Here is a 60,851-nt window from a genome sequence, read left to right as displayed (position 1 = left end):
GGAGAGGAAAGAAGCATTCTAAAGCATGTAGAAATGTGGCAGTATTCCTGTCGGCTGCAAGCGCTGCTGGGGAAGCAGATGCTGGTTGCCTTTTCTCTTCTAGACGAATGACTTTCACTGGCAAGACAACTGCTGTGCTGTGAAGCTGCCAGATGGACCTGTAGGTAGACTTGGGGCAGCGGGGATGTCATGGGGGGAATTTGGGAAGGCAGAGGGAGCCCATGGTGGCAGCAGGGACCGAGCAGGGCTTTGGAGGGATGTGGCGGGAGGTGCTTGTGTTGCTTCTCTCTTCAGGAGCAGCTGTTTCAGGCTTACCTGGATGATGACGGTAACGAGAGAGGGGTTTTGTTGGGCCTACGTCCCCAGGAGGGGTGCACTATGCCTGCCCTTTGTTTTCACTTTGTGCCTGGTGTTTCTAGGCCTTGAAATTGTGCTGTGGGCTCAAATGGACAGTGAAGTCAAGGAGGACGAGCGCAGGATCAGTTCTCAGGGAGACAGGAGGTGTGTAAGTTGTGGTGTCTCGTAGCTTTTGTGGGAGACAAAGAAGCCTGGTGGGCCAGGAAGAGCAGGACTAAGGATTGGCATTTCTAGAGGATTCTGTGCCTTCAGAGCTCTCTGTAGATGTCAGCCAGTTTGTCTGCTGCCGTGCAAGTGCTGCTCGCTGGGGAGGAGAAATCCTTCTCTGCCAAGTGGATGCTCCTCCCCAGCTGCATTTCAGCTCCCTTTGCCAGGGAGGCTGGAGAAAGGGCTGCCCTGATGCGGCTGATTTTCCTTGCCCTGTTCTGGTTTTCTTCATCAATAGAGGGCGCTGAAGACACCAGCTGGATGCTCGGTGCCCTTCCACGTCCTTCTTGAAGGTGTTTAGGTGGGTGACCGAGGCAGGAGGCAGCAGCTGTAACCTGACTGCAGATGTGATGGGCATCGAAGCCCACAGCAGATCTGGACTGTGAAACCTTGTGTCCCCCGTGGGACAAGACCTTGCTTGTAGGCAGTTGCTGGAGAAAAGCTGATGTGTCATAAAGGTAGACGTTAGTTTTCCTGCGCATTATCGTCTGTTCTACCCGCCAAGCTGAGGTGCTTTTCTGTCTGCCTTCAGGACTGCTGCAGGCACCTGTTTTAAAGACATGTTGGTCCAGGCAGCGTGCTGAAAGGTAAGTTAAGGTTTGTCAGCCATGCTTGTTGCTCCCAGTGAGTTAGTCTGGTAAAAGATACCGTTTTCTGCTACGAAAGCTCATTGCGTATGTTGTTTGAGGTGTTAGAGAGGCTGATTACAGAGAGAGGGGGTAGATCAGGCTCTCCGTAGTACCCACAGCACTGTGTTAGGTGCGAGTTGTTTGCCAGCCCTTGTGACTCTGCTGCTCCCAAGCAGGTAGGGCTGGCCTTGCCTCACAGGTAGGAAAGTTGGTTCCCTGTGAGATCAACCCCCTTGCCTGGTGCCTGGCAGAGCTGTAATTAGACAAGCGCAAATTTGTCACCTGCTGTGTCACCCTTGGTCCATCCACCTCCCCTGCTCTTGGAGTCCCTGTGCTGCTTTGTAAGGGAGAGTTTTGCAGGGCTGCCCTGGGGACAGGAATGAAGCAAAGGCCCACCCCCACAGGAAGGGTGGTGGCTCTGTGAAGCTTCTCTTATGTTCTTGGGATTAGGACATCACCTGGGTGTGCTGAGGCTTCCTGGAATGCTGGAATACCCGAGCTACAGGCTGGGAGCTGGGAGCGTGAGATTCCTGCAGGCCCTGCTGGGGATCTCAGCTCCCATACAGGGACTTTGCTCCAGGGTTTGCTGGTGCTGGGAGGCAGAGGCATGCTGGAAAGAAAGGCTTTGGGCATCGTGGCTCTTTGGGCCAGCACAAGCACCCCTTGCTGTTTGCAGGGACGGGAGGCTTCCAGACAGTCCTCATGTGTCGTCTTTCCTGATGGCAGACAGGAAAGGACTGTCCTTTCCTGACAAAAGGAGCTCTTCTTGACCAAGATTTCGTCTGCTCCTGCTGTCTGTTGCCCACCTGAAATCCTCCTTGTCTCCCGATGGCCTTGTTGTCCTTCCAAGAGCAGCCAGTTGTGCTCCTGCTGCAGTGGGGAGAGGGATGGAGTCAGGATGGGCCAGTGGCTGGCAGCCTCCGGCTTCCTTTTCCGTTTCCATCCATCCCCTCTCTTCCCTTTTAATGAGAAGACTTCCCAGTGTGAGAGGAAGTCACCAATGGGGTACTGGGGTCCTTGCTTTCATCCTTGGCAGGGAGAGGCTGCTCAAATGAAACCTGCACCCCCTTGAGCTGCTCCTGTAACAGACCTTGTAATGGGAAACAAAACCCCTGCAGTGAGGCTGACGGCTCCAGATCGAGTGGGTCTGTCCTGCAGCTCTGAGCCTTGAAAGTCAGAGATGCTTGTGTCGATGGTCACAGTTGCCAAGGTGGCTGCTCCTGACCCACTGGGTGCCTGTCTTTTCATCTTTTTATCCTCTTTCTTTGGTTTGTTTGTTTGTGTGGTTTTGGGTGTGGCTGCTGTCTTGTCTTCTAAAATCAAAGCCCTGGCTCGGGTTGCAGCCCAGGAGAGCCTCTGCAGGGCTGTTCTTTGACAAAACTCCCAGTCTTTTTGGCAAAAGACTTTCAGGTACAAATGCAGTCAAAGAGCTGGCTAAGCAAAAGGCAATGCAGTGGTCCCTTCTTCAGCGAGCAGCGATTGCTTTGGGGTTTGGCTTGAGTTGAGAGGGTTGTGGCTGTTGCATGGTTGTAATGGGCCTGTGAAGGCACCTGCCTGGAGCAGGTAAAGCCACATTCAGCTTTGCTTTTATTTCTTGGTGCCTGCTTCAGTTTGGAAGCTCCTTGCACAGCAGGGCTGGTGCCTGCAGCCTGCCCAGCAGCTCTCAGCACAGCGTGTGTGCTGCAGGGAGCTGCCCTAGCTGCCTGGGAGCAGCAAGAGATAGGCCTGTCCCTGCAGTGCTTCACAAGTGAGAAATAAGGCAAGCTGCTCCTTTCACAGCTTCTGAAGAGCCTGTGGGGCTTGGTAGCTGCTGGGCTTGTGCCCAGTGCTCCTGTGGGCTCAGGTTGAAAGGCCCGTCATGGGCTGGGCTTGTCCCCTCCCTGTGTCTCCTGGTCTGATCTTTCTCTCCCTTGCTTCCAATCACAGAAGCACATGCTGGTGTTTGAAGGTGCCTCGCAGCAGAAGTGGTAGCCCTGCTGTGGATGAGCAGCTTGCTGTGAAGGCAGGAGCCAAGGAGAGCAGTCCTGCTGCAAATGGAGCTGCCAGGGGATGTCTGAAGCTGCAAATGCCAAGCAAGCTGTGATGGAGCAGGTAAAGGCCGTGCTTGCTGTTTTTTCTCTTGGTCAGGAGAAGGTGGAGGGAAGGAGCGCCTGTGGCACTTAGTGTGGCCCTTGGAGCTGACCATGGGAGGATCTTGCTGGGCTGTAGGTGCTGCTGCTCAGGCTCTGAAGGAAGCTCTGTATCTCGGGAGGAGGAGAGGAGGACCCTGTACTCCCTAGCCTGTAGTGTCCTGTGGTGCTGGGTGGCATGGAGAAGGCCCTGGCAGGAGGGGGAGAAGAGCTGGGTGTGAGGGAAGAGAGGCTGAGCCCTGCTCTGCCTGTGTGACTTTGACTAAGCCCTGGTCCTGCAGTGTGGGGGTACTGAAGGATGTTTCTGTCCTCAGTATCGTGGTGACTTAGATGGTTTTTAGCTGCCAGTGGAGACACGAGGCCAAGGCAGTTAGGGTGAAGGCAGTGTCAGCCCCAGGAGCGACTGTCGAACCATTCTGTAAGTGCAGAGTTCTCAGTGCCCCTGACATCTGTCCCCTTTCTTGTTTAAAGTGAGACGTGGTACCTTGCGGAATTGGGCCTGAACCTCCGTCCCGAATGCACCCATCTTTGTGTGCACTGTCTGCTGGCAGTCACAGCCTCGGCTGCTGCCCTGCTCGTGTCAGAGATTCCCCCCGAACTGGGAGTAACTTCTTGAATGTTCTGAAATTTACACAAAGGGTTGCAGCTGCTGGGTTAAATGGTTTCCTAGTGTGAAGGGAAAAGAAAACCTTGGGTTGGCTATTAGGGGAAATTCCTTCCCAGAAAGGGCTGTCAAGCCCTGAACAGGCTGCCCAAGGCTGTGGTGGAGTCACCATCCCTGGGGGCATTCAAATGACCCGTAGATGCGGTGCTCCAGGGTTTAGTGGTGGACTTGGCAGTGCTGGGTGCGAAGGAGCTGGTGTTCGGGGGAGCCTGAGCTGGGATGGGGGGCAGTGAGTGAGCGGCTGCATGGGTCTGACTTAGCGTCTGGCCTTAAAGCACAACACTGGGTTAGACTTGCTCGTAAGGGTCTTTTCCAAGCTAAATGACTCTTTGAGTCTCTGAAATGACATCCAGGTGCCAGGACAAAAGAGGTTAAAAGGGAGCTGCAAAGTCAGGATCCGGAGAGCAGACGCCGGGAGAGGCAGGTGGGAAGGGACAGTAGTAGTGTAAGGACTGAAGGCAGGAGGCGCAGTTGTGAATGGTGGCATGTGGAGCGGGGGAGCCTCCAGCAGAGCCTTGAAGGGAGCTTGGGCTGTCTCAGTGTCGGCTGGCAGTTGAAGGTTATCAAAGAAATAGCAGGAAGCTCTACTACTGGTCTCCTGTTCATTATCTCAGCTGTGGTAGAGCTTTTGTCACAGGTTTCCTTTCCTTAGAGAGCTTCTGTCTTGGTGCCTTCAGCACACAAGGGTGCCACACCTGAGGTGTCTTTGCCTGAGCTCTCCAGTTTCCACCTGGATTCGTGGCTGGACACGTTCATGCGGGACATGTTTTGGAGTGTTTCCAGAGGCTGGCTGCCTGGAGAGCCAGTTAGCACTCGGGGCTCCTATCCTCCCTGAGTGGGTTGTAAAGCCCCAGCTGGTGCGTGTTGGTTTCAAACTGAGGGCTCCACGTTCCCCGCCAAGCCGATGTGAGGATTTGCTTTGCGTGTGGCCGAGAGTCTCACGGATAGCTTTTGTTTCCGGCAAACGCTGTGCGGCAAACGTGTGAAGCTCCTGGCAGCTGAGATGCCCCGGGAAGTTGGGTGGCCTTGGCTGGTGCGTGTGCCCGTGTGCGCAGGCTTAATGGGTCCAAAGTCATCGATGGGTGCTCAGCAGGGCCAGCGAAGTCGGAATGAAATCGTTGCTTTGTAGTTAGTGTGGAGGCTTTTTTCTTTCCTCCTGAAGCAGAGAAATGATTGTCTCCTCTGCAGTGTATAAACCAAGTGATCTGACGCTGACGGAGCGTGAAGAAATGCTGCTGTGAGGTGCACTTGAATCCTGCTGCAGGCCTTCACTGCGGGGAGACCTTGAAGGCGTAGGGGGGCGCTGCAGGGATCTGCGAGGCTGTAACTTTAGCAAGGCCCTGCAGTGGCCGTGGAAGCAAGCCAGCAGAGGAGAGACAAGGTGGCCGAGAGTGATAGCGAGAGAGCTGGAGGCAGGAAGCACGGTCCCCACTCCAGGCTGGAGCTGGAGAAATGCCAGAGCCACAAGTGGTGGCGGCCTTGGTGTGGAAGCGGTGCGGGGGGGTGAGCACCTTCTTGACAGGGCGTGTGGAGCTCGCCTATTGTGACGTAGAGGGGAGCTGCTGCTGTTAAATGCGAGCAGCAGCCGTGGCGCAGTCAGAGCAGGAGTTGCTCAGCCGCTGAGACAGGAGCAGGCTTGAGCTACTGTGAGGCTCTGAGCTCTGCTTCCTCGAGGCGCTGGTGAAAGCCTGCCCTAGGTGGCAAAGGCAGAGCATTGAGGAGAGGGGCTGGGCAGCCCAGGTCCACGCCCTGTCCTTTGCTGCCCAGGTTCCCCTGGCTGTTGGCAGCCCAGCAGCAGTTATCTTCTGTGCTGGTGGGCAACAGCCACCCCGAGGCGTCCCTGGGCAGCTCCTGTCCCTCCAGCTGCCCACAGCTGCCGAGCAGCGCGAGGGCATTCAGGAGCCAAGGCTGGGCCCTGCCCGGAGGAATCCTCCAGGAGAAGCGTGAATCACCCGTCCTCAGGTAGCGTCTGGCCCTGGGCAGCAGGGAGGAGGCGGCTCCGTTGGCAGCAGGGATGGGGCAGTTGTGTGATAGCCGGCAGGATTTAAATGTCCCTGGGCTAAGAGCAGGGCTGGGCAAGTAGAAGGGCTTGGAGGGGCTCTGCAATTGCCGTGCAGCTTGCAGTGATGGTAGAGACTTGGAGCTAGGCTGTAGGTCCTGCAGCAAAGGGAGCCTTGGCTGTCTGAGGTGGGGAGCAGGGAGCCACGGCAGGGGGCGGGGGGGGCTGGAGGGGTGCTGTGTCCTGGTTGCTGCTTTGTCCTGCCCCTGCACGGAGATGTGCCCCGTTGCTCCGTTGTGCTCCTTTCCTGCTCCTCTGGGAGGTTGGTCCCTGCGGGCTCTGCGGCTGTGGAAGAGCCTTGCTCCAGGGCTCGGGGGGAAGCTGCTGGGCTGGCTGGGATGTGGAGGTTGGAAGCCCTCTGGAAATAAGCGTTGTGGGGGTGACGACAGGTTTCCTTTCAAGTGAAGTGAAATCACAGTTTGGAGAATTGGAACGAATGAGCCCGTTACTCTCAAGACCCGGTAAGAAACCACTCAAATCCAGATCAATGTTGGATCATCCCCGTTAGGTTTCTCCCCTGAAAAGGAGTTATTTCCACCTCTAAATCCCAGCTCTTGCTGCAGCAGGGCCTCCTGTCCATAGGGCGGTGCAGAGCTCTGGTGTTTCTTGCAAGAACAAAAGGGAACGGTAGCCTTGTTTCCTGAAGCTGGGAAGGGCCCAGCACCACAAACACGTGCAGTGCTGTAGCTGCCTTGGGAGTAAAGGAATGAGGTGATTGCATTGCCTTGCAGAGCGTGGGGAACAGTCGAGGGGCAGGGAATGGCCATCTTTGCCTAGATGCTGTCTTGCTGTGTGTGCGCAGTAAGTGCACGCAAGAGAGGTGATGTGGAACACAGGGAAGCGGGAGGGAATATCATCCTGGATTTTACTTAGATTTGAGCTAATTGCTCATGTGCCTTTGATGGTTTCCTGCTTTTTTCCTGCTGTGACAGCCTGGAATGCCTGTAGGAAGCCTCGAGTTTGGGTGTTAAGAAGCGGAAATGAGGGCGTCCTTTGACACAGAGAAATGCTCTTGGGCAGTGGGGTGATTTGATGCCTGGAAGGAGGCGTTTTTTGCCAGATAACCTTTGTACCTTCAAGCAGGCAAAGTAGCCTTGAGAAACTCTAGTTCTTAATCAGGGTCTTGAGCTGTGTGCTGCGTTAGTTAGAAACAGGAGCAGGCTCCTTGCAGAAAGGGTGAGAAGTGCCAGCAGCCCCTGGAGTGTCTCTGTGGCTGGTGGGAGTGCCCCCAGAGCAAAAGGCTGTTTTGGCTCAGGGGCTGTTTGTTGTGGGGTTTTCCGTCTATGACTGGAGCCTAAATATGGTCTAATGATGAGTGAGGGTGGGGAGGCCCCGTGTTCTCTGCTTAGGAAGGATGCCAGAGGCTGGAGACACAGCTGAGTCCTTTGGGTGTGCGAGGAATGGCGAGGCCCTGGCACAGGTTGCCCAGAGAAGCTGTGGCTGCCCCATCCCTGGCAACGTTCAAGAGCAGGTTGGACACAGGGGCTTGGAGCAAGCTGGTCTAGTGGAAGGTGTCCCTGCCCGTGGCAGGGGGTTGGAACTGGGTGAGTTTTAAGGGCCCTTCCCTAAGGTTGTGGGGTTCCACGGGTCCAGGGTTTTAAGGTTCTGGGGTTGTGGATTGTCCAACTGTTGCTTCTTCCAGGTGACCTCTGCGACATGGCCAGTGGCAAGACCCCGCGGCCCCTGAGGTCCTCCAGAAGGGCGGATGGATTCCAGAGCAGAGTGGTAGCATCTCGTAATCCAAAGGTGGTCAGAGAGGCAGAAGAGTCTCTCAGCAGCAAGCAGAGGCTGGCCAGCCCTCGGGAGATGAGGCGGCGCCGGCCTCTCCAGCTTCGGGACGTGGGTGACGTCTCCCATCAAAAGGTAGCCTTTCCCTGCCCTTTTCCTTGCTGTTTGATGTGACATTTGAAGAGGGCACGTGCTTGGGGCAGGCTTGCCTCCAGCTCACCCGAGCAGCTTGGTGATTAGGTCCTGTTGTCATTTCCAACTGGTGGTGGTGGAGTTCTTTCTGCTGGGGGAAAAGCAAACCGTGTTTCTCCAGTGAGCCATTGAAGTCCTTATCTGCACGAAGCCAGTGGAAGCTCTCCTGCAGTTGGTGGGTTTTGCTGGAGTTGAGCTACCGTCGCTAAAGCATGCTAGTGGGGGAGGGCTGGGGCAGGAGACAAGGGCAGGAGCTGCTGTTCCTCATCCTGCTCTTCAAACAGCCACCTCTTGCTTTGGTGTAGTCAAGTGCCCCGTGCATGGGGTGACAGGACTCCCTCAATGGTGGCAGTAGTGGCCTTTGAAGGCTGAGGGCCTGTGGCAATTACTTAAGCCGTAACAAACCCAATTGCATTAATGCTTTGGTTTGTAAGAAGGCGTGGAACCCTTCCAGGGTGTTTGAGTTTTCAGTCTGCTGGCTACCCAGGGGAATCGCCCTGGGCAGAGGAGAGTGGATGCGCTTTACCTGGCTCAGTGCTCTCCTAGATGGATGTTTAAAGCTGCTTTTCTTGCAGGACTGCTCATTCTAACACACAGTCCAGGTGGGTGCATGACTGAGGTAGGCTGTTGAGCAGAAAGTTGCCAGCAAGAGACCTGTATCACATCAGTTAAGGGTTGCCCCAGACAGCGCACGAGGTGGGAACACGTAAGACGGGCGCCCAAATGACTGGCAGTGCTACAGCTACTGGCCTCAGCCTGACCGTGGAGAAGCAGGAGACCTGCCTGTGTCTCTCGAGTGGCAGCAGTGCAGCTGGGAGAGGGGAGAGCAAGCAGGGAGGAATTATCTGCAAGTAATGCCTCTGCTGGGTCAGCGTTTGGTCTTTGTGTGTATTTTTTCAGAGCTGCTTCTGCAGCAGTATTAAATAAATCAGCAGTAATAGAATACAGAGAAGCATCAACTTCAAGCTCACGGGGAAAGGGGATACGAATTACAGTCTAGCTCCAGTTGCCCAGTAATGCTGGGGAAAGAGCTGAACTTCATCCCCATCCAGCATTCACCTCATTTGTCTGTTTCCCGACTGCCCTGTTACTTTCTTGTTGGCCTTTCCTCCCTGGTACTGGTGTCTTGCAACTGGTTTCTGGGCTCTACATCAAAAAAAAGATACTTGGGATGCGTGGGACTCAGTCTTGCTGCGTCAGGGGGAAGTTCACCCGCAAATTGTTTCCTGTGGAGGCCCATGGAAACTCGTGGGTTTTGCTTGCTCCCCGAGTGCTCGTGGCTGTTCCAGGAAGTGTCTGGAGCTGAGTGAGCACCTTAGCAGAGGGCTCTGCTGGAGGTGAGCGCTGCTTTTCCTTTTGGAGAAGGCAACGTGGAGAAACAGCCTCCAAAAGAGCTTCTTAGCTTGAGGCTGCTCAAGCTGGTCCAGAAAGCTTTGCTCAGCTGAGAGCAGAGGTGGGTGAGCTGCCATCTCCTAGTGTGAGCTGGGCAGATGTACTCGCCAAGAGATTGTATTTACCGGAGATCAGTGTGGGATCTTCATTCGTCGATGTTTCTGCCAGCAGCTGAAGCTCTCTCTGCTCTGTCTTGCGTCTGCAGTTGTCAGCAGTTGACGTGGACCAGAGGTTGTTCCAGCCTTTCCCATCCGAGGTGGTGTTTGAGAACTACGTTCCCCAGCAGTTCTACATAGCGGCGCTAGCTCTGAGGAACACGGACAGGGTAAGTGCTGGGCTGTGGAGGTTGAGCACTGGGCTGGAGGAGGAGAGCAGTGGAATTCACACGGTGTGCAGCAGAGCAAGTTACCTGCTGCAGCACATCGCATGCAGAATCCAGTGTCTCACCAGCGTTATTCTGCAAATGGGGGAAATGTTCCCGTGCTGGGGGTTCTGCCGCTGGTTTTGGCCGTGCACTGGTGGTATCTAAGCCAAAGGAGTTTTTTGAGCCAGCGTGCTTGCCCTTGAAAGCCCTGCTCTGATGGGAATGTCGAGGGCTGTGCAGTTCTTGCCTGCTGTCATGCTTTACCTCGAGTGCGCAGCGTATCCCGCTGGCTCCTTGGTTAATGTTGGTTTCTGGCAGGGCATGTTTCCCTCTCTCAGCCTGTTCAGCCACGTGTGTGCAGCTCCCTGTCACAGCACAGGGGTTGAGTCTTCTCCACTTTGTGCTGGAGTAAGTTGTAACTGCTGGCATTAGCACTCCAGGCCGGGTGTTTCAGAAGAGCAGTGGAAAGAGGCTGGCTTAGCAGGAGCAGTTAAAGGGGAGGACTTGAGGTGCCACTTGAGGCTCCTGCTAAGCTTAGCTCAGTTCTGCTCAGGTGTTTCTAAGGCAGCGTGGCTGTGCGTTCTCTTTGGAGAATCCCAGCACGGGCAGGGTAATGTGCTCCAGAAGGTCTCCAACTTGAGCTGGAAAGATTGTGATCCTTTGGAGATGTCCTGAGAAACTTGAGCAGGGAAAAGTTGAGAAATGTCAGCAATTTTGTTCTGCTCTGCTGTAAAGGGGGAAATGGAGAGCTTTTGAATTTCAGTTGGGGAAACATTTGCTCCAGAGAGGCATGTGCCAAGAGCAAGCTGATGGGAAAAGACAGGAGGGAGGAAAGGGGCTGAGTTGAGTGTCCTGTCCCGGAGCACTTTCTTCCACACAGGGATTCTCTCGGTACGTAACAGGAAGTGTGCTGGAAGCAGAGAAAGGTCAGAAACAGGCGTAATTCAAGCTCCTGTTGCGTAAGAAAGAGCAAGATGTGTGCGTGAGAGGAGGGCACGGGGGAGGTGGAAGTGTGCAGGTGAATTAACCCCCTCCTCAAATCCCCCTGTTGGGAGAAACAAAGAGGGGGACAAAAGGAGTGACACTGTCAGGGCTTAATGTAGGGGGAGGAAGAGCAAGAGAAGTCAAAGTTATCTCCTGAGAGAACAGGTTTTACAGGGACGTGGTGGAGCATGGAAGACCCTTTGGCAAGAAAGGATGAAGGTATGGTCGCTCAGTTACCCCCAGAGAGTTGTGTATCGTTCCTGGTATAGCTTGGGAATACTGGGAAGTTGCAGCGTGGCTACCTATGCCCAAGGGACACCAGTGGTGTGTTTCACAGTGACTTTGGGCAATCTTTGCTGTAGGTGTAGCCTTTGCTTATTAAAATGGGCCTCAGTTTCTCTTTTCCTACTGCTCTGCTTCATTCCCACTGTGTCTTTTGGCTTCAGCTGCTCCCTCATCCATGCAGCACCGCAGAATGTTTGCCTTTGCCAAGTAGCAGCGAAGAGGCAAGCAGTGAATTTGCTCTATTCGTGCTTCCCAAGTGGAAAACAACATCTGCACTGATGTTGGTGCCATTCCCAATAAAACGTAATAGGCGGGTACAGCTGCAGCTTGGGATTTCTATGCCCTGTGAAGGGGAGGCAGTGTGTGAACTGTTGATTTTAGCCCAAATGTATTAGTTGTGAAGCTAGTACGACCTCAGGCATTGGACGGCCCTGGTGTAAAAGGAAGATCAGCTCTAAGGAAAAGCCTTGTCATCTTTAAATGCGCAAAGCTAGAGATGATAATGCCAAGAGAGCGTATCATGTTCTAATTTTGCTGGGTTTTGGTCATGTCCTGGAGAAAAGGACCATTGCGCTCTGTCTCAGGAGTTCCCCAGACTCCTCTGAGTCCTACTGATGTATCCTGCCTGGTGCTGAGGTTGTCTGCTCCCTAGAACTGCAGCTAGCAGCAAAGTGTAGGAGAGGCAAAGTGTAATGGAGCCCAGTAGGTGCTCTGTAATCACTCCAGTACGGAAGTGCTTCGCTCTCTGCTCAGTGCTCTTGCCTACTTGCTGTGGAATTGCTTTCCTGTCTTCAGGCTGCTCCTCCCCACCCTCAAGAGGTGCCCTGGGTGGCTCCTGCTGAAGATCTTTGCCACCTGGGCTCACGTGCCAAGGGATTTGGCGACCGGAACGTGTGGCTGCAGTGGGAAATGGGCTCCTGGAGCTGTCTGCCCCAGGGCATTGCTGGGAGCAAAGGGTGTTTAGAGCGTCCAGGGCTGCCTTGGCCATGGGTTATGAGGCTTGGGTCGGGGGTGCAGAATGAGCCTCCCTTTTTTCCAAGCCTCGTGTGTTCATCAGTGGAGCTGCCTGTCATTCAAAGTCTCCTTGTTATACTTTATGAGCTGGGATTGGGTGCTGGGGGGTTGCTGCCTGTGTGCTAGAGAATGCCTGTTTGCTGTCCCCGTGCCTGTGGTATCGCAGAGGACAGACACTTGCAGCAGGATGCCTGCAGGAAAGGCTGGCTCTGAGGAGGGATACCCAGAAATGTGGCTCTCCTGCACTGGCAGAGGCCTGGCTGCAGTCCCCAGGCAGCAAGAGCCTCCAGAGAGCTCAGGGTGGCTTTCGGTGATGAAGCCACCACAGTGTGAGGCAGTGCTGGCCACCTATCTCAAAGCAGAAAGTGCCTTTGAGGACCATCATTGGTAGGCACGGCCTGTGGGGGTTCATACAGGCACGTTAGTTCTCATCTCTGCACCAGCCTTTCCTTTTGTTATGGATCTCCCTTGCTGCTTTGCAGCCCCCTTTAAATTCTCTTTGCCATCTGCTTCCTCCTGGGGATGGTTGCTCTTGAGGTAAGCTTTTATTCTCAGGAAGGCCAGAGTGTTTGTGGTCTCCTTCTCTTGCTGGTCCACCCCCATGAGTAGCACCGCAGCTTGACCGCCGCACTCCACGCTGGTGTGTCAGAAGTGACTTCCTTCCCGCCCCCTCCCCCCCCCCCCCCGTATAACCCACGCTGGGTTGCCTTCAGATAATACATTCCGCCTCCAGAGGCATGATTGCACGGGTGTGTGCAGGCAGAAGCAGGCATGTTCTCTGGGCTTGTTGAATGACTTGAGGTACTGCATCTCCTTCCTGCTTCCTTCACAGCAGGGCATGTTGTTCCTACGGCCTCTGTCCTGCAGCTATGTAGCTAAGCAGAAGGGATTCAAGTCCACCCTTGTGCGTTACGCAGAGCTAAAAGTGTTTTGGAAAGGTGGTAAGGAAGGATGGCACGTGGCCCGTCCTGGTCCCTTCTCATGTTTCCACAAGCGACAAAATCATAGTTCTGTGTCTTTCCTGCAGGTTCCTCGTCTGCTGAACGTCATCCTGGGGAACTCTCCTTACTTCGAGTTGATCAGCCCGAGTGATGAGGACTATAAGGTAGCACCGGGCATGTCTTCAACCTACCGCATCCTTTTCAGACCTGATGAGAACAAGGTGAGACTGAAGGTCTCGAGAGATGGCGCCTTGAGGGGAAGGGGAACCTGCAGGGCTGGATTCCAAAGCAGGCATCTGGTGTGTGTTTTGAAGAACTGGTGCTGGGTTCAGTAGGGTTGCACTGGATCTAGACGTGGGGGAGACTCTTTCCTGGTGGTGAAGGTTGTGCTCCCGTAGGCTGGAGGCTCTTGCCAGTTTCAGGCTGTTTTCTCCTTCCGTGGTGGAATATCTAAGGTAATGTCTGTTGGCTTCAGGGCCGAGAGTCTGCTGTCTGTGCATGGCCTTTTACTCATCTTCTGTTTGCTGCTTAAATGTAGTTGAATACTCTGTGCAATCCTCAAGCAGCATGCCTATAGAAAACTAAAGAGGACCTGCCCCATGGTCCCTGGCTGCCCCTGCTTGTGCAATAATGTGTCATGAAAGGCCATGAAGGTAAAAAGTGCGAGTGCATTATGGAATGCTACTGCGAGAGTCCCAGAAAGCAGCAGCTCTTCTTCTGCCATGGGCATGGTGCTAAAGGCACTGTGCTGAGATTGTTTCTTTCCCTGCAGGATTATTTCGACGAGCTTATCATCATCACAGAGAGGGAGAAGTTCTTTGTGCCTATCCGAGCCATAGGTGCCCGAGCCAGCCTGGACTTCCCTGAGCAGCTGAACTTCTCCAACTGTCCAGTCAGGTTCAGCACCCAGAAAACTCTGCTGGTGCGCAACGTGGGGAATCGGGAGGCTTGCTACAGCATCACCACTCTGAGGTAAAGGAGCTCATGTCTTGTGCAGACGCTGTTGCGTGGTCATGGAGTTGTAAACAGTGAGAAAAAGGAGGCAGAGTATCTGAGGTGCTGGACATGGGCAGGATCCGTGGGGTTTGCCATTGCTTAGAGTGTTTTGAGAAAGCTCTGCAAGCAAGTTTTACAGTGCAGTGGTGTCTCCAAGGCAGCATCTTGCAGGTCTGATGCTGTTAGATTGGAAGAGCCAAGGTAGGAAGGCAGCTTGACTGCTGAAGAAGGTGCTGCGTGGCAGAGGAGAGCTCGAGGGGCTCAGGTCACGGAGGCCAAACGCAGCATCAAGAAATGGGCGAGCAATGAGCTGGTGAGAGGCACTGAAGAGTTCATCAGCAGCTGTGTCTACATTAGCAAGCAGAGATCATAGATGAAAGCAATTGCTGTGGAGGCCCTGGCAATACGAGTGTGTGGTGCGGGGACTTTGTTTTCCCGTGGGCTTGGTCTGATGCCTGGGACCAAATATGCCTAAGCAGAAGGAGCTCTGAAGTGGAGAGGAGCAGGCAGTGCCTTCAGAACTGGACTACAGCCCAAACCAGAAAGCTAGGGAGGGTGCAGGTGAAAGATACTCCAAGACCTGCTATTTGCAATGCACTTGCCAACTACTCGCTTGGGTGCTAGAGCGTGTGTCGAGAGCTCCTTGACAAGGGTTTTAGGAGTTCCCCAACTTCAGCAATGAACTATTTCAGTCCCGATTTGCAATAAAGAAATGGGAAGCATTACAGAAGTTTGAAGTGAACTCCACAAAAAAGTGGAATTCTGAGTAACTGGATTGCACGTGTGCAGAGGTGGAGAGCTGAGAACTGAGAACTGGGTGCAGAGTATGGGGGCCTGAGGTCATGTTATGCCCCGGGATCTTCTGAGGTCTGGTTCTCTTCAGCAGGGAGAGTCACCCGCTCTGTTTCTGATCCTGGATGTTCTGGTTTTGTTGTACCGACGGTGGTTTGCTTGCTCCTTGCTTGCACAAGTGAGCTGAAGTGAGGTGGACTGCAAAATTAACGGAGGGCCCAGATCTCCCGTACAGTCCTGATCTCTCTCTTTGCCTTGCAGCCCGTTCTCTGTGGATCCCTCCATTGGGACTCTTGGCGTTGGAGAAGCGATGCAAGTCACGGTGGAATTTCACCCGCCAAAGACCGGTGTTTATTCCAGTCCCATGATAGTTCATTATGACACAGGTAAGTGCGTGGTGCACCCTCTGTGTGTCCTTCCAAACAGAGCGGTGTCTGCACTGTCTGTCATCATCTGATGGCTTCATTGTCCGTTGAATCCCTTCTGCAAGGCTCCTTCACACTGGGTAGAGCAAAGCTTCCATGCTGGCTGCCAGATATTCCTGGGCTGGACTATTTCAGCCTGTAACAAGGCCGGCAGATCTTCCTAAGCACGGTGCACAGGGGGCGACGGTGAATATTCTGAGTGCTCCATTGCAGAAGGGTGCATAGCAAGGAGCCTGATTGAAAAGGAGATGGCTTTTAACGTGCAGGAGAGCTGTCTGAAGAGCCTGCAACCTGTCCCGTAGAGCTCTCCTGACTGGTCATTGCTTTTCATCCCGATCTGTTGTGTTACAGTTCCTGGCAAGGCCTTTGAGGTAGAGACCCTCTTCTTGTGATGTGCCGCGTGGGTGCAGTGGGTGCTGTGCTGAGAGCTGGGCCATGCTGAGGACTTGTGACCGTGAGGAGCAGTAACTGTGGCAGCGGTAGCCATTAGGGTGCTCTGAGCTTTGCTGTAGCCTGGGAATGATTCTGTAGAAACCCCCATGTTAGCAGCAGTTATTTAATGGTGGGGTTTATGAACAAGCTGCTGCTAGGGCTGGAGTCAGTAATGTGAGGGGGGTAATGATGTCTGAAGGTAGGTTGTGAAGACCACCTTGGAGAAACACTTTGAAATGGCTGTGCTGCTGTGCGTGTTGCTCTGGTGCTGGAAGTCTCCAGCTTTCCAGAGGACACTTACCCTAGTGAAGGGACTCACTTCTCCAGTGGTGAAGTGGTAACAGCAGCACGTTTGACAAGGAAGGACGTGCTGGCAGTGGTGAGGCACTCGGCTGTGAGAGTAGCAGGAGCAAAAGAAGGAGTTGGCAGGTGGATCTGAGGGCCCAGTAGCACCCTTTTAAGTGCAGAGCTCAGCACAGAAGCTGCTCTGTGCTTTCCATTGTTCCTTCTTCCCTTCTCCATTTCATTTCAAATGCTCCCGCTCGGATTCTGAGATGAGAGCTCTGCCCAATCTTTCAGGACCAGGAGATGAGGATGAGACGACACGGGGGCATCTCCTGCCTGCAGGAGAGCGTGGGCAAGGGTTGACTGAGGTGAGGGTCCTCAGCGTCACTGAGTGACTTGGATGTAGAATTCCCTGTGAGCTGAGTGGGATGGCGGCCCAAAGGCAGCTGGGCAGAAGTGAAAAGTCTCACTGTAAATGCTGTCACCTTGGGGATAAACCTCCACGAACACCCCCCCAGAATAAGGTGCCTAAGGTGGTGCTAGGACATCCTCATGCTGTACCGTGTGCAGCTGTCAGGATATGATGTATGTCCAGGTGCGGGGAACTGCTGATGCAGCTCAAAGCTGCAGCTCTTTCTTCCGTTGCCTGCAGATTGCTCTGTTCCTTGTACTTCCATCAGCGAGTGAGATGAGCTGAGTCTTGCCTTTGCTTTGTTCCAGGTGAAGATGTTCACAAAAGCCTTTGTGGAAGAGCTGTAAATGTCAACATCAGGCTTGACAAGAGCTCCTTGACGGTTGAGAAGACTTCCGTCACGCTGTCAAACCAAAGATGCGTGGTCATCCACAATCAGAGTGCCATCACGGCTCACTTCCAGTGGAAGCGTTCTGTTGATCAGGAAGAGGAGGAGCGGCAGAAGCTGAGGTTTGTTTGAGAGATTCACCTCAGAAAGATAGATGCCCCAGGGGAAAACTAACGCACAGCCTCAGAGGGCTGTTGGGGCTTTTGAACGGATTAGGGCCCATGAAGCCATGCACAGCGTGGAGCTTAACCCTTGCCATTCCAGTGCCACCCGTGCTACAGCTGAGGATGATGTTCTGGGGAGAGAAGGTTGATTGCAATCCCTGGATTGCCTCAGAGGGCAAATTCACATTTGGGAGCCGCAGACTATTGAGTTCAGAGCTCCGTGCACTACGGAGGGTCCGTGAGGCTGAGGAAGGTGTCGGCACTCGGTACCTGGGACTGCACTGAGCAGTAGCACTGAAGAGCTGCAGGTGGCACAACTATTGTGATAGTCAAGCGGTTTCTTCTTTGATAAGCTGGCAGGCTCCTTTTGCAGTCACACGCAGGGTAGAGTGCTTAGTTGGCCCAGAAGGTGGAGGCCGACCTGCTGTAGGCTGGGGAATTGCCTTTCAGTGTCCTGGTTTGTGGCCTCTCCTCCCAGTGCAGGAGGCTTTTTCTTGAGGGCTGCCAGCTTTAAGAAACCTCTTGTTAGCTTGTCAGTGAGGAGTAAAAGGCCCTGCTGTGCTGGGAACGAGGGGAATAATGGGATCCATGTGGGAGCCCCTGTCTCAGGGCAGCCCCATGCAGAGCTGCTGCTCTTCCTCCCCAGGTGCTTTGCTGCTCATGCACAGGCTCTGCAAATGTGCTGCTTCTTCAGTTATCTGTTTGGCTCGTCTCTCCCATGGCACAGGCTGCAGAGGCAGGAAGAGGACAAGCTGGTTGATGTTCCTAAGGAGCACGGGGTGGTGCGCCCTCTCGGAGAACAGCCTTCCCTTCCCATCTGCACCTCCCAGAACCAGGGGACAGAGGTGCAGGGAGACTCCGTGCCTTTCTGCAATGATATTTTCACCATTGTGCCCATGGTGAGTGATGGCTGAGAACCTCCCTTCCTGCTCCTCCTCCTTGTCATCTCTGAATGAGGTCCGTTGGCAGATCCCACGTCAGCTGCTTGATGTGCCAAGAGAGGAGACCTCAGGTTTCTGGTGAGGCTGGGGGCGCTTGTTGCAAAAAGCCTTTCTGAACAGCAGCAAGAGCCGCCCCCAGGCTGGGCTCTGCTGCAAGGGCTGTGAATTAAGGGCACTTTGTGAGTGTCTTCACAGTGGCCAGAGGTTATCAGTTATTCTCTGTAAGGACACGTTTCCACGTAGCGCATGGGGCTGAAGAAAGGACACTGGTGCACTGTTGGTTCACATACTGACCTGCAGAATGAAATGGTCCCCTGTGGAAAGGAGCCCCCATTGAGCCCAGGTTTAATCACGGGAACAGCAATCCCTTCCTAAAACCTGGATGTATACCACATCTGAGTCTCCCTTCCAGTGTCGTCTGTGAGCCTGGACACGAGGCTCTCAGATTTAAACAGGCTTTTTGAGTTCTACTGCAGATAGGTAGAGAAAAGTGCTCCCTTTCCTGGTGATGCAAGCAAAACGCCCATGTCCTTCAATCAGCCAGAGCCGTCGTTCTGAATAGTTGCATGGTCTGGGATGAAGAATGCCTGCTGTCTGAGCAGTGCAACATCCCTTCTCATCTTGGAGTAAAGCCTGGAATAATCCCAACCTCTTCTTTCTTTTACAGTGGGTGAAACTAGTTTATTTGTTTTATTTTGTTTTCCGAGGAAGGGGCTGCTGTTCTCTTCTCGGTTGCTCCTGCAACCCATGTAAGGCTGAGAGCCACCAGTGTGTCAGAGCAGCAAGGATATCGGGGAGAGTGGGAGCTGCTGAGCTGAGCATTCAGAGCATCCTGTGGTGTGTCAGAGCTGGTTCTGGAGTGTGCCCCAGGGCTCCTGCTTCATTACGGTCACTATGTCTCCACAATGAGCTTCACCTGCTCTTGAGCTCCTGAGGTGCATTAAGGGGAGCTCTGGAATTCTGGCCGAGTCCTGTCCACATCAAGATGTGATGATGTAGCGACATGAAGCCCCAAGCTGGGAGTGGAAACCTTTCCTAAATGGCCGTGTTTCTGTGACACAGTTTGCTCTAGGGCTGAATCAAAGCAGGCTCCTACACGAGTCTCTCCCCTGCTGTCTTGTGCAGTGTTATGACATCCTTTTATGCAGCAGTTCTTTTTCCTGGGGAGTAGCAGGCACGTGAAGAACCTCTTCAACAGCCTATTGGAATTTCCCGAGAGAAATAACGTTCTGCTTTTATAGCCTGCCATAGAGCAGGAATGAAGGGAGAAGTGACGAAGGGTTTCCCATCATAGTTCTGTCTTTAAAGAATGGGGTTTGGCCATGGACTAGTAGGATAAATAGGATAATAATAATAGTAGGATAAAGTGATGATTTCTCCTGGCCTTCCGTCATTGGAGTCAAACGCTCTGGCTTACAGCTTCACTGCCAATGCAGGGAACATCTCTGTGGATGGACTGCCAGAAGTTTCCACCCCGATACGCTGAATCCCGCTGGATGGTGATTTCCTGTCAGGAGCTCAAGAGACCTGAGCCTGTTAACTGCTGGGCCGGTTCTCTTGGGAGCGAGGATACGAATGCAAGGCTCCAGTAGGGGTGCTGTATTAGCATTGTTCCTGAGAGCTGTGCTGATCCCTGGAAAAGGAGAGGCCTTAATGCTAGTCCATAAGCTTGTTCCTCAGGTGCCTTAGAGGAGTTTCATCTGCTGTGCCTTGGGACCCAGCAGCACCTTGGATGTATGGAGATGTGTCCCTTGTGAGGATCGTGATGCGTGAGTGGATGGCTTCCTGGTGCTTGGCGGATGGCAAGACATCATCCCTGGCAAGGGGGTTTGTGTGCTTCACCCTCCTCTGATTAGCTTGTAAAGGAAGAAATGGCACGTGCCCAAAGCTCAAAGCTGCCTCCTGCACTAGTTAACGAGTGCGTACAGAATGATCCCAGCAATCGGTGTGGTCTTGGTATGGAGCAAATCATGCCCCTAGGGACTTGACCACTCTGAGAAACTCCTTTAGAGTCCTCACTGTTTGAGATGCACCTTTGCGGTGTTCTCCAGGTTCTTGCTGAAACTGTACTTTTTGGTGCAGTGGCAGCTCACCGTCGTGATGTTGAGTTTGAGTTATGTGGGGCTAGGATCAAATGCAGAGTCAGACAGATGCCTTGAGGCACTGAGCCAGCTCCAGTTGCCCTGGCAAGAGGAACGGGGAGGCAGGAATGGGAGGAGGCCGGGAGAGCAAGGGCTTTGTGTCACGGGCAGTGTCTCCTGCCCCACACGGAGAGTTTCTCTAGGTTTTGAGAAGATTGCAAGTGACTTTCTTCTTTCAGACTTTTCCAGTTACTGGTCGGTTGGTGTTTGAAAGGGTTCTTCTCTACCTGTCCTTCGCCGTGTTCTCCTGACTCAGAGCAGGTTGTGCATTGGGGATTTTTTTACAGCTGGAGGCCAATAACTTCCCATGCTCTAGCTCTTTAATTTTTGTGGGGGCTGTCCTCTAAGCTGTAAGTGCTGTGTCAGTGGGAAGAACCGTAGCTAGTGAATATTTATGCTGCAGGAGTGCTGGAGGCTCCACTCAGTTCAAGGCCGTTCTGGGCAAATTCCTGAGAATACCCAACGGCAGAGCAGAATCAAAGCCTGGCTGTGCTGCTAGAAAAGCGACTCTGTTCTTTTTATCTGCTTCTGTAAACTAAATATTTAATTCTTGTAGGGCAGTATTACAGTTGCCAGAGGTGTAGCTACTTAGGTCAGCTGTCTTTGTAATGCTAAGGGCTGAAGGGCTGTAAGAGGTGCCTTTGCTTAAACCAGTTGCAGGAAGCGAGAGCCTATAGAAACCAGGGATGCCTCCTGAAATGTGTGACAAGGCTTCCTGGGACTGAGCACCAGTGCCAGGATCCTCTGGGAGAGCAGCGGAGAGAGAAGACCCTGAGGAAGCAGCAGACAGTTGCAGAAAGTGGTAGCGTGGCCCAGACTTAAATCCCTGAGCAAGAGCTCAATCTCTTCTGAGGGTAACAAAATGCCCCTTGCGGGTGCCAGTAAAGGCGAGGGACTTTGGAAGGTGTTTCTACAGCTGCTTGCAAGCTCTCCTATAAATTCTGTTGACAAGTGTCGCTTGCTCCTTGCTCTTTGCTGGTGCTCTAAAGAAAGGCTTACAGGGCTGTAGTGGAAACAAGAATGTGATGTTTGAAGATAAATGGTTTGCTGTCACTTCTGTTTCAGGAGGGAGATATCTTGCCAAATTCTTCACTTGAAATCAGCGTGATCTTTAAGCCCAAAGAAGCCGGAGTCTACCAAGAGACAGTCTACTGTGACATCTCAGGTACAGCTCCTTCCTCCTGCTCCTGTTGCCACAGAGGAGATACAAACACTCTTCCAGCCCACTCGGATCTCATGTAGTTCTGGAGGGCTCAAGAGAGCAGTGCTGGCACATGCCGCTGTCCCTGTGGTTCCTGGTGGTCTCCTGTCCGAGAGCAGGGCTCTGGCTTCCTGATGCCAGAAGAGACAAAGCAGTGAAGGAATAAGCTTTCCTGCCATGGGTTTGGCAGCATTTGCAACACAGCTTTAGTGAAGGAGCACCAGGCCCCTGTAGACCATTTACGTCCAAGATGAGTCTTTGTTGCGTGGCTCTCTCCTCCTCCTCGTGCTGCTCGCTTTGTGTGCAGAGTAGAATGGGATGGCAGTGAGACCTCATCCAAAGTTTGAGCCAGGATTCAGGCACCTTAGGCTGCTTCAGTGGCTGAGAGCAGCTTTCAGCCTGAAGATCTTGTGCTCTGTCATCTGTAGCAAATTTAAGGGAAAGGACCCACCTTGGAGTTTGGCTGTAAGCGTCGAGGTCTCGCTTGCCTTTGCACCGAGGGATGTGTACGTTAGCAGTACGGGTATGGCTTATGTGATCTGCTCAATGAGGAGGCTGGTTTTCCACGACTGGAGAGAGACCCTTCATCGGGGACTGGAGAGATAAGACAAGGGGGGTGGTGGGTTCGAGCTAAAACAGGGGAGATTTAGTTTTGATATACAGAAGGAATTCTTTCCTGTGAGAGTGGTGAGGCGCTGGAACAGGCTGGCCAAGGAAGTTGCTCCATCCGTGGCAATGTTCAAGTTCAGGCTGGTCGGGACTTGGAGCAACCTGGTCTAGTGGAAGGTGTCCCTGTCCATGGCAAGGAATTGGAAGTGGATGATCTTGAGGTCCTTTCTAACGCAAAGCAGTCTGTGTTTCTCTGAGACACCAGCCCAGGCCGTTGGTTAGAAAGGAGAACCCAGCCCCAAGCCGTATCTCCTGAGGGATGAGATGGGTCCCCTATCTTCTCCTGGAGGACGTAGAGCTGGTTCCATGCAGCCCAGGGACCGGCAGCAGCACTGAGACAAGCTGGGAACTGCCGGGTAGCAGAGGGAATTGCACTCACAGAGATTTCCCTCCACAGGCTGTGAGAGCAGGCTGCCCCTGTGCATCAGCGGGGAAGGCGTCGGGCCCCAGGTGGAACTCAGCTGTGAGCAGCTGAGCATCGGGGAGGTGTCTGTGGGCTCAAGCCACAGCTACAGGGTGAGCAGGACGGGTCGCAGGGCATGGGGTGGATGCGGATGGCTCCTGGGCAGCAGTGAGCCTCATGGAGCTGTGGGATGGGTCTGAATGAACTTGGTGGTGCTGAGCAGGTCCTTGGCACTGCAGGGCAAGTGGACTGCTCTGTGTCAGGGGAATAAGCCCAGAGTGGCTCTATTTGTGTGAAGTTATCCCTGCTTTGCATGAACCCCCCCCCCGAGGCAGAACTTGGCCTCTTGTATTTGGCAGCAGTGCTCAGCATCTTCTGCCTTTTACAGACGTTAATTGCAAAATTAGGAAAGAAGTGAGCCTTCTGTAAGCAAGGAGGATTCCTCATGTATTTCCGTGTTGCTTTCTTGCTGCTGCTGCAGGTGATCCTGCTCAACAGAGGAGTTCTTGAGGCTCCCTTCGGCGTGGTCTATGCGGAGAGAGCTCTGGGCTCCTGCTTCACCTTTGCCCCCCGGGAGGGCGTGCTTTTGCCTTTCGAGCATCAGGTCATCTGGATCTCCTTCAATGCTACTGTCCTGGGGCAGTTCACAGAAGAATTCCAGTTCAGGGTGAAGGGATCCCCTGAGCCTCTGACGCTGACTGTGAGGTGAGGCGGGTTCTAAGAGCTTGGTGGTCACCTTTGTAGCTCTCTCTGGGTAATCATGTCCCACCTCCCTCATTTGCTGACGGAGCAGAGAAAGAAAAGGCCTGTCTGAGGTCTTGATCTTGGCTGTCATCCTGGCATCCCCACACTAAGAGCCCACGCTAACCTCGACTCCAGTTTGACCCTGACTCCTTGCAACAGCGGCAGCAGCAAATGCAGTGTAATTGTCAGCAAGAGGGAGCCATGGAATAGTTTGGGTTGAAGGCACCATTTGCTGTGGTCCTTGATTTTGAACTGAGAGGCAGAGCTGGCATTGGTTGGCATGAGCCATGAAATATATGAATGGGTGTTGTGCAGCTTCACGTGGTGATTCAGGTGGATGTTGGTGAGTTCTGGAATTTGGAGCCTCAAAGTCTGATGAATTTAAGGGCAGGTGAGGTGGTGTGGTGGGTTCAGGTTTCATTATCCCTGCAACTACTTGAAAGGATGATGGAGCCAGGAGGTGGCTGGTCTCTTCTCCCAGGTAAGAAGGGAAAGGACAAGAGGAAACGGCCTCAATCTGCGCAGGGCAGTTTTAGACTGGATGTTAGGAAGAGTTTCTCCCCGAAAGGGTGGTCAGGCATTGGAAGAGGCTGCCCCGGGCAGTGGTGGAGTCACCATCCCTGGAAGTGTTCCCAAACCGTGTAGATGAGGCCCTTAGTGACACGGTGACACCACCCTTTAGTGGTGGCCTTGGCAGTGCTGGGGTGACAGTTGGACTTGATGATCCTAAAAATCTTTTGCACCGTAGATGATTTGACGCTTCTGTGTTGGGTGGTTTAAGACGTGTTGCTCTTGGATGTGTCAGCTGGTGCCCTGGTGATAAGCTGATGCTTTCGTCCCAGCTTCAACTGTCCACTGTGTTGAATTGTTGCTGCTGTTGTCAAGGGATGTTTGGGGCTCCCCTGGCTTCATGTCTCAAAGTCCTGCCCCCGTAACGATTGCGTGGATCAAGATCTTCTTAGAAAGGTGCTCGTGTACTCCATGGGAAGAGCAGTTCCAGCTAAGAAATGCCAAAGCAGGAAACCTGTGGCTGGCAAGGGTAGTTACCTTGACCCTCTTTGAGTGGGGACACCCCTGCGTCCAACACGTTCCAGATGGGGAAAGTGAGGCACGCAGCCGTCACTCGTTTGGTGTCCTTCCTCAGGCCATCACCAACTTGGGGGCATACCCTGCACGACACTGTGCCCCAAGCCCCACCAGCAGCTATGGGCTGCTGACCACTTTGCTTTGGCTGCCTCCTGTCCACCTGGATGCTGTGCTGAGCATGAGGGTGAGGGGTTGATTTGAAAGGCGCTGAGGTTCTCAGGCCGGCTTTTACCCACCGCAACGGCAAGGAAAGCTGAAGGCTTTGCAGTTCTCTTTAACCAAGGCAATGTCTCGTCTGCCTTTGTCCTCACAGCGGCTGTGTCATCGGGCCGGCATTTCATTTCAATGTGTCGTCCCTCAGCTTCGGTGAAGTCTCCTTTGGTGAGTGTGCCCTGGGCTTGGGCTGCAGGGTGGGAGGTCTGAGCCTTACCCAAATGGAGCACTTGGCCAGGACAGCATTGTCACTTGTGTTCCTCCGTAGCCACCTTCAGCGTGTCAAAAGCAGGACTGCCAGCTGCTAGGCAGTATTTTGCCGTGGTGAGCTCAAACATTACCAGATAGAACGGCACGGAGCCAATTGAATGGTTCAAATAGAACCTAAGGAGTAGAAAGTCAGTGTTCTCTGGTGTCCCTCACAGTCAGTCCAGCCCCAGTCTCCCAGTCCCTGGCAACAGAATGACTGTGAAAGTCTTTCTCCCGGGAGCTGAAGGCCCGTTGTAGGTGCCCTGGGTGAATTTTGCTGTTGTGAGGCAAGGGCACCATTTCCCCACCTGACCGTTAGCGTGAGAAATCAATTAGTGCTGCGAGGCCAACTCGTTGTCAGCTCCCGGGTAACATGGCCAAGCAGTAGCTCTGCATGGGGCAGCCATGTCTTCAGACGTGGGCTCCTCCTTCCCCACCAAAAGGCCAGCTCTGCTGGCAGAGCTGGTGGCTGTGCACGCAGAGCATGTCCGCTGAGATGCAGATTCTGGTTCTCCATCTCAGTCTCACAAAGGACTTGTCTCTGAGATGGTCTAAAGTTTAAATGTGAACTCAACCCCCCAGATGAGCTGTGGTTGTGTCAGTGGCTTCCATTATGGAAAGCAAGTAGCAAAGCTGAAGCCATGTCAGCCTTTGTGGGGTAATGAAAGCCAGCGTGCAGCGTGGCTGTGTGACCCCACTCCTTTGGGAGGGTGAGACACAGGTCCTGCTTGTTCTTGAGCAAGCATCAGGTTTGCCTCCAGTGAAGTGGGCTGTGAGCTGTCACGGGCTCAGTCTTGGTTGTCCCAAACCAGGAGATGCATCGGGGTTCCTGTCTGGAGAAGGTGCTTTAGAGTGCTCTGCATCATGCTGTGGCTCCCAAGTTCATCCTTCCTTTCCTTTCCTTTCCTGGGTCATCCCTTTGATGCCAACATACTGCTTTTATCTCTTGAAAACTGTGGGAGTGTTTGTGGAGTTCACAGGGACTTTTCCGGATTGACTTTTCAGAGTAAATGTTCTGGATGCACCGTCATGGTTGAGAAGGAGTTGGTGCTGGTTTGGGGGAGGTGAGAGCTCCTCACAGTTAGAGAGAGACACTTGCGGTGTTCAGCGTCACACAGAGTGGGCATTTCTGTGTGACAAGCGTAGAAGGGAACTTAATTGAGGACGACTTCCCCACAGAGCTTCTCAATCGGCTGTAATTGCCGTTGAAAGGAGGCAAACTCCAAGCGCAGTTTCATCACAGCAGGATGTCCACCCCAGGAATCAGGGGGTAATAAACTGCTGTTGTGTTCTTTTCCCAGGCTTTCCTCGCACCCTGTGCTGCCGCCTCACTAACACTTCCCCGGTGCCCTTCAACTTCAACCTTCGCATTCCTGGGGACGGCTCAGGAGCACCCAGCGTGACCAGTTTTGCTCAGGTGTCAGACAGCACTGGTCCGTCGTGGAGAAAGCCAGCGCGAGGTGCCAAGAAGCCAGCTGAATTTACTATCAGGCCCTTGACAGGGACCGTCTGCTCCAAGGGACACTTGGATATCCAGGTACGGGAAGAGTCCAGCCCTGCGTGCTTCAGAGGTGGAGCTGGAGCTTCAGTGATGTTGAGGGGGCTTTAGCACTGCTGGCTCTGAGCATCATGCGAGTAAGAGATGTGCGCTAGTGTTGGGCTCTACATCTGCCCTGGCAACCGCAAAGCGTATTCAGTAATTCAGATATTGTCCAAAGACTTCTGTTACTGCCAGAGACTGTGCTCTACACGTGAACCAGCAGAAGAGTTAAAGGCAAACATCAGAGAACCCTAGGCTGTTTTGGGTCGGAAGGGACCTTACAGCTCATCCAGTTGCAACCCCCTGCCATGGGCAGGGACACCTTCCACCAGATGAGGTTGCTCCAAGCCACGTCCAAGCTAGACTTGAACAGCGCCAGGGATGGGGCAGCCGCAGCTTCTCTCGGCAACCTGTGCCAGGGCCTCAGCACCCTCACAGGGAAGAACTTCTTCCTGATACCTCATTTTCCTAATATCTACTAAATCCTCCCTTTCCTTGCCGTGGAACGAGATCTGGAGGGCTCTGCGTATGGACGATGGGTTTGGGGAGTGATGAAGTATTTGATGCTCTTGTCTCCCAGGTCACCCTGTGCTCCAACACCGTGAAGAGATACAAGCTGGCCCTGGTGGTCGATGTGGATGGTGTTGGCAGAGAGGTGTTATCACTGCCCATCAGAGCCAGGTACCAGCGCTTCCTTGCAGCCCGTCTTCTTTCGCTGTGCATCTGCCACGAGCAAGTGGTGGTGCCTTGCACAGAGCTGGCTGGCTCCAGCTCCAAACGAGGAGCATTGCTCAATGAGCTAGCTGTGCCCAGCTAGACAGGAGAAGAGCAGCGCATGGAAAGCAGTCCATGATGAGCAGCACTTGTGCTCAGCCACAGGCACGGCCCAGAGCCTTTTCCTACAGGAAACTGTGATTCTATTCCCTATTGGCCTGCTCTGGGGGCTTGAGGTGTAATGTTTCCAAAGGGCCGCCTCTCCTCCTTCCTGCAAGCGTTGGACTTGTGCTGGGTTGTGACCAGAATGCAACGCTGGTTTGGGCTACAGCGAGCAGCTGCTGCAAGGTGTTGTCTGTCTCAGTTAAGGAGGGGGCGTGCCGATGGGTGAGGGGCTTAGGGCAGGAGTGGTGAGGGAAAAGTAAAGGTGAGATCTTCTGAAAGACAAAGTAGTCCTTGGTGTGGAAGGTGAGCTCAGGTTTTTGTGCTTCCCTCTGGCTCTGTTGAGCATTGATGTTCTCAGAGTTAAGCTAAAAGTTGTTCTTGCTTCAGGCAGATTCAGGCCTGTTGTGCTGCGGTGGGCGTCAGTTCAATGGCAAGAGGGATGCAGCTCAGCGGTGCTGTTCCCTCTCCCAGGCAGAGTTGCGCAGTCAGTGCCTGGGCTGCAGTTGAGTAGAACAAGTGCAAATGGGAGCAGCTGGTGTGTGGACCCGTGGGGAAAGGACCAAGGCAGCCACAGGGCGTGGGAGAGGGTTACGGCTGACGGCACAGGGCGCTGCTCCTCAGTGGGAAAGCTCCCTCAGAGCTCACACCTTGCTGGGGCCACTGAGAGGGTCCTTGCAAGCCTCCTGGGGCAAAGGAGGGGCAAAGCTGACCTGGGACAGGGCAACGTGCTCTGCCTGGGCACTGAGCAGCTTTTGTGATGCTGAGACTCGGGGTCTGCCCCTCTTTTGCAAGAGGTTGTTGGGTGAAAAGAAATTAAAGGCTGTTTGTCACTGTAGGGGTATCAGATGTCTACTTGACGGTGACAAATGTATCTGCTCCATTTGGTGCTCATTGAGAAGTAAACAAGCAAGCAACACTGTCTCAGAACCTAATTCCCTTTTGCTCATCTCTCTGCCTAGATGTGGCATTCCCCTGCTGCGAGTGCTCCACCCAGCTGTGACATTTGGACGATGCTCTCTCAAAGTCCCTTATCAGCAGATGCTGACCCTTGTGAACGACAGCAACCTGCCAGGCTGCTACTGGGCTCTTCCTCAGGTTTGCCATCGCATCCGCCTCTTGGCTCCAATGTCACCTAGGGGTTTGTTGTTAGGGAAACAACAGGCTTGGTTAAGATGTTGCTGGTTTGTATTCAAGCCTAAAGGTTTGCTGGGAACAGGAAGCTACCTGAATATCAGCTTGAGGAAGCAGCTTAAACTCTCCAGGAAGCAGATTATATTCTAGTCTTCAGGATGCTTTCAATGCAGGAGAGCTTGCAGGGTTGTGAAAAGCTGCTGCAAGGAGGCTGTCGGCACGGGACGGGGGGTTGTGGAGGCAGCAGCTTTGAACCCCCTCAGGATGCTGAACCCATACATGTCTTGCATCTTGAGTTGTGCCTTTCTGCTTCCTCCTAGGGATTTTTAGGCCCGTGTGCGAGTTGCCGTTGTGGTAGATGTTGAAGAGTTGAAAGTTTCCTCAAAGGTCGCTCTGAAGTCGTGCTTGATTCTGTCCCTTACAGGAGAACAAGGATGCTGCTGCTGTGTGGTACTCCAGCCCTGAGCCCCGTGGGATTATCCAGCCTCACAGCTCGGTGGAGATCCCGTTCACACTGGAAGTCCAGGTGACAGGAGAGCAGGACACCGTTGCTCATGTTGCGGTGTTTGGGAGTAAAGAATCCCCACTGGTGAGTGCTGGGGCAGACCTGCAGCTTTGTGCCTCTCATCTTGGTGGCGTGTAAAGCGTGTAGGGGATCTTCCAGAGAAAATGATCTACGGCTGTTGTCTACAAGGAAAGAAGGGATTCGTGGCATAAGCAACACTAATGCCTGGAGGAGAGGGAGGCTGGTATCCCCTTAGGTGGTGTGTCTGACACTTGCGTGTGTCTGTGTGGAAGTGTCTGACACAGCATTTAATTACGGGGATGTGAGACAGGATAACGAGCTTAACCTGAAACCCCGAGCTTTGCTGAAAGTCAGGTCCGTCATGTGTGAGCAACAGCCATCCATCAGATGTCCTTGCCAAAAGCCCCACCAAGGACACCAGAGTCTCCACAGGGCTTGCATCTGGAGCACAGTCTTTCTTTGTCCACCAAGCTTGGAAGCGGATGAGGCAAAGCCTTCGTGGGCTGAAGCCTGCTAAAAGATGTAGTTCGCAACAGCAGCAATGACAACAAAATGTAGACAAGGGGGTGGTGTCTGTAGTCTCCTGGCTTCATCTGGCTGAAACTGAGAATGAATCTAGTTAATGAAACTTTAAAATGGTACTAACTTTTGAAGCAGCTGTATTAAAAAGTCTTGTCAAACCTTGGGGCATGAAAGAGGATGTCAGAGGGTTGCTGGGAACCTGATGCTTTCTGCAACGACAAATAAGGCTGACATTTTGAAAGTACTTGCAGGCATTCAGACTTTTCTGAAAGTGAACAGAAATGCTGCTCCTAAATCCCCTGGGTGCCACCAAGTATCTCCACTCCACCCTGTTGTGGATATGTGTGTAAAGAGTGAAGAGGAAGGCCAGGCAGTGCTGGAGGTCTGAAGTTTGACCACAGCTGCTCTTAGGAGCAACTTCTCTTTATATAGAAGGAATATTTCCCTTGAAGAGGAAGGTTTCTCCCCACTAGAATAACCAGTTGTTTAACTGTGAGCTGCTTTTTAAGTACTGGTTTCTTGCACAGCTTTTGCCCTTGGGCTAACAGTTTTTAGTTTCAAAGTTTGCCCTAACTTAATCTTTTGGACGTGGAGGTGAACGTGTCAATCTTTTGCCCAAAGGGTGAGCATTTCAGTCGGAGGATCGTGGCTGTCCCTAAAGACACGACACATGGGACTGAGTGACCCTGTGCCCGGTCAGTCCATCCTCAAGGCGCTGCGCTCGTGCTGGGCTGCTGCTCGCAGCCAGCAAATGCCGGTCAAAACCTGGCTGGCTGTTGCCTGCGCAAATGGGAGTTTCTGGGTGTCATTTTCTCTGGCTCTGCCTTATGGCTTGAGTGCAGCTTCAGGAGTTCCCTGGTAGCTGACTGCTGCAGAGCTTTCAGGGCCAGCAGAACCACCGCTGTCCTGTTACACATCCTGTGCATCATCTGATGCAAACCTGAGCTCAGGGGAGTGGCTGGTTTTTATTCCAGAACGCAAGATATTGCAGCGTCTCAGAGTGGTTTGTGTTGGAAGGGACCTCAAAGCTCCTCCAGTTCAAACTCCCTGCCACAGGCAGGGACACCTTCCACTAAACCTGGTAGCTCCAAGCCACATCCAGACTGGCTTTGAACAGTACCAGGGATGGGGCAGCCTGTGCCAGCCATAGCTCCTCTGGGCAATCTGTGCCGGAGCCTCACCACCCCTCACAGGGAAGAACTTCTTCCCGGGATCCCATCTTGATCACACACAACCCCACCCCCCCCCGTCAATTTAGAGCCATTCTTCCTTGTTCTGTCCCCACAGGCCCTTATCCAAAGCCCCTCTCCAGGTTTCTTGTTGGCCCCTTTAGGCACTGGAAGCTGCTTTAAGGTCTCCCTAGAGCCTTGCTTTCTTGAGGCTCTACAAGCCTGGTTAAGGCTTGGGGTGTTTGGAGCTGGGGAGATCCAGCCAGACTGAATGAATTCTCATTGGTTTTAGTGACGTGAGAAGGGGGCTTATCAAAAGGATCCCCATTCCTCCTCCACTAGTTTGTGCCCCTTCTGCAGGAAGAAACTTTTGGGTCTCAGGCTGTCACCAGAAAAAATACTGCTGGAATGATGCAATTAATAATGAATGTCTCAATGCAAGAAAGAACTAATCCCAGGAATGCACACAAGCAGAAATGAGAGGCAGCTAGCTTGCATGATCTCTACTGTGCAGAGGAGCTTTGCTTCCAGGCTGTGCTGGTTTTGACAGGAGAAGCTTTCGGAAGGTTGAAGAAGTTGCTGTGCAGTGTGGCCGTGCAGCCGCAGCAGTCAGGGAGGGTGGTTTATGGCGTGATGGAGCAGTAGAAGGAGCAGGCGTAGGCACAGGGTAGAGGAAGGAGAGCTGACAGCGTGGAGGAGGTGTGAAAAGCATGCATGGGAGATGGGGGTTCTGTATCCCCTCATGATGGGATCTTGTGGCTTTCCGATCCGCAGGGATCACTCCAGGTGCCACCTTTGCTCCAGCCTTCCTGTTTCAGCCTCCCAACCCTGAGAGCTTCAAAGAGTCAGAATTCCCCCAGCCTACGAGCACCCTTAGAGCTGTCCAGTCATTGTAGACTTTCCCTGTTGTTTTGTTCTTTTTCCTGCCTGCCTCCTGGAGCAGAAAATCCATTTACTGAGCACTGGCGAAGGACCAGTTGTCCACGTGCACCCAAGTGAGATAAATTTTGGCTGCATCCAAGTTCTACAAGATGCTTCCCGAAGCCTCCACCTCTGCAATCAGTCTGTCATCCCTGCATCCTTCTCGGCAAAGATGGTAAGTGTCGCTGGGGCTGTTTTCCAGTGCAAGTGACTGGCCCATAGCAGCCTGTGACTGAACTCTTTATTTCTGTGCAACATTTCCACATCCCTGAGACGTGTCTTGAGAGAGAAAGCAAGATGTTCCATCCCAGTGGAGCAAGAGAAGCCTGGCTCTGGGGGCAGTTGTAGCTGGGGCACCCGTCAGTAAAGCAGAGTTTGCAGAGATGTTTGAGCAGAAAGGAGCTCATTTCTGCAAGTTCTCCCTTTATTCTGTGGAAGGCGTTTAGCTGTGGGAGTCTTTGTTTTTGGAACTGAGAGGTCTGTCCTCAAGGTGCTTACGGTGAAGTGGGTTTCACACCTCCCTGGGGGTGAAACCAGCTGGGTTGTTGGCCAGAAGTAGACTCGTAAGGTCTGTGTACCTGCAGAGCCTGTGGGCTCTGTAGCGTTGTAGAGCGTGTGGCTGCAGAAGAAGGCTGTTTAATTCCTGGAAGCCGCGTGGTGGAACAGGCTGCGGAGCAGAAGAAGGTTGTGGGATCCTCTGATGGGCTGATGCGGGCGGGAAGGGCTAGTGTGCTGGGGCTGGGGAGTGCTTCCCAGCGGAGGGGAGTCTGTGAGGGGCTTCAGAGGAGGTTTGTTCTGGTGCAGGCTGGGTTGTTGAAGCTGTGGAGCTGCTTCACCCAGGCCTGTCGCTGGGGACTTGGTTGTGTCCGCGCATGGAGCAGGCAGCAGTGTGTGAGAGCAGAGGCTCAGCCCCCTGGGCAAGGAGGAGGGGGCTGAATTTCCCTCCTGCTGCTTTTGCAGCTGTTTGGGGGTTCAAGAGACCCTCAAAGTGGGAGATTCCCAGGCAGGTTTCTTTGTCCGCACCATAAAAATCTGCTTTCCATCTCTGCAAAGAGCAAGCACCCCAGTGCCCTCAGCAGCTGCCTCCTTGAGTGCCCTTTCTGACTTGCTGGTAACCAAAGCACTTGTTACTCTGCTCGTCAGGGGAAAGCAAACATGTCCTGTTGTGCTGTGCCTGTTGGCAGCTGAATTACAGAGGCTTAGAAGTCTTCAAGACGGCTGTGCTTCTAGAAGCAAGCTGAGAGCTTTTCCCAGAGGAAAAGCAGGGGCAGTTTGGTTATGAAACGTTGTGCGTGGCAACAGCTGGCCAAGCCGTAGCCGTGTCCTGGAGAACCGCGATGGTCAGAGTGGTGTCCCTGACCTCCCCAGCCTGGCAGGGAGGGCAGATGCGATCCTGGAGGGGTGAGCTGTGGACAGGGAACACAAACGGAGACAAGCTCTGCCCCTTGATTCTGTGAAACATCCCCTTGCTGGTGCTCGGGGCAGAGGCTAAACCGCAGTGGTCCCCACGCTTGTGCTGAGGAGATGCTGATGCTGAGGAGCCAGGAGGAGGCCGGTTGGTGGTGGGAGCAGGTAGCCAGCCTCAGGCTCTGATCTCCTCCTCGTGCAGGGCTCGGGGTGCTTTTGGGCTGTTTCCTGGCGCTGGCTGTTTGTGTGGATAAGGAGCAGCTTTGAAATGAAGAACAGAGGGTCCCCCGCCACCAGGAATGCTGAACCACCCAGGACAAGGCTCTGCACCCAGCCGGTGCAGGACGGGGTTTATTTCCCCTTCATGAGCAGCCCTACGAGGCCAGTGGGTCAGCCTGACAAAGTGGGAATGCTGTTGTTAGAGCTATGGCTCTTGCTAGAGCCACGGCTTGATCAAGCGCAGCTGCATTTGTAATGCGGTGTTCTGCTTCCTCTGTCACTTGTGCAAGGCCAGAGTGACCAGATCACTTCAGTGAATCAGCTGTAAGTAGCTTCAAGAGAACTGACTGGTGTCTCCTCAGTCGTCCCTTAGGGCAGCTCTCCATCCCTTCCTCCCTCTCTCCTTCCCTCCCTCCCTCTATCCATCAGCTGCGCACTGGTGTCCATTGTAAGCAGACTGTGGAAGCTTTTGTTCACGATGGACGTCTGTGCTGGGATAAGATTCTGACTGTTGTGGTGAAGTTCTGAAGTGATGGATCCCAACCCTTACTGGTTCCTCAGGAACTCTGATGTCCAATAGTATAAGAAACTCCTACAGGGTCAGAAATAGCCACTGCCTTTGTGCATCGAATGCATGCAGCTGTGGCATCGTTTTCCGGCACACTCAAGGATAAGCAAGTAGCAGAGATGTTATCAGAGGTTGGGTATTTGTCTGGAAAGTGGGGGGATTTTGTAGCGTGGTTCCAAGAGATTTCTTGTCTGTGGGACACAGGCTGGATTGGGGGCAGGCAAGCTGACCTAGAAAGCCAAGAGAAAGTGTCTCGGCAGAGCCTTGTGGCCCTGGCAGGTCTCCTGTTCAGCACTGCGCTGTGCTGCCCCTTGGAGCCAGAGCAGATGCTGACTGAAAGAATGAGGGCAGGCTGCAAATCCTCCTCCCCTGACACGGGCTGTTGGCCTGGCTGGGACAGCAGGGCTGTGCCGGGTCACCCCAGGGAGTTGAAGGTCTGGCTCCGTCGAGACGCCCATCCTCACTCCTCAGGAATAGTTTCTGGGGTACAATTTTCTGGCGGGCTTGTTGCCAAGCTTTGATAAATGAGCTTTGTGAGGGAGCAGACTCGCAGATTCACCTTTGGAGCAGTGCTCTCAGGGCTCCTTTCCAAGCGAGCTGCCCTGTGTCAGCATGAACCCGAGAAGTCGTACGTGAATGTCAGTGGAATCTTCCCAGCCACTGGCTTGGTGTGACCGTGTTGTCTGGGCAGCCCTTGGCTGGTGGCAGCCAGGTCCGTGGTTTGCATCCTAAATGAGTGTTTGGTTGTCTTGCAGGCTGGCGAAAACGCGTGGTGGAGTATTGGACCCAGTCAAGGAGTGATCCCTGCCAAGGCCGAGGTGTCTGTGGTTGTCACTGCGAATTTGGATGACACGGAGCAATTCAAGGACGAGGTGGTGCTGTTCATTGAGAACAGTCATGCCTGCGTCATCCCCGTCCAGGCTGTTGGCGTTGGCACCACGATTGTCGTTGACAAACCCTTTGGCCCGGAGCTCAAGCTGGGCCCCTGCTTCAGGTAGGGAATCTCTCGGCTCCCACTTCCCCATGGGCTCAGCAAGGAGGAGTTCTGCTGCAGTCCCTCAAGCTTCTTCAGTGCTCAAGGTCCTGGCTCTGCTTCCCTGAAGCCACAGGGGTTCCTTTAGAAACATTTGATGGCCATCTGAAAGTCGTTAGGTACTCTGAAAAGCCACCCAGCTGCAGACCAGTTGCTAAATTGTTGCTGCTAAATTATATCTTTAGTCCTAATCCATTTATTTCCTCACTTTATGGAAGAAAGATTTGGAGGAAAAGAGCAGGTCCTGGAAGCCTCCAGCTGGGAAATGCTGCCTTGCAAGTGTAACCAGGTTTCTCTTTGCAGTGATATTGCTTGCTTTCCCATTCGCTCTGGAGTATCATCTCAGAGCAGCAGCAAGCCTGGGCAGTAGCTTGTTAGCAGCTCCTCGACTGAATGAATGGTGCTGGTTTATTTCTACCTCTGCCGGGGAGCCCTGGAGGAGCAGCAGAATTTCTTTGCCCTGTGTCACTCCCCAGTTGGCTCCTCTACCGCACTCCGTGCCCGGTTGCTCTTTATTAGGCGTGGTGGCTCTTTCCTGGTTTCTCCTGCCTGCTTTGCGAGGCACGGGCAAGCGAGGGTGGGTGCAGGACCAGCCCTGGAAGGGGAAGGAAGTGTGGAAGTCTGCTGAGGTGGAGTGGGATGAACAAAGAGTCTGACTTGAAATCGCTGAGCTGGCAGGAGAGGATTCACTGGTCCCAACGTGTGTGTCTGAAAGCAGGCATGTTCTTAAAGACGGGAGGAAAAAAGTGCTGTTTGCCTTGTGTTGGAGACCTCCTCAGGCAAGAAGAACTGTCTTCTTGGGGTGCCTCTTCCTTTCTCTGGCTGCAGAGGGGGTCCGTGGTGCTCCGATACCTGAATTCTTGGGGCAGAAAGAGCAGGTTAATCCTACCTTAAGCACTTGGGACAGATTTGGAGAGGTAAAATAGGCAGCCACGAGCCGTCCACGTAAGCAGGGCCATTGCAGGGAGGTTGGTGCTTGTCCGGAGTTTGCTGCGCTCAGTGTGGTTGCACAGGGTGGCTGCACAAGGGAGGGGACAGCGTCCATGTGATTCACGTCTTCTGCCGCCCTTCATGCCTTTGCCTGCGGGCTGAGTTTGGAGCTGTTGCCATTGCTGTCGGCTGCCCCCAGAGGGTGGTACGCTGGGGGCAATGAGGGTTGGATGCTCCCTAAGAGACGCCTCAGAGGCATGAACAACAGGTGCCAAGGGGAAGGTGGAACGGCAGCGAGGCTGTTCCTGCCCCCACTTGCATCTGGGGCAGGCTGTGTACGAAGCTCTTCCTTGCTGGCTGCAAGCAGAGCAGCTGGTGGATGGTGACAAACCTAGGGGCAGCCAAGGTCTGCCTTTTGGTGAAGCTTTACGCTCGGTCAGCCTTCTTGGAGGTGGTTTTGTTGCCGAGTGTGCAATCAGGTCGTGCCCTCAGGGTGCTGACGCTGGGTGACCCCTGGCAAATAGCAGCTCCCCTGCCATTTTGTGTTTCTGCTTCTCCTCTAGCCTGGATCCCTGCTGTTACCGCTTCAAGATGACAAACAAAGGACAACGCACCCATCTGCTCTATTGGACCACAGAAGGTGGCACCACACTTGAGCAGCGCAAGCATCTCCCTCCCGTCAGGAACACCAAGGGCAAGGTTTCCTCCTGCGGCCCCGTGTTTAAGCTTCAGCCGCTGAGGACGGAGCTGATGCCTGGCCAGACAGCGGAGATGGTGCTGGAAGGCTCCTGCAGCACCCCCCAGGTGAGTTCCGTCCGCATCAGGGCATTTCTGCAGCCCCTTGACATTTGCTCCTAGAGTTTGAGAGGTGTTTTAAAGGATTGCCTCAGTGGTAGCTTGAGGAAGACTTGATTTCTCAGCTGGTTGACTCCGACGGGACTGTCCCTGTGCAGTCCTGAGCCCGTAAGGCTTTGCTGAAGGGGGAAGAAGGTACCGGAAAGGGAATGAAGTGGTCAGGCCACTGGTGAGGGTGTCCTACCTGGAAAGCCAAATGGGCATCTGTGAGCTCAGCCGTGGCTACCTGGCTCCTGCAGTCCAAGCCAAGACCCTGGGACTGGGTTTTCCACCTTCCCTGGGTCTTGAGAACTTCACACTCTTGAGGTTGGTTAGAAGCCCAAGACCCTGCGTTGCACGTGCAGCACAGGTGATTCTGAAGTGTGTAGGCTCTGAGGAGGAGTTGGGTTGTGGTGGTGTGTCAGAGGGAAGGGAGAGGAATAAAGGGAGGAATGTGGGGAAGTGAAACCATGAGGAATGAGGAAAAGTCTTGGATGTAAGGGCATCCAGCTTAAGGAAAGGGTTTTCATGCCAAGTGGAAGACGTCTGTTTCCTGGGGAGGTTTGGTTTAAAGCCAGCTCTCGGAGGACACAGTACATCCTAGGAAGGCAGGCTGGCTGTTTGGGGTTTTCCCACGGATCCTTTCCACTAAACTTCCAAGGGAGGATTTGCTGGCATTGATCCTTCTATCACCTGTTTCCCTTCATACCGTCTGGTTTGGTTTTTTGAATGAGTTCCTAGAGCTCTCAGTAAGCATTTTGCTTGTCAGTGGGACAAATCAAACCAATAATCATTTGTGGCAGGGATTCTTGTGACAGCTGTAGGCAGCACAAGACTCCCGAGGGCCTTTTGTGGCGGTTGGGTTGTAACATCAGGGACATGTGAGTGCAGAAGGAAGAGGATGCAGCATCTAAAGAAGAGAGAGCTCCTGAGGAGACCAGTGGCTGTAACTTCCTGCAGTAATGGGGTCTGTGGGTGGGTGGCTCACAGCTGCAGTATGTTTTCTGGACACCCTGGTAACACCCCCTGGGTGCCGTGTGACTCGCATGCAGGTGGTGAAGGAGAAGCTGCTGTGTCACGCCATCGTGGGCAAGGAGGGAGTGAAGAATCTGATCATGCAGGTGGACGTCACGTGCGAGTTCATTGCTCCCGCCCTGCAAATATCCAGCAGAGAAATCCCTTTCCGGGTGGAGAAGGTGAGTCTCTGGATTGCATGCTGGCACTGACTGGTGTGGCTGGGGTGTGCCTGTGTCCAAAGGAGGAAGCTCAACAGCTTCTCCAAGTCCACAGAGCTTTGGCTGTTGATTTAAGCCAGGCCAAGCTTTTGTCATGAATGGCGAGCTCGTTCTTTCACCCCTCTGGGGCTGGGGACAGTCTCCACGGCTCTATTCTGCCCTTCTTGATGTGGAGAGGGAATTGAGCTGCTGAGCCAAGGGCACGGGCCGAGGTGTGGGAGCCGTGAGAGCAGCGTGGGCTTTGGAAGAGCCACCTCGTGTGCTGGGGCTGCAGGTGGAGAGCAGATCCCTGCTCACTCTCCCTGAGCTGGTGGTGAAAGGAGTGAGGATGCTGCTAGAGATGAGGCTGTTCTCTAACTTCACCCAGGTAAAACTGAGATTGCAGCTGCTCTGCCGAGGGGGAGCATGGCCCCTTCTCGAGAGACACCAGTGTCTGTACTCAGGGTTTTGAGGATCTTCCAAGGCGTGGTGATGTCTGAGCAGCGATCGTGTAGGGAAGCTGAGAAAACCTGCCATTCCTGTCAACTCCTCAAGCTGATGAGGAAAAACTGGCGTCTCTTGTGCCTCTTTGCCTTCCCTGCTGTCGCTGTGGATGCTGCCTCTTTGCCTTTCCCAAGCCTCACCTTCTTCAAAGGACCCACGGGTGCCCTTCAGCTGCAGTGACGAGAGCACCAGTGCAAAGTGTGTGCCCTTTAGTGTCTGGATCCCGACTCCTGCATCATCTTTCCCCCTCGTGCCAGGTGTCTGAAAAAGAGCAGATAGCTCTTGATTTAGTTTCTGTGGTTTCAGGTCCCTCCTCCGGTTCCCAGGCTTCCGGAGAAGCCCAGATCCTGCGAGCAGGCAGTTCACATCTAATCAGAAGCTTTTCAGCTCCCCCTGCTGTCTGCCTGGGGTCTGCTTGATGCCACATGCTCCCATGTATTGAGTGCTACGACACTGCAGGAGTTGGATGTCAATACATCCAGAATTAGTTTCCCAACCACTGTCTAGGTTAGCTAAACCCTGCCGGAAGCCCGGAGCAATGCACGGACAGGAGGAAAAGGCTTCGGCTGGGCTTAGCTTTGAGACTGCAACATCTTGTCACTGGAGCAGGGGCAGCAGGTTGCGGCCAGACTGTTGAGGTTTGGAGCTGTCTGCGTGTGCCCGTAATTGTTCAAAGCTGACCTCGGGCTGCTGCAGGCTCTCCGCTGCAGGCCTTGTCTCCTGTGAGCAGCGTCACTGCTTTACGGGCCTGGCAGAGCTGATAAGGTGGTAAGAAAGTACTGTATGTGAGTGGAAATGGCCTTGTGCCTGTGTGTCCTCTCTGCCCAGGAGAGGACACGCAAGTGGAGCCAGACTGGGTTCACTTTCTGGTTTGGATCTTGCTGAAGCAGCTGCCTCCTCTGGGGGCCTGCTCCTTCATCTGTAGGCGAGCCTGTTTGCCTGTCCCCTGGGGGATGCTGTGGGTTCTAAACATGAAAGCGTCTGATACAGTTGGAGGACAAACTTTCCAGAGGGGTAGAAACCAATCAAAAGAGTAAATAGAGATGGATGCGCTTTTGGGGTTGGGGAGGAAGTCCATGGCCGCTTCAAGGTCCTTTTTTCTTGTTTCCTGTTTCTGTAGCACCCCAGTGATGTCCTGACTCTTCAGTACAAGCCTCTCTCTTTAAAGAACATCTGCTGCCTGCCCCTCACTGTGGTCCTTGCCTTAGAGCAGCCCTTCTCCATCTGCGGTGCGGACCAGCAGCCTCTCCCTGCAGATGCTCAGGTGAGCAGCCCTGGACCTTCTTGCTGCTGAGCTTTGAAGAGGGATGAACGTGGTGGTGTGTCTCTGTTGGGAGGTCTTCCAGCAGGGAAGTGTGTTCTGTAGAGTCTGCAGTAAACTGGGCCGAGCTAAATCAGATGTAAAATGAGCTGCTGAAGGAAACAGAATGCCATCTGAATCGGGAGGAGACCTCCTGGCTTGAAGAGAGGAGGAGGAGGGAGCAGGTCTGGGCAAGCTGTAGGAAAGGTGCCTCCTGGAAAGCATGCCAGCTCTCTAGCAGCCATCCTCAGATAACGTGGGGAGCAGCTTGCTGTCTTTGAGGGCAGCCCTGCTTTTGGGAAGGCTGAGGTAGGCTTCTCCAGCTGCTGTCTGGCTCCTGCCCTGGTGTTTGCGGAAGGTGCTGGGCATGGGCTCTGTGAGGCACGTGTTGTCATAGGTCCAGCCACCGTTTCTGTGCCTGCCAGTGATCAGCGCCTGCATGGGTGAGGCTGCAAAGCCACTGTGCTTGTGCTGCAGGATGAAGGAGTTCCTCCAGAGTCAGGGCGGAGGCCTGGATGCCAGAGTGCTGCTTTGGTTGTGTTTAGCACGTGGCTTCTGGGGATCCAGAATTGAGGAGACCAGTGTGGATTTCCTCTTGTATTGGTGCAGAGCACAGAAGCGTGAGCCTCAGCTAGCTTCAGACAGAAGTGTGGTGCTTGGTCAGACGCTGTGAAGAAAACGGAGGATGAAGCGAGAAGCTCATGTTGGGGTCACACGTGGAACATTTTCTCTTCATCTCCTTGCAGCCCACGAAGCTGAGGAGAGGGGAGGAACTTCAACTCTGCATCGCATTTAACCCTGCTTACGAGGAAGACTTGCTTATCCGGGCAGCAGAGAAGGCTCTGAAGATCAGGTTCCTGGAGCATCCTCATGAAGAGCAGGTCACTGTTCGGGGAGAAGTCTACTTCCCGAATCTCCAGCTCCAGACCACGGCCCTGGACTTTGGCTGCATCTTGAATGACACCAAGGATGTGCGTTACATGGAGATGAGCAACTGCAGCCCGCTGGTTGTCCAGTACCACTGGTCATTCCTGAAGGACAGCCAGGTGAACCCAGTGAGGTATGTGCACCTTTCCCTCTCCTGGAAGCTCTTCTTCCTGATGTCCTGTTTGTGGTTTGCAAAGGCCGAGGCCGTTTGTCTGATCTGCCAAATTGTTTTCAACCTTGCCTTGAGGAAATCCCACCTCTCAGCTGTGCTCAGCCAAGGTGCTCAGGGAATAGGTGATCTGCGCCAGTTTGATGCTGGGAAGGCTGATGTAGAAAGCTGCTTTCTCAGAGCTTCTGGGCCTGAGGCAAACAGCCCCTCGAAGCGAGTGTTCATCTGTTGAACTGCACGTCACATTCACAGAAGAGCTATTTAGAGTTTTAGAGAGGAATGGCAGGTTCTGCTGTGGCTTTAGGTCCAGCTGTAGATGCTGGAGGGAGCCCTTGTATGGACATCCCTGGGGAGGAGGACCATCCAGTGGTGGTCTGTGGTTTCCAAGCCCAAGAGCAATCTTGTAGTGGTGCTGAAGCCCATCTAGAAGCACATTCCTAGTGGTCCTCCTGCTGTGGCTTCTCTGCATGGTACAAAAGTCTGGTGTAGGCAGTTTGAAGGACAGTAGCAAACGGTTTTCTGTAATGCCCTAGGAAAGCCAGCAAAGTTCACCGTGGCGCACTGCAGTGCTGCTATTCCAAACAAGAGAGCTGATCAAGAAGCAGTTGTGTGAAGGGAATTGGGATCTGACTCGCAGGAGGTGACCTCGTGGGAACTGGCGATGAGCTGTGGCTACTAGGAGGGCTTGGGGGAGATGAGCAGGGCACTGGGGTGGCCCATTCTCAGCTGAGTCTTCCCAAGTAACACCAAGTCTTTAGTGGGGCCCTGCTTGATGCACGACACCTTCAAGAGCAGACCCTAAAATGCAGAGGCAAGTCTGAAAAAGCAGCTGGAGGGAGGTGAGCAGGGCTGTCAGCTCTGCTGGGAGCCCCCTGCCCTCTCCCGTAACTTAGATCAGTGGTGGGTGCTGAGTGGTTGCGTTGTTGGCAGCAGAGGGTGCTGAGCACCTCGGCAGGACACGGCCTCTGTCCTGCCCCTGCCGAGGGGTGTCCACCTCTCCAGAGGGTTTGCACAGCCCCTTGGCTGCTCCTTAGTGCTGTGGACGTGACGAGAGCTCCTCTGCTGCTCTGCATGGTCCTTAAGCAGTGTTGTGACCCCTCTGGGGCGCTCAGCAGACACCGTGGGATGCTCTGTGCCAGAGCTGGAAACGAAGATGGTCTCCAAGGTGCTCATTAGGAGCCTGCAGACGGGCAGCGTGTCAGATGTTATTTCTGGTCCACACTAAGCACTGTTGGTATTCTAAATTATCAGCTCTAACTCAGTCTGACATGGAGGGAATCAAACATCAGGTCTCATGAAGGTGAGATCAAAGATTGGGACTTTCCCTACCTCGAACCTTGCTGGAGCTGGTCATCAGAGACTCCCAGGATCAGTCACGCACATTTATTTTGGTCCGGAGAGAAAAATGCTGTTTCTCTGCCTCAACAAGACTTTGTGTGCTTACATTTTTATCCTTCTAATTGTCCAACCCCTTCTTTCCTCCCTACTCTTTGGTCATTGCTGCTACCTGGGGCAGAGTGATCACCTGAGCAAGACAATCCGACGGTTGCTGTGTGGTTGGACATAGGCAGCGTACACCAACCTGTGCCCCTTCTCTGACTTCTGAGCCATGAATCTCTCATGGTTACTCTTGTTCTAGACCCACGTGGTTAGAGACACCCTAACCCTCACCCCTTGGACCTCTGAGAGCTCAAAGCTGAGCTAAGCCTTTGCACCAAGCTGTTTCCTCCCGTGCCAGAATGGATCTTCAGAATCACGCAGCAGGAGAGAGCAGATGTGGAGTCAAGCAGTGGCCAGCTGCCTGCACCACTGCTCTAGCAGTGTCAACGCGAAGCGTCGACCTGCTCCATCCCGGTTTTGGAGCTCATTACTGAGCTCACACCACTGATGCCCACCCAGGGGCCCCATCCTGCCGAGGAGCTGCTGTGCAGACTTCCCTCCCTCCCTCCCTCCCTCCACTGCAAGGTCCCTGAGCAAAGTTCTGTTCTTTTTGCAGGTTCCTGGAGACAGAGCCCCTCGCCTTGGGTGTGGAGGAGGTAAGTGGCAGTGTGTCTCACTTCCACGTTTCCTGTGTAGCAAGCAGTTACGTACTGCCACTGTCACTGCGGTCCTGGGTGCTGCTCCCAGAGTGGCCTCATGTCCTAACAAGCTGTCCTGGGTTCAGCAGTAGCAGTCATTTTTCTCCTTCTTGGTAGCTGGTGCAGTGCGGTGTTTTGGCTTTTGGCCTGGGAACAGAGCTGATAGCGATGTTTTGGTTTGGCCAAGGACTTTGTGAGCCTCGTGCTCTGCCAGGGAGGAGGGGAGGCCGGGGGAAGGCAGAGACAGGACACCTGACCCAAACTGACCAAAGAGGTATTCCATACCACAGCACGTCATGCCCAGGATGTAAGTGGGAGTTAGCCGGAAGGGCTGGGAGACTGCAGGGTTGGAAGAGGTATCGGTCGCAGCTTGGTCGGGCTGGGGGGGTGGCAAGTTATCGGTTGGCTGGTGGTGAGGTGTTGTATTCTCTTCCCTTGTTATTTTCCTTTATCATTATTATCATTGGTGGTAGCAGTAGTGATTTGTGTTATACCTTAGTTCCTAAACTGTTCTTATCTCAACCCGTGGGAGTTGCATTCTTTTTGCCTCTCCTCTCCGTCCCTCCGGGGGCAGGGGGAGGGAGAGAAGGGGGGGAGTGAGTGAACGAGTTACCTGACTGGGTTTAAACCACGACAATTGTTTTTGGCGCCCAACGTGGGGCACGAGGGGTTGAGATAACGACAGATCTGATCGGATTAATAGTCATCTGTCACAATGCTGATTTATTGGCTCTCAGAGTTGTTCTTGTTGATCTCACAGCTTCAGAATGCAGTACATTACTTAGAGCCGGTATTTGCTGTGTTAGTGTTTATCAAGTGTGTTGCTTGGGCTAAGGTTCTTGTCTCACTGTGCTTTATGGCAATGACTTGTAATACGGGCGGGCTCCAGCAGCAGGGCGGGACGGACGTGGCCGTGGACTTGTACCTGCCCGTCCCGCTGCTCTTCACCGGCCTGGCCCTCGCCCTCGCCTCCATCTTCGTGAGGCCGCGGGGAGCCGAGGGGGAGCGGCCCCGGGAGCCGGCGGCTGCTGAAGCGGCCCGGGAGAGCGGCTCCTGGGACCAAACGGCGGCGGGAGCGGGGCCGGAGGCCGCGAGGGGACGGCTGCGGGTGGAGGAGGTTGGGGCGGTCGAGGAGCGGAAGGAGGCGGCTGCTGAGCAGCGGGAAAAGGCGGCGGCGGCGGAGCCGAGCCCCGCGGAGGAGCCCAGCCCCGCGGAGGCGCCCGCGGCCGAGCCCAGGCCCGCGGCGGAGCCCAGCCCCGCGGCCGAGCCCAGGCCCGCGGAGGAGCCCAGCCCTGCGACGGCCGAGAGCATTCCCCGGCAGCCGCCCGCAGAGCCCCAGGAGGGTGCAGGAGACCACGCAGCATTTCCCAGCAAGGCAGAGGAGGAAGAGCTGGACTCAGGAAAAGAGAAGCTGGCGGTGGGAGAGCCGGCAAGCCCAGCAGCTGCACCAGCCCCAGTGACAAGTGCAGCAGCATCGTTTGAGAGTTCTGAAGGTTTTGAATGGCCTTTGGGTATCCTTGGGACCTGCCTGCTGATTGTGATGGGGATTAGTATGTTGGCACACACACAGACTGTCTTCTACCCACCACCATTTTGTCTGATCTCAAAAGTTAAGCAGAGTGAGGTTTGGGTCTTGTCTGGGGTTAGACGACGATGCAGGGGGACCAAGAGATTTTCCCCAAGGCTGGACAGTCATGAGTGGCAGGGTGTGTGGGACAGTATGGGCAAGTATCTAGTCCACTGGGCCCCTCCAGTGCTTTGGAAGCATCGGAGATGGAAGGCAGCCGTATGGAGTCCCCAGCAACAAGCTGCAGAAACTGCTGAAGGGGACAGTGAATTATTTTGAGCCTGGTGGGCCCATGGCACTTCAGGCCATCAGGGCAGAGATGCAACATAGAGATGGACTCATGATCGAGGGGTGGACTTAGCAATGGACACTATTGCCCAGGTTATTCACAAGTGTGAACACTGCACACAGTCTCTCCTGCTCTGAAAGACTGTTAAAAGAGATGGAGCCTGGCATCATGGACCAGATGGACGCAGCAGCTTTATAGCTACTGGTCCATGCACTTAGATAAGAGTGATGGTATATTGAAAATGTGGGATCTGAGCATGACGTGGATGGTATGGGATAAGGGGTGGATAATGTCCTGGGTTCAGCAGTAGCAGTCATTTTTCTCCTTCTTGGTAGCTGGTGCAGTGCGGTGTTTTGGCTTTCGGCCTGGGAACAGAGCTGATAGCGATGTTTTGGTTTGGCCAAGGACTTTGTGAGCCTCGTGCTCTGCCAGGGAGGAGGGGAGGCCGGGGGGAGGCAGAGACAGGACACCTGACCCAAACTGACCAAAGAGGTATTCCATACCACAGCACATCATGCCCAGGATGTAAGTGGGAGTTAGCCGGAAGGGCTGGGAGACTGCAGGGTTGGAGGAGGTATCGGTCGCAGCTTGGTCGGGCTGGGGGGGTGGCAAGTTATCGGTTGGCTGGTGGTGAGGTGTTGTATTCTCTTCCCTTGTTATTTTCCTTTATCATTATTATCATTGGTGGTAGCAGTAGTGATTTGTGTTATACCTTAGTTCCTAAACTGTTCTTATCTCAACCCGTGGGAGTTGCATTCTTTTTGCCTCTCCTCTCCGTCCCTCCGGGGGCAGGGGGAGGGAAAGAAGTGGGGGAGTGAGTGAACGAGTTACCTGACTGGGTTTAAACCACAACACAAGCGCATGGCTGGTCACTGGAGAGGCCACATGGGAGGTGCTGTAGGGCTGGTCAAGAGCACTCCTTGTGCGGCACCTATGGAGTCCATTCTCCATCTTGGTCCTGATCAGGTGGTGGGTAGGAAATTCCTGCAGCAGCATTTGCTGCAGCATCTGGAGAGAGCAGGATGTGAATCAGAGCCAGGGAAAAGCACCAGGAGTGCGAGGAGCTGGGCTGGATCCTGCCCCCGGGCTCTCAGCTCCCAGTCTCGTGTTCTTGTGAGGGCAGGAAAAGGTGTTTTTGAAGGCAAATTCTGCAGCAGAGAGCATTTCTTGCTGCCAGGAGACACCAGAAATGAATGTAGCGTAGCACTCCTGCATTAATTAGGAGTGTGGGAGAAGGTTTTCCCCATGGTCTCTTACCCCGTTGGTAAGTGGAATGGCTGCAGGGTGAGATGAGGCTGATGTTGCCGGTGTTTGAGGAAGAGGCCCCTGCAGCCCCGTCTGTCCTTTGGGCCAAGCCGAGGCTGCTCTTCTGCATCAATTGCCGTGCTCCACGTGTGGATCTCTCCTCCCTGCCTGCAGGTTTTCGATATCCTGCCGCTGCACGGTGAGCTGCAGCCGGGCCAGAGCCAGCGTGTCACCTTCTCCTTCTTCGGCCACGCCAACACCGTCACCCAGGTCACGGCGCTGTGCAGGGTGGAGGGAGGCCCGAGCTACGAGGTGGCTCTGCGTGGGGAGGCCTCGCGCATCAGCTACCTCCTGGACACCACCGAGATCGACTGCGGGCTGCAGGTACCGCACGCTGCTCTTGTCAGAGCTCCTTGTCTCCACCCATGACCGGTGGGTTGCTGCCCACCCGGGGCGAGGGCTCTCCCCCCTTCCCAGCTGCTTTGCTGGCTCTGTGGCTTGGAAGTCCAACATTTGGGTGATACCTCCAAGCTGGTGTTTAATGGCCATCTCCAGCCCAGCCCAGCCCAGCCCAAAGCTGGGAATCCCTCCTCTTGGAGGTAAGTAACGCTGCCTCCTGGGGCAGGCAGGATCCCAGTGGTGATCTCCAGAGGGACGTGTCCCTCAGACATCCATCCGCTGATCTGCTCCTAAAGCCAGAGGTCCAAGGAGGTGCTCTCTCTTTTAATGCTCCTGATTCATGAAGCCAGGAGGCAGCTGACTTGGGCTTCCAGTCGCTGTAGCTGCAGAGAATGTCCCAGAATAGCCCCCACTGTACGTCTTTCCAGTTACGACCCCCACAGCTGTTTCCAGCTGTTGGCCCTGTGCGCGTTGCCCTGTCTCCCTCCCTTTCGGCTTGTGTTGTGCCCGCAAATACTTGCGTGCAGGTGCCTTTTCTCCTGAAGTGCTTCAATGCCTCCTCCTGTGTTTCAGCTCGCTGTTGGGTGACACCTTCAAGTGCAGAGGGCTTGTGTCCCCTACTTGGTTTGTTTCTGATCTTTCCACGGTTGTTATCGCACCTCTGCCACAAATAGCTGTTCCCGTGCAGGGCTCAGAGGTACCCTGTGGCCGCGGGTTGCCCAGGTTAACGCAGAGAGCCCAGTGCCCATCTCTCCTGTGCGCTGCCTGCTTCTGGGCTGTGCTCCTTTGCTTTCAACGCAATGGAAGAGGAATGACATTCTCAGCAGCAGACGTGTGCCTGTAACTTCCTGCTCTTCTGTCCTCTCCTCAGGTGTTTAACAAAGTCACGGAAGCAGCGGTGACCCTGCAGAACAGCGGGAAGCTGGGATTTGCCTTTGTGGTGCTGAGCCCCGGCACAGGCACTGCAGCCAGCCCTCTGCCTGGCGTGCCCCTGGTCGTGCCTAGCACGGTGAGTAGCACAAGGGCTTCAGCCGGCCTGTGTCAGGCTGCCCAGGAGAGAGTTCTGGGGGAAAACAGGGGGAATGAAGACACAAGCCCCGTCCAAAACCAGCCAGGAGAGACAGGGCTGTGAGCGATTGCTGCAGATGCAGAGGAGGTCCATCGAGCCCAATCCTAATGGAGCCGCTGAGTGGCCTTGGCCGCCGCTGGCTCTGCTGTCCTACAGCAACCACCAGTGGGAGGCACGAGTGCTCCGGGAGCTCTTTGGAGCTGAGTGCTGAGCTCCTGGGTTGTGCCATCACTGGAGCATCACTCCATTCCAGCTTGTCGTCCTGCCTGGGTGTCTCAGAGCTGGAGCAGTGTTCCTGCCTTGGTGCCCTTTTACAACGGGAAGAGGAAGCCAAAGGGCCAAGTGGCTTCCACCTTCCTCAGCGCCTGTGCGTCTGAGGGATGAGACGCTGATGTCCTGTCCTGCAAGCTGCTGCCAGGAGCTGCTGGCCCTGCTGGAAGCACAGGCCCTTCGCTGCTCTTCCAGAGCAGCTGGTGCAAAGCTTTGGTTTGTTGTGCCTGGCTCTGGCTAGCAGAGGGTAAACCCTGTCAGCAGAAGAGCTGTGCTCATGCTGAGCAGAGGGCAGCCTTGCGAGGCCTCTGAAAGACATACTGCATCTTGGTGTAGGAGACTGGGGCGTTTGGATCCAAGAAAGCTGGAGGTAGTGATGTCTGATATCAGTTTCCTTATGTATGAGAACCTGTCTTGCCTTCTCAGCGTGTCTGTCATGTGAGCCATCCCCCCACTGAATCCTCTTTGGTACACTCCCTCCCTCCCTCTTCTGTGCCCTGCAGGGTTACGCTGAACCTGGCAAGCAGCAAGTGCTCAAAGTCTATTACCTGCCAGGAGTGCCTGGAGTCTTCTGCAGGGCTTTCCAGATCCAAGTGGGTCACCTGGAGCCAGAGAAAATCACGCTGAAAGGAGAAGGGACCTTTCCCAGGATCCACTTGGACCTGCCCAGGAACATCAAAGGTGAGCACTGCCTGTGTGCTCGCCAGGAAGGTGCCCTGGCTTTCCCTCGTGCCATATGCCCATAGGGCAGCTCACAGGCACTTCCAGCAGGCCTGGAGGTTTCAGGGCTGTCAGGCAAACTCAGCCCTCTGGTTGCTTCCTTAGTCTCTGGCAGACAAGCCCATGTGGGCTTTGCCGCAGGAACCATCCTGCACAGCTTGCCAGAGGTCTGGGAAGATGATGGCTGGGCAGAAAAGCTTGGGAAAGCTGTAAGAGAGGCCGGCAGGGATTTTGACAGGGTTGGGTTTGCATCCCGTTTGGTGGCTGAGATGCACCTGTGTGGCGAGAAAGACGGGTGGGGGTGAGAAGCAGCAGGATCTCCTTTCCCTGCATTGCTGGAGCAGTTTGTGTCCGGGTGTCGGGGGAACGGGGCTTCTCGTCTTGCGTGGGATTTGTGCTGCCCCACTGCTATTGGTGGTGTTCTGCGCTTTCAGGCAATGCCAAATATGAGAAGATCCTCCAAAAGGCCAAAGAAAAGGTGGACAAAGGCAGACAGAGAGAGGAGGCCATTGCTCTGGGGGAGGCTGTGGCAGGCGAGCCCCGCATGGACGACTCGGGCACCGTGGTGAGTAGAGCTGCTGCCCTGTCCCGCACGTGCCACCCTGCTGCGTGTCACTGGAGCCCCTGCGCCCCACGGCACCTGCCCAGGGCCCTGCTGGCACTGGGGGCCTCCCTGCACAGCCCTGGCAACGGACTGTGTCAGCTCAGCGTGCCCCGTGGGCTGCCCGCCTCTGGGAGTTGTCCCCAGCTCCTGACTACCCCAGGGAGATGCTAAAGGCTGTGCTCAAGCAGTTGGGTTTATGGGGCTCTGAAGGACACACAGGTCGGTGCAGGGGGGTTTGTTGCTCACCGGCCAAGCCCTGCCAGGTTTACTGAGCGTAAAGCGGCAGCCTGAATGCCCCCTGAGGCTGTGCTGTGTTCTGTCATCTCCAAGAGGCTCCAGCTCTCTCATGGTTCCCTTTGCAGGAGAGCTTTTGTGCAAGCTGCTTTGGCACTGACTGGAGGCAGGGCCATACTTGGAGCTTTGGAAGGTTTCTGGCTTGCCTGTCCGTCTGTCCAGATCAGCTTTGATAAGTGGGCAGGCAGAGGTGCTTGAGTTCATTTCTTTGGAGATACGATCCTGCCTGAGAGAGCAGGGAGTGTCACAGACACTGAGCAGTGAGACAGAATGACTCCGTCACCCCTCTCAACAAGAGCAGGGTGGGATCCTGCACGTGAGACAAGCTTGTGCCTTGGGAAGGACCTCTGCTAACCAGCCCCTGTGTTTACTTTCCTCAGTGGGATGCTGAGCTGCAGATGCAGATGGAGGAGATGCTTATTGAGGAGCATGCCTTGGAGCAGCAGAAAGCTCTCACGTCCCGTCCTGCGGAGGACACTGCCTTTCACCAGCGTGTACATCGGAGGCTTCTCAAGTTAGTAGGGACTCCTGTGGCCTGTCTCCAGGGGCCCCGAGGGTAACAGCCAGCAGTGCAGCCCTGCTCCTGAGAGCTCTTGTGTCTCAGAGCTGGAAATAGCTGAAGACTTGAGAAAGGGCCTGATGCTGGGAGCTACGATGTGCTCCCTGTGGGCAGCTCGGTGTTCTCACTTGCACAGTGCTACCCTGAGCTCTGGAGGTGCTCCACTCCCCACAGTTGCTGGGTTCTGTTCTCAGAGCTGAGGGGGTGCAGAGCAGCAAGCCCTTCCAGACAGCACAGGCACCGCCCCAGCTGACCAGCTCTGAAAGGGGCATCTCAAAGCTGGCGTCGTTGCGCCAAGAGGGGTCTGTGCTAAGCAGGAAGAGCAGGGAATGGTCCAGATCCCTTATGTGCTTTTCCAAGTGGGATTGCCTGCAAAAAGACCCTCTCAGCAGTCTTGTAAGCGTTGGTTACTGCATGCGATAGTGTCAGGTGCTGCTTTGGGGACAGATGTGGTTGCAGAGCAGTGGAGGTATCCTCTGCAAGGAAATCCTATGACAAGGTCCTGAAGCAGTTTCAGGCTTGGGCCGAACACCCGTTTAGTGGTTTCACTGAGACCAGTGGAGATGCAGTGCACTTCTCTGCAATGGCTTTTCACAGCATAGGAACTGTGTCCAGTACCCACTTGAAACTCAGCCGAAGATCCCACTGGTGGCTGATAAATCCTAGGCCCTGCACTCCCCATGATTTAGCCAAGTCTTATTACTGGGTGCTCAGGCCTTGGGTTTCCTGAGCTTGGGTTGAGCTTTCACAGCAGTGAATACGCAATTATCCACTCCGTTTGCTTCTCCACCCCACGCCATGCTGGGCTTTACTGAGTGTTCTTACTCCTCCTTTCAGAGCTGAGCTGCCCGAATACGTCCTGGACCTTGGCTATGTTGTTCCCGGTGACATCCACACACGCATCGTGAAGGTCACCAACACCGGGCACTTCCCTGCATCTTTCCATGTTGATGGATATGTCCTAGATAACACAGGTAACCAGTGGTGGAGAGGCTTCACAGGGGCTTGAAGGAGCTGTCTCTGACACATCAGCTGAAGCCATTGGACATGGGGAGATTTGAGTACTTCCTTGGATAGCTTTTTCCTCCTTAGTGCCCCCCTGCTGGGTGCCCTGTTAAGAGCCTGAGTTGTGGCGATCAGTGCCCAGAGACCTGGTCCGCGTGTGGCTGCCCTAAAAACTCATTGCAGGGGCCAGAAGGGCTGATGCCCTCGACCGCCTCTCGGCCTCTTCTGAGTTTCTTTGTGCACTCTGAGGGTTTATGTTGCAAGGAGAAGGCCCCTCTGTGGTTCGGAAGTGCTTTGCTTAGAGTTCATAGTGCTCAGCCTTTCCTGAAGGGATCCCCCATCTTCTGTGGGATCTTCTGCTGTATCGAAACAGGCTTCCCAAAGAGGCCTTGAGGTAAGGCTGCAGCTCCGTCACGTGGTGACTGCTGTCTCTGAGGGGTGGTCAGGCATCTGTCCTAAGCCGCTGTCCAGGGAACAGCAGAGCATTCGGTATCTTAGTTGGAAATTCTCCTTTGGAGAGGTCTGTGCATCCTTCCCTGAGATGCCCGCTGAAGAAATTGCTGGAGCTCCTCAACCAATGTGGTTCATTTCTACCACGCAAGCCCTGGGTTCTGGCTGTGAAAATCCTTTTGCTTTGGGCAGTGACAAGGGGAGAAGAGCAGCTTCTCTGGAGGTGCAAAGGAGTCTTTCACGGAGCTGCCAGCCAGGACAGCCCTGTGGCCTTACCGTGCTTCTGATGTTGCTTCCTGTTGCTTGTGTATCTCAGCTGCTTTATTTTCCTGTGTTCAGGCTTCAGCGTGTGCCTGGACCGTGTGAAGCGCCTGCCCTCCTGTGAGAGCAAGACATTTGAAGTGTGCTTCGACCCACAAAGTGCCAGCCGGCCTCTGGGAAAGGTGGATGTGCTCCTGCCCATCAAGGTACTCCAGCTTCTGGGGCAGGCAGCAGGTTGGGCACAGCAGCGAGTGTCAGCCGGGCTCTCAACTGGATGCTCTGTCCTTCTCTAGGTCAGAGGAGGCCCCACATCGCAGGTCCGCCTCCGTGCCATCGTGGCTGAGCCGTCCCTCAGCCTCTCCAGGGACAGGCTGGAGTTCTCCGCTGTCCAGTGTGGGCAGTGCCAGGAAGAAACCATCCAGCTCCACAACACGTTCCAGGTCCCCTGTCAATGGTCCATCAGCGTGAATGAGCCTGTTAAGGAGGTAAAGCGCAGACAAGGTGTAACACGCAGCTTCTCGGGTGGGTTGTCTTTGCCTCTCTTGCCTTTCCTGCCCCTCTGGCTGCCTGAGCACTTGGGCTGCAGCTGGCTTGAGGGAGCTTTTGAGGGTACAGAGCAAGGCTGGTTCACCTGGGCCTGTTGACTAGCTGATGCTTCACTTGCCTGCCATCTTCACCCATTCCTCTTCCTCCTCTGAGGACACTGCCTCCCCATCTACCTGCCCTGCCAACACGTTTGCCCTCCAGTTCTAGGCAGTGGTGGCCACGTCTGGGTGGGATGAGGGTGCTCCCTGCACCGTGCCAGCATGTCGAAGCACTGCAGGAGCCGAGGCTCTGTCCTCCCAGACCAAGGAGACCTCACGCGAGTGGTTTCTGTGCACAGGTGAACAAACATCTGCCGGCGAGCGAGCATCAGAAGCTGCTCGAGGAGATGAAGTCTGCGCCCTGTGGCTTCGAGGTGCTGCCGTCAGCTGGAACGCTCGCTCCAGGACAGCAGTGCCATGTCCAAGTCCGTTTTTCACCCACGGAAGAGGTGAGATTGGAGGGTGTCACCCCCAGGAGGTGTGGCAGGGCAGTGTGGTAAGGGGAGGCCAGCAGAGGGAGCGGGGGATGAGCTCTGCCTCCACATGGAGCTTTCTGCCAGCCCTGTGCCCACCGTGCCTCAGTTTCCCCTGCACATTCCCACGCAGTTCGGGAGTCACCTTAAATGATGGAGCATTGCCAAAGGCAGTTTGCATGTGGACACCGTGACTTGGAAACTGGCAGCGTGTGACAGGATGGACGCAAGTGCTTCCATGGCAGGGGACAGTCCCAGGGATCTTTGAATTGCTCGTGGAGATTTCACCGTCTCGTGTCTGGCTTTGACCAGAGCCGAGCACTGAGCAGAGAAGACGATCCTTATTTGTGTCCAGTGAGAGCGCAGCTGCCTCTTTCACACAACTGATGTTTGCCTGGTGCTGCAGTGCCAAGACTGTGTCTGAGAAAGCAGACCTTTCTGATGAGCGTTGCGCTCCCCCATGACTAGGTGAAAACCTCTGACAGCGCATTTTAGATCCACCTGGTAGCCAACTCTCCAGTTACAGTCCACAGCAGGACTCACCGCAGTTACTCAGAGCCATGCAGATGCTGTAGCCCCTGCTCTAAGTAAATACCTCTTTTGGGTTCAGCTTAGAGGTGCTGACAAGACCCCTGAGCCTGGGGCGACTGTTGACTTGGAGGCGCTGTCACCTGGGGCTTCACGGAGGAGCTTTCTGTGCTGCTTCTTTGCAGAAGTGCTACCGGGGCGAGCTGCACATCCAGATTTGCCAGAGCAGCCAACGCCTCCAGGTGCCGGTCTTGGGACGTGGTCTGGAGCCACGGCTGGAGTTCAGCCCCGCGGAGCTCGAGCTGGGACCGCTGCTGCCACAGAGCCATGGGGAAGAGGGGACAGTGGTGGTGAAGACCCCCTGTGAGGTTTACTCGCTGGAGTTTGACCAGCAGCGCCTTGCTGAGGAGCAGGTGAGAGGGAAGGTCTGTGCACACTCCTGTAGATTCCCAGCGCTCCAGCATTCCCAGGCTTGTGCCAGGGAGACGGGGGGATGGCTTGGCTGGGGAGTCTGTTCACGTAGTGAGGGTCAAGAAACTCATCCTGTCTATGGTTTCTCTTCCCTCTCTGCGCAGCTCCTACGGACACCGCAAGGTGACAACAGCCACAACAGCTTGTTGCTGCCTCCCTGTGCCCCGGCCGGGAAGCTGACCGGTGAGGCCCAAGGAAGGGGCATAAAAGTGAAGGTGAGATGAAATCTAAACGCTAAAACTCCAGGTGGCAAGCAGCATGTTTTACTCATTTCCTCATCTCTTCCCCAGCCTACCATGGTTTGGGTTTCTGCCAGGAGAGTGGCAGAAAACCTTTTCTCCTTCTTTCCTTTTGCTTGATATCGGTCCCTGCCGCCTCAGGTTGACGTTGTGGATCCACCGGGAAAGGTGGTGAAGCTAGGAAACGTCTGCATTGGGCAGACGGTGAAGAAGATCGTCACCATAGCCAACAAGAGTGCAGCCCCTCTGGCCTTTCAGCTCAGAGTCACATCCACCGCGCCAGAGTTGCAGGAAGCTGGGGTAAGGCCCTTTCCTTCTCCGCAGAGCACTTTGGTGTGCCTGCAGGGGGCGATGAGGCGCTGTGGGTGGGAGCTAGTAGCCAATGAGAACTGTGGGCTGCCCTGGCTGCCTGTGCCTGCCCTGTCCTCCCTGCTGGCACTGCTCTGCCAGCAGATGCTTGCAGTGTGAATGCTTCAGCTGAGCTGGGTGCCAGGAGACCCGGAGAGACAGAAGGGAGAAGGCGGCACAATTCCTCTAAGCTGTTTTAGACACATACATCAGGATGCAGCCATGTATTTTAGGTGTGGAAAGGTGAGGGAGGTGAATCTTGCAAGAGGGAGATTTACAGCTCTGTTTGAACTTCCCTGAAAGCTTTAGAAGACAGAGCTGAGCTCAGCGTGACCAGGTGGACACGTGGCAGAAACACCTTTGGTATTAGCTAGGAATGCCTAGGAGGGAATGAGTGGGAGTGGGGCAGTGTTGGTGGGGACAGAAGAGGAATTGGAAGCCTCTTCCGTGAGTCTGATGAGGGAGGCTCCACAGCTCGCTTGCCAGATGAAATAGTCTGCCTTCATTTCTTGGGGTAGGTTCTGTGCTTGAAGCCCAGCAAGGAGCTAAAGCTGAAGCCCAGAGGAGACAGAGGCAAAGTGGAGGTGACCTTCTCCCCGAAGCGCCCCATCCAGCCGTTCAGCGGGGAAGTGCTGCTGGAGTGCGGCGGGCTGGCGCGCTCCCTCTTTGTGGTGCGGGGCTCCTGCCAGGGCAGCCTCGTGAGCTTGGACCAGGAGCAGCTCAGCTTTGGAGCCGTGGTGCAGCAGAGCTACACGTGGCGGCGCGTGGTCATGCGGAACGCGGGCGTCACAGGAGTCAGGTAAAGCAGAAGCCCGCCCCCTCTGAGGGCTGAGAGCTTGGATGAGGGTTGTGTGGGGCCGTAGTGTGCCCAGATAGTTCCCCTGTGCTTCTCCATCCCGGTGGAGAGTTGTGCAGCCATGGCCGTGCAGTCAGGCCCTAGAAGTTAGCAAAAGGGTACAAGCCCCCTTGCCTGTGGGTGCAGTGGGTCCTGCCCAGCCTGAAGCCTTATTGCCAGGTGGCTCAGCATCAGGCCTGAGATGTGGTGGGAAAACCCACAAGAGACTTAGAGCCTCACACTCAGACTTACCCTGCCTTCAGAGCTCCCCGTGGCTAATCCTTCTTTCCTGTGCTTGTGCTTTCCTGGGCAAGGTTTACGTGGGACGTGGAGAGCTTCAAGCCGGACTTTTCCATCAGCCCCACGAAGGGTTACATCAGCCCAGGGAGGGATGTCCCCTTCGTTGTGACCTTCCGCCCCTCGAAGCTGAGCCAGGCTGTCCAGTACGAGGGGCTGCGGTGCTTCATCCAGGGCAGTGAGGCGCTGCGGCTTACGCTGTCAGGATCCTGCGTGGAGGCCCCTGGCCCCAAAGAGGTAACGCAGCAGGGACAGGATGGGCCCCTGGAGCCCAGCATTTGCACCACATCTCTCGCAGGGCAGGAACTGAAGGACACTTGTGAGCACAGACTTGCTCGTGCCAGAGTATCCCAGAGAGAAAGTGCTGGGCAGGATTGCCAGAATTCCTGAGCCCTCTCATTGCCTTTCTCCCCTGTTCAAGGTGCTGCTCCTGCAGTGAGCAGCTGGGCTGTCGTGGCTCTGCACTGCAGCATCCGTGCCATGGGAACACCCTGCCGGGCTCTTCTGAGACCCTCCCCACAGAGCCACCCCGCTGGATGCCGGCACTGCACCCGCAGCCACACTTCTCCCCCCTGCCGGGCCAGGGCTAGGGCATTCAGCAGTAGGAAGGGGCAAGGCATCTGCATCCAGCCCCTGGGAGCGGGCAACTTGGCAGCTGTTGGCTCTTGCTCCCAAAGAGAGCGTGGAGGTCCTCTTCATCCTGCCCATGAAGGAAGGGGCTGTGTGGCTGCAGATCTTGTCCTTGCACTGGAGTTTCCTTTCAGGACTCCCCGTTTCCTTTCAGCCAGCATGCGAAAGGCTTGTTCTGCTCCCTTCTTCAACAACAAGCAGCTGGATTTACTCCAAAAGCTATGGCCAAAGTGTAATTTTTGCACGTGACAAGGGAAAGCTGCTCCCTGTGCTCCAGGTGCTGGTGTAGAGCCAGCGTGAGAAGAGTGGGAAGGGTTGTGGGTGCGAGCCAGCAGCCTCTGTGCTCCTCTGTTCCAGACCCTGACTTTCAGCTGCAGTGTGCGTGAGAGGCAGAGCCAGACCATCCTCCTTTCCAACCCAAGCAACGAGGCCTGGACCCTGCAGCCCATCATTGAGGGGAAGTACTGGAAAGGGCCTGAATTTATCCATCTGGAGGCCAGGCAAAAAGAAAAGGCCTACCAGGTCACCTACAGACCCCTAAGCATGAGCTCTGAGAACAAGAAGCATCAGGTACGTGAGCTGTGCCAGCGTGCTGAGCCTGGTGGCACGACCCTCGTAGCTCCCCCTGCTTTGGGCAGGAGGCTGGAGGAGATGACCTTCAGAGGTCCTGTCCAAGCTGAAGGTGTCCTGTGCTCTCTGTTGGAAGCTGGGTTTTGTGGTGGCTGGAGGCCAGGCCCGGGCAAAGGGCAGACGGGAACTGGGGAGTGACCCCACAGGTGTTGGAGCAGCTAAGCTAACAAGGCAGGCTTTCTGAAGGGCAAGAAATGAAGTTTGTTCTGCGCAGCTCCTGGTTGCTGCTTGTGGCAGCCCAGGGGGCTCAGAGACCCCCATGCTCAGTGCACAGGCTGCACAGGCTCTCCAAGCCCTGGGCACGACCACTTCTGCCAGCACCACCTGGCTGGTGTCCTGCAGCTTGCAGGGAGCAAGAAGGGCAAAGGTGCCCTGCAGTTTCTCAGTGCCCCCCTGGCCGTGAGCAGGCAGGTGGGAAACGAGAGAGATCTCTTGACAGTCATGCAGGAGCTTTGGGAGGAGCCCTTCCTGCAGGTCTCAGGCTGGGCACATGGGGGTGACTAGCCCCTCTGCAATGTTTTCTGTGCCACGCCAGCGACAAGCTCCTAAATGAAAGGGGTCAGTTGAGAAGGGCTCTGGGGTGCTGGAGCTGCTCCAGTGAGAGCCTCAGGCATGGAACTGTCCCGGGGTGCTGCAGAGCCGACTTGTCCTATTCGTTGTCTGTAGGGCTCCATCTTCTTCCCCCTGCCGGACGGGACAGGCTTACGCTACCACCTGGAAGGAACTGCTGAAGCCCCCCGGTGTTCAGGGGCCATTTCCCGGCAGGTTCCATGCAGGAGTTCCCACACGGAGCTCATCCCTGTGTCCAACTGGCTGCACAGCCCACAGAGGTGAGTCCAGCCCAGGAAGTCTGGTCCCATCAGCAATCCCTGCAGCAGCACAAGGAAGGAAGCTTCCAGTGCCTGGAAGCGCCTTCCTGGAAGCTTTTCCCTCTCCTTGGCCATGTCTGGCCATCCCCACGTTCTGCCTGTGCAGAGCCATCCTGGAGGGCTTTCCTCCAAGGGGGATGAGAGCTGGCGCCCTGTGCCTGAGGCACTGAGGATGAGAGGGGCTGTATTGTACCCCCACAGGATGGGTATCCTAGGCGAGTCCTTTCTGTTGACCTTCACTGCATCCTTCTCACCCACAGGCTCCTGGTGGTTATTGACATGCTGAAACCAGAGAACGTGGAAAGCAGTTCTGTGCTGCAGGGGTGTTCCTACATTGACGTGCCAAGCTCTGCAAAGAAGGACTACCAGCTCACCTTCTTCTCCTACAAAGAAGGAGTCTTCAGGGCAAAGGTGAGTGAGGACACTGGTCTGCAGGGCCCTTCAAGGAGCTGTTGGCTCACCGAGAAGCTACACGCCTCTTTTCATACCTCCGTGTGCACGGGTCCTATGAAATAGCACACGTGCTTTCTCTGGTCTGGCACTCTTCCTCGGTGGGTGCTCATAGCCATTCCTGGAAGCAGGGCGCTGAGCTCACTGGGCTCTTTTGGGTCTATTTTCATGTGTGCAGTGAGCAGCACTTGCCTTTCTGTCTGATTCAGGTGACCTTCCTCAACGAGACAACCGGAGAGTACTTGTTCCACGTGGTGACTTTCAAGGTGACGGCTTCGGGACCCATCGGCACTGTGAAAATGAGCACCGCTGTTCGGCAGAGGGTGTCCTCCACCGTCAAGGTGGACAACCCTCTGCCTGTCCCGGTGACGTTTGACGTCACCTGCGAAGTGCCCGATGTCAGCGCTCCACAGCACTTTACTGTTCCTGCACAGTCGAAGGTAGGAGCAAAGCTCCTCCGGCTCACTCTGCTCTCCCTGCTCCTGGCTAGAGGGGGTGCTCTTGAAGGGTGATGCCTGAAAGGAGCCCTCTGGGGCTTCTTTCCGTGGTGGCAGCTCCCTGCCGATGATCTAGAGAGGGAGCAGGGTGCGAGAATATCCCCAGTGGGAATCCTCCTGCGCTGGTGGAGTCTGCCCTGCTGCCCCCTGTAACACGCTGCCACTGGGCCTCACGTGGCAGGTCCTTGTGCCACGTGCCCCTCGTTCAGTGTGGTGCTTCTAGCTGTGAGTGGCTGCAGGACAAGCCTCAGCCCACGGCCGGGTTGTCTGCAGCCTGGATTGACAGGAGGCGGTGTGTGCCCTGGGGCTTTCTAGGGTGGGAAGCTTCTAGCATGATGCTGGAGGGCTCTGAGCTGTTGGGATCTGTCCCTAAGTGAACCGTCTCCCAGAAGGAGCAAGGCTGTGCCCGAGAGAGAGGGAATCAGAGCAGGGAAGGCGGCACAGCCTTCCAGCACTGCCTGAGCACAGCAGGGACCAGCTGCCCCCTTCTCAGGCTGGCGTGTTCCCTGCCTCTGCCTGACGCAGTGGCTTTTTCCTTCCTTCCTTCCTCCCAGGCGGATCTTGTCTTGGAGTATCAGCCCCTGAAAACGGGTGAGAGCACCGGGCACCTGGTGCTCCAGAGCAGCGACTTGGGCTCTCTGTCTTACAACCTGCAGCTGAAAGCCATCTCGCAGAGGCCAGAGAAGCCCGTGTATTTCCGCGCCACGCTGGGCTCCCGTCAGACCATCACCACCAAAATACGGAATTTTGCCCAGCAGAAGACCGAGTACCTGCTGCAGGTGAGCCCGGGCTGCCGGGGCTCTGGCTGGCAGGCAGCTCCTCTGGCCAGCACCAGCCCTCTCCACCAAGGGGTCCAAGTGCCTCTGGCTTGGCCTGGCAGAGCCAAGGTGGCCACGTGAGCCCAGGGGTCTTGCCACTCGTGTGGGCTTGTTGCCAGCTGCACTGTCCTCCCGTGTGGGCGCGTGTCTGCTGCCCTGGTCGGAGCTGCTTTTGCAGGCCCTGTGGTGCCTGGGCTTGCTTCCCCCTTGCAGCCCAGGTCTGGCAGTCAGGGGTCTTGGGGCTTGGGTGCAGGGTTGTCCCTGATGGGCACGTTTGCACAGTTGTCATGCCCATTCAGGGCAGGCACTCACCAGGGGTGTGGTGTGGGTGGGAGAGGCCAGGGCCAGGGGACCATCGTGTTCTTCCCGAGGTGCTGGCTCTGCTGTTGTGACCCGCCCTCCATGGTCTCTTGTCTCCCCTGCGCAGACCGACTGTGCCGACTTCCAGACGGCAAAATCCATCAGTGCGGCACCTGCTGGCGCTGGGGGCTCGGACCTGAGCGTGGAAGTGACCTTTGAGCCCTGCCAGCTGGGCGAAGCCAAGGCCACGCTGCAGCTCAGCTCCGCATTGGGCGGGCAGTACCGCATCCCACTCATCGGCCTTGCACTGCCCCCTGAAGCCCAGGGCCCCTTCCTCATCCCAGCCGGCGGCTCCACCTCCATCTCCTTCAGGAACGTCTTCCCGAAGGCCACGGCGTTCCAGTATGCAGTAAAGCACCCGGCCTTCACCGTCAGGGCCCCCGAGATGCTGCGCGCCAAGAGCAGCACCACCATCACCGTCTCCTTCAGGGGCGGCCGGGCTCCTGTCACCAGCAGGCTGGTGGTCTCTTGCCCTGGGGGCTCCTGGATCTACCACCTCCGGGGCCTGCCCTCCACCCTCAAGTGACCAGCTGCCCGCGGCCCTTCCCGCCACGTTCGTGCTCTCTGGAGCAAATAAATTTCATTTAAATCCCTCCCACACGACGTCCTTGTCTCTAAACGGGAGAGACATGAATTTGCTGGATGGACAGCCGGTGGACAAGGAATTGGCTGGATGACTGCGCACAGAGAGTCGCGGTCAATGGCTGAATGTCCAGCTGGAGACCTGTGACGAATGGAGTCCCTCAGGGGTCGGTGTTGGGGCAGACCCTGTTCAACGTCTTTGTCGGCGACACAGACAGTGGGATCGAGCACCCTCAGCAAGTTTGCTGACGCCACCGAGCGGTGTAGTGCAGTCGATGCGCTGGAGGGAAGGGATGGCATCCAGAGGGACCCGGACATGCTGGAGAGGTGTCCAGCCTCATCAAGTTCAACAAGGCCGAGTGCAGGCTCCTGCCCCTGGGTCAGGGCAATCCCAGGCACAGCTGCAGGCTGCGCAGAGAAGTGATTCAGAGCAGCCTGAGGAGAAGGACCTGGGGGTGGGAACATGAGCCGGCTTCAGCGTGCGCTTGAGCCCCGAAACCGCCTGTGTCCTGGGCTGTATCACCAACAGCATGAGCAGCAGGTCAAGGGAGGTGATCCTGCTCCTCTCCTCTGCTCTCATGAGAACCCCGCGCGGAGCACTGTGTACACTTCCGGTGTCCTGAACAGAAGGACATAGAGCTGTTGGAGCAAATCCAGAGGAGGGCCGCCATGCTGCTAAGGGGGATGGAGCAGCTCCTGTACAAAGACAGGCTGAGAAAGTCGAGGCTCTTCAGCCTGGAGAAGGGAAGGCTGCGTGGAGAGCTCATAGCAGCCTTCCAGTACGTGAAGGGGGCCTACAAGGATGCTGCGGAGGGACTCTTGGTCAGGGACGGTAGCGACAGGACGAGGGGTGATGGGCTTAAAGTGAACTGGAGGAAGTTCAGGTCAGCTAGAAGGAAGAAATTCTTCACTGTGCGGGTGGTGAGGCCCTGGCACAGGTTGCCCAAAGCAGTGGTGAATGCTCCATCCCTGGCAGTGTTCAAGGCCAGGCTGGACGGAGCCTTGGGTGACACGGTTTAGTGCCAGGTGTCCCTGCCTGTGGCAAGGGGGTTGGAACTAAATGATCTTAAGGTCCTTTCCAACCCTAACTATTCTCTGATTCTCCGATTCTCTGACTGTGCACATCAAGATCCCGTGGACTGAGTTGGTGG

The 60,851-nt window shown here is 55.0% G+C and overlaps 1 protein-coding gene across 1 annotated transcript; it reads left to right on the top strand.

Moving 5' to 3' along the window:
* The first annotated feature begins 15,776 nt into the window (after positions 1-15,776).
* LOC133277464 (hydrocephalus-inducing protein-like) lies at positions 15,777-59,714 on the top strand. The gene is made up of 38 exons (XM_061469304.1): positions 15,777-15,789; positions 16,596-16,797; positions 17,567-17,738; positions 20,987-21,086; positions 22,189-22,307; positions 22,676-22,899; positions 24,338-24,405; positions 25,788-26,023; positions 26,607-26,707; positions 27,865-28,000; positions 28,461-28,625; positions 31,197-31,349; positions 34,124-34,362; positions 35,895-36,135; positions 37,218-37,361; positions 39,004-39,147; positions 39,930-40,243; positions 42,276-42,315; positions 45,633-45,842; positions 46,729-46,866; positions 47,700-47,877; positions 48,351-48,481; positions 49,195-49,328; positions 50,211-50,347; positions 51,168-51,295; positions 51,383-51,574; positions 51,973-52,122; positions 52,860-53,087; positions 53,250-53,360; positions 53,526-53,684; positions 54,251-54,531; positions 54,882-55,101; positions 55,852-56,064; positions 56,791-56,954; positions 57,254-57,404; positions 57,653-57,883; positions 58,495-58,719; positions 59,186-59,714. The coding sequence occupies exons 1-38, from the start codon at positions 15,777-15,779 to the stop codon at positions 59,642-59,644; spliced, it is 6,651 nt and encodes a 2,216-aa protein (XP_061325288.1). The 3' UTR covers positions 59,645-59,714.
* The last annotated feature ends 1,137 nt before the right edge of the window (positions 59,715-60,851 follow it).

Source organism: Pezoporus flaviventris, unplaced genomic scaffold, assembly GCF_033815535.1.
Source record: "Pezoporus flaviventris isolate CSIRO_AGI_PZ_B2104156 unplaced genomic scaffold, CSIRO_AGI_Pfla_v1 ptg000056l, whole genome shotgun sequence".
Lineage (NCBI taxonomy): Eukaryota > Metazoa > Chordata > Aves > Psittaciformes > Psittacidae > Pezoporus > Pezoporus flaviventris.
This window is presented reverse-complemented; position numbering and strand designations above follow the sequence as displayed.

Excerpts from the sequence above, each read along its gene's own strand:
- LOC133277464 (XM_061469304.1), top strand. Across the intron at positions 22,900-24,337 it reads CCTCTGACGCTGACTGTGAG|CGGCTGTGTCATCGGGCCGG; the intron begins GTGAGGCGGGTT and ends TTGTCCTCACAG. Across the intron at positions 56,955-57,253 it reads TGGCTGCACAGCCCACAGAG|GCTCCTGGTGGTTATTGACA; the intron begins GTGAGTCCAGCC and ends TCTCACCCACAG.